This window comes from Trachinotus anak, unplaced genomic scaffold, assembly GCF_046630095.1.
Source record: "Trachinotus anak isolate AG129_WGS33_773 ecotype Australia unplaced genomic scaffold, CSIRO_AGI_Tana_v1 ptg000019l, whole genome shotgun sequence".
NCBI lineage: Eukaryota > Metazoa > Chordata > Actinopteri > Carangiformes > Carangidae > Trachinotus > Trachinotus anak.
In genome coordinates this window covers 25,481,000-25,540,125 of record NW_027273870.1, presented here as the reverse complement: position 1 = coordinate 25,540,125, position 59,126 = coordinate 25,481,000, and the positions used below count along the sequence as shown (strand labels likewise).

Sequence of the window (59,126 nt, the reverse complement as noted above, 5' to 3'; positions counted from 1 at the left end):
GGCCTTGACCTCTAAACTATTAGTGGCAGGGTTAGCGAAGGGTTATGGAAAAGATTTGAGGTGCCAGTTTACAGTTTATGATCTACAAAAGATTAGATGCTTCCATTACAATGCAGCACTTTTGTACTTCTGAGTTGACAAGAGAGCTGTGTATAATTAATTACATCAGATGATCAGTGAGTTTGTGATTTTCAGTAGCAGTTTCCAGTGTCCTGGTTGAAAACTTTGTGGAAAAACTATCAAGTATTCCCAAATGAGATGAACAACTTTGATAGTAACCAAGCATTCACACAAAGAATGCATACAAAGCAAACTCTAGAGGCCTGCTTGGGACAGGCTGAAGAAGTGTATGAAGGCAACATCAACACAATGACAGACGCGTATTAATTTCACTGAGATCCCTGCACCAAATCGATGCATGTCATTGGGTGAAAAACTGCACAGGCTGGTTAATTACACAAACCAAGGAGAAGCTTTGTGGCTGTTTACCTTTTGGACTTTTAAAGAATAGCATGCTTGTTGCAACACACCCAGGTCACTGCAGCACCTTGCATTGTTGTGCTGCAGTGCTGTTGTCAGTCTGAATGGGTCTTTCCCAACTCAGATGAGCCAATAATGGCAAGGATGCGTCATCGTGTTCATTATTGTTGAGAAATATTGATTCACTTTGTGATAACTTTGCCAAAACTTATTGTGTAGTGATTTTTTTTTCATGACATTGTGAGAGGTGGGATAATATTTTCATGTGATGCATTTAAATAAATTATGGTAGAATAGAGAGTTTAGAATAAAGGAGCTATTTGTAAGTTTTGCTATTGCTACATAGCCAACATTAGCATGAGCATTAGCAAGCAGTTGTTTACTTACCAGTCTTGCCAAGAGCTTCAGCCATCGTTGCATTTACCATACAAAAGGTTAGAATATTCCCTCTAAGCAGTGCGATTCGAAAGTGATTACAGTCCAGCTGAGTTGGGGCTAGCTGGTTAGCAAGCTGACTTCAGTAGAAGAAGAGAAGTGATAGAAATAGAAGCAAGCAAGAGGGTTTCTTCCCAGCTCTGGAGACAGCTTTTAGTAGTAGAGGAACAAAGTTAGAAGTTAAACTCGCAACGTTTCTTCTAGACTGGTAAGTAAACAGCTGCTAACGCTAATGTTGGCCACTTTAAATTTGCAGTTAGGGATTTTCACAAATATAGACTACTATATTACTGTGTGTGTGTGTGTGTGTGTGTGTGTGTGTGTGTGTGTGTACTTTTCACTGCCACATTTCCTCTCCCTAAATTAAAGCAATAAAAGACTATAAATCACAGAAATAAGCTAAAAGTCTAAAACCCAGTGTCATCACTTAGTGGTTTTGAATGGTTTTAGATTCAATTCCACCAAGAAAGAGAAAATTACCATTTGCAGATATGTGTGATATTTCTTCAAAGTCAGAAGTGATCAGTGTGGTGCCTGTGAGGCTGAGGATGACTACTTCCACCACAGCATATTTCCTCAGGGGTTTGGAGAAGTGACATAGTCACACAGTCATTTGTTTTTCGGGATGACTCTGCCAGAAAGAAAAAAACAAAACAAACAAAGAAAAAAACCCTTGAACATTAACTTAATCAAGGCTGCATGCTGACTTGGCAAGAAATAAGGCTGAATTGATTACCTTGCGAAGTCTAACATTTATGGAGAGAAGTTGTCATTTTTACTTTGAAGAATGAAGTGTTGTAACGAGTGACTTGTGAAAGCCTGAAGTAGATAAAAAAGAAAGCAGGGAAATATTTGTTTTTCCATTGCAGCACCGCACAGTGTAGGAGACTGCAGTGCTTAGTAATAATCTTGTTTTGGTTAAGATGAAAAGAGATGAAGAGAAAACTGTCTGAAAAAGTCTGAAGATAATTTATTAGTTTTCATGAAACACATTTACTCACCCTCTGATTCTCTTGCAGTTTGTCTGCACAAATACAATCGCAGCAAAAGTAATGGGCCTCCTGGACCTCCACATGCCCGGACTGACTCACGACATGTGAAGACCCCTGTAACGCGTTATAGATCTGTGACTGTTGGGTGTGGCTGAATGAAAGGCACTTTGATGAACTCTGCTTACTATCTGGAGTAACAACCAAGTAATAATCAAGTATTACCCTGTAGCTGTAGCTGTAGCTGACCAGCTATCTGGAGTCTTATGTTAATGTTCACTGCTACCTCCAAAAAATATTAGGAGTCTAGAGCTATGCTAGCAGCTCTGTGTCCTTAGAGGCAGTTTGAGCTAAATGCTAACCGTAGCATGCTAACATGCTCACATGATGATGCTAATTCACTGATGTTTAGCAGGTAAGTTACTACAATTCATCTTCAGGAGAATTGTTCTGTTCAACACTTCATCCAGTATCGATTGCTCCGTGAGTTTGACACTTTTTAATTCAAAGGTCAGGGGACCAGCGAAGTCATTAGCACACGTCCTCTGGGGCTCATAAATGTCTGTGAAAAAGAAACATTGCTACCTTAATGTTGGATATTACACTTTTAATGGAAATATTAACTTCGAATTGCAAGGCTAATGTCACCACATAACCCTTCTGTGGAGGCGACATGCATGAGCAGTGGGACAGTGGCTGGTGAGGCAGATTAGCTTCAGCTTTTGGGCAAACTTTGTCCTTCATGACGTGGGTTTGATCCCCAACTCATGCAACGTTAGAGCCCAACACTTGACAAGCTCCAGCCTTTGTCAACAGGTCAGGGGCACACCCGTGAAAATAACAGAAACAATAGGTGCAACGGCTGGAAGGCAAGCTAGCTTGCAGAGACAATATCCTGCTTCCACCACAACTGGGTAGTAAATTACATGATGAATGCAAACAAGCATCGGAACCTTTGTGGGACAGAGAGCTGTTCTGAGATCAGATTTAAGGAGGGATATCGCTTCAACTTAAGTATTGTTCTAATTGATGCCTATTTTTAGCTTTAACTGGGCAAGCACTGCTTGCATTGCTGCTGTGAATGCTGTGAATTGGCTTAAGGTCATGTGGTAGAAACAAGCAACAGACTGTATTTGTGTCATGTATATTAATGCCTGCACCCTGAACTCATGCTATCATTCATTTGTATGATGGAAGCCATATTGTCAGCGCAGTCCCCTGCATGAGAAGAAACCAGATTTATAATGATGGGAATTTTACACAGCTCATGAGTTTTGGACTGCACTCGTGGCTCAGCTGTGATAGCTGTTAAAACATTTTCAAATGTGTTGACAGTTGTGCATGGTGGTGTGCCAACCTTGCGAAAACAATATAGTCCAGTTTCTTGAAAATCAACATTGCATTCAGACAGGTTCTTCTGGTCAGTTTACAGAGAGAATACGAACAAATGAATGAACTTGTCGTGATTTGGCTTCAATTTCTGGCAGACGTAGATGTTTAACAGGAGGGTGTGGCCTTAAAGACCGGCTCTTTCTGTTTCAATGAAAGGAGAGCTTTAGGCAGGATACTGATGTTCAAATAAGGAGTGTAATTGAAAAAAAAATAAAAAATTCAATAAGAGTCAATAATCTGTTGATGGAAGTGTTTTTGGTCTGTGTTTGCGTTTAAGAGAGAGAGACTTGTGACCTCCTGTGTGTGGGAAGGAGAGCGAGTTGGAGTCTCACCGCAGTAAAGTAACATTCTGAGTTGCAGATGAGGCGTGACAGCACTGACAGCAGTGGGAGTCTTCGTTATTAACAGCAACCAATAAAAAGTCAAGTTTATTTTTTCTTGTGCTTACTCATGTAGACTCTAGATTCACACTCTCACAGGCTCATTTATATTATGTTCAATGACTGTTGTCCATCAATTAAAAAAAATTATGAGTCTTAACGGTAAGAAAAGTAACAGCAGAAAACGAGGGGCAGTGTTTTGACATGGTCAGACCATGTGGAAGAAGAGGTAACGACATCATCTAAGTATGCATTGCAATTTTTCACTCCATCTAACGTGCTGTGAGTTGCCTCTGGAACATACACGGGGGCGTTGTGCAACTCAAATGGCATAACGGTGTATTGGAGCAAACAATCGGGTGTAACAAACATGGATGTCTCTGAAGCCTGTGGCTTTGGAAGGATTTGCCAGTGACTCTGTCTCTGCAGTCCTGCATCCTAGGGAGTGGAAACGAGTCAGGTTTGGTGGAGGAATGGCTTTTCTGTCGTCTATTATGTATGATACGTTTGATGAGGTAGCTCACTTCCTGCTGCATCATGGTCCATGGTTGGATTAACAGGGTGTGGCCCTCCACATCAATACCATGGTGCAAAACAATGGTGGGATGGGAGTGATCAAAAAATATCAACAAGTTGTCCTCAGTCAATATCTGCCCAAACTGAGTCAGACAAATGAAATAAGAAAGACCCCAAATTACTCAACACCTCTGAGTTTCTTCATTGAACAACTGGCATAGATCCACTGGTTATTGTCAGCCCGTCTTCAGAGGGATGATGTATTATAGGACACATGGATACCGGCGCAGCAGGAGGCAGTGACGGATCGTTACGCTCTCTAGAAAAGTAACACTTGAGCATCTTTAACATGGCAAACTCTGGATTTTCTTTTCCTCCCGTGGTTTTGAATCACTATAAATTAGTGTCACTGATTTTTCTTTCCACCAGATATGAATCAGGAAACTGGGCTTGTCGGCTGAATCATTAACATTATTGCCCATAAACAGGAGAAAACAGAAAAAGTAGCTCGACCTTAGAACTGGAATAAACAGGGCTGGAATAAATATTGTTGATAAAAAGGTACTGCACAATAACGTGTAAGATGTAATTCACATAATAATCTTTAACTGGACTCCCTTCTTATCACGTTCTCTGCGCTAGTCATCCTTAGCTGACTCAAAAGCAGCCTGCCAATACATGTGTGACTATAATACACAGGGTGAGTTCATTTTGCAAAGCGTTTAACTGATTGTCACCCATTTCTATTATTATTATTAAATATAATACTGTAGGTCATATCTCAGACTTTAGCAGTCTGAGTCTGACTACAATTGCTGAAGTAAAGCAATGCTGCACTTAGCCTAGTACTTTATAAATACAGTCTTTCTTCTTTAGCTTAGACAAAGCATCTGAGAAAACAACAGAGTGATTTTTGTGGTGTGGTGTTATCCATTCATATCTTAAAACAAAACACATTGAGCTTGTAGGAGTGCAACTAAAGGTCAGATGATGCTGGTATTCAGATGTAAAATTGTGATTAGCGCTGGTACTTTAATTGAACATTCGGTGCTTGGTACTGGATGTAAAAAAGTCAAACTTTGAAAGGCAATAACAGCAACAGCCCTGACATAGTGGAGTGTGAAAGTTCATTCTTGACCAGGAAACTGTTTTTTCACAAAAAAAACATTTTTACCATGAGATGTGGTGGAAAGCTCCAGGAAAAAGAAGTCAGAGTGCTGATGAAACCTATTTTTGCAAATTTTTCCACATATCACATACAATATTTACATTAATTTACATATTTCCTTGCTGTTATCCGTACATACAGAAGACTGTATATATGTACATATATTCAGATAAACCACAGACTGTGAGATAAACACATGCTTTATATTCTATACACAGTGGCTCCTGTGGGAAAGGTGGCGGTGGTGGTGGGAATTGGAGGTTTGGCCTTTTGAAGTGGGTGACCCAGCGTGGGGGTCCTGTCAGAGACGGGATGGAGGTGGTTGTTGGTTGGAGGTGGGGGAGGGGGAGGGGGTGTCTGTCACACTGCCTGTCTGATTCAGGTTGTCAGGGTCATGTGATGTCTTGACCTGACTGTTTGCCTTTACAGGGTTGACTGGGACTTGACTCCGTCTCTTAGATTGAAATTGATCCACAGCCCTGTAATCAGTGCTGGGCAAACAAGACCAAAATGTCTCTCTGTCTCTCTCTCACACACACACACACACACACACACACACACACACACACACACACACACACACACAGTAAAAGTCTAGTTCATTTAGCTCCCTTCCAACATGATCTTAAGTTGCGAATGTCAGCTTGTGAGTTGCAAATTAAATTAAAAAGGACTGACTGGCCTCTTATCCATAGCAGTGATGGCTGAGACTCATGGGTATTGAAGTATTTAGAACTATTCTCTCTACCAAACTAATGGAAAAACTTTAAAGTCTTTAAAAAATGTTGATGTTATACTTTAAATAATTAAGGCAAACAGGGATTTACTCAGATGCAACCTGCAGATGTGGAACTTTTGATAAAGTCACTCTTGCCTAAGTTGGGTTGAATAACTTTACTAATTTCTGGATAACAGTTAATGAAAAACTGTTATCCAGAAATTAGTAAAGTCATATAATTTTTTTCAATGAGCTGGAAATCTCACAGTTGATCCATGAATAATCCTGGAAAAGGACAATTCTTATATTTAGTAACTTGGCCTTCTTGCTTTAAATTTCATTCTTATTTTTGTTCTCGTGACTTTTCTCTCAGTTTAAATCACAGACAGATGACACCCCCCTCCCCAGGCTCTCACAGTGGCAAGAGCTGTTTATGTATACAGTAAAAATGCACATGCACACATAAACTCATTTTCAGAGCCTCTGGCTGAAAAAAATGTCCTCTGTCTTCCTTAAAGCTTCTTTTTGAATGAATTACAGGAAGTCCTCCATGCTTGAACGGTTGCCACAGGCTTTAGGAGGGAAAAACTGAGAAAATAAAAAAAAAATTTCATGCTGGGGAAAACACCCAGCCCAAAGAAGCCATAAAAACTTATGGATATGAACTTAAAGGAAACAGAAGTATGAATTTTAGATTATGGGGTATAAATTTAACAGGAATAGGCTACAGACCCGGGAATTGTTTCATCATCTCTGAATAAAAACCGTCATCCAGGAGAACAAATAAGTACAAGAGCCTTGGATCATTGGGCAGGGATGCAGTAAATCCATCGCTCTTTACATCTTAAATTTACAGCAGGAATCTCAGTGGAAAAGTTTTTCACTCCATCGATAACACTGTTCACTGCACTCCCTCGTTTTATTTTATTAATCCAAGAAAGGTTTCCTGGAGGTTTTAACTGCGTCTATGTTTTACTTTTCCCTGGCTTGCACACATTTATACCTTTAACTTGCTGTGTTTTGTTCTCCCATATCTGTCCGAACCCTAACCTAAATAAAAAATATCAAACAAAAAAAAAACAAGAGGAAGAATACCCCATACAGCTGGAACACTGGCTCCCTGTGAATTCCACATGCATCATTTTAAGCCAGATGTGGGTCTTACTTTAAAACAAAGGCATGCTCGGAGTAAAATTCAACTCACAGACACCCTCATTTCCCTGTTGAGTACTGGTTATATCCAGCACAGATTTTGGATTGTGCTGGCTACATATTTGTGGTTTTTTTCTCTTATATGGAACAATAGTCCAGTTTCTTTATTTTCCATTTTCTCTGATTATCATCAGACAGCAACAGAGTGAGTTCAAAATGCTTCAACATTCTGGACAATGCACATATACACATATCCATCCACCATCGTTCATCTGTACAATAGTATAGCAACATAGCTAGAGCCAGCAGCTGCTTAGTTTGGCACAAAGACTGGAAGTTGTTACTGTAGCCTGTCTCCGTCCTCAGGTAACCTCTAAAGTTCACTAATCAATGTGTGAAATCTCCCCGGGCTATTTCTTGGCTGGTAAGTTTGACCATGGAGCAGCAATTGCCATAGAGTTTCTGATAGTTGCCTGGCAACTGGTCCCAGCAAAAAAAGAATTTGTCTCATAACTGTAAATACACTGAAATATGTAAAAACAACAACATGTTGTTTCAGTTTTTATACAGATTAAAGCCGAGAGATACAGCATGTTAACTATTGAGCTCTAGAGGTGCTGGTAGGCTGATTTTGCTATCTTCAGGTTAGCCTGCACTCTAAGATGCAGCCCATCTCCACAGCATCCTTACAGGCCAGAGAAGCAGCTACAGCAGCAGCCAGCGTCCCATCTGCTGCAGGACTGAGAGGTTCAGGAAGTCCTGTGATTCCCACTGCCATCAGGCTGTTTAACACCTCAGCCAAAGGCAGTCGATCATGTCATGGACTAAAATCTTAACTGGATGCATTAGTGAGCTGCTGGACTACTATTTTGAATTTCCCCAAAGGATCAATAAAATATTTTATCAATCTATTTTTATCTATCTATCTGGCTGGCTGGCTGTTTCCCCCTGTGTCAGTCTCTGTGCTAAGCCAACTGACTGCTGGCTCCAGCCACATATTCATCTTCTCATTTAACTCCTGAACAGGAGGAAAATCTCCCCAAAATGTTGATCTATTCCAGAAAGTACAGGATGTAGAGAGGCTTTACTTTAGAGTAAAGCTTTAGAGCATCTTTAACACCATCTACCCTGGTTTAATGTCCTGAATCTCTTCCCATATTGTCTCTAAAACTGATCCTCCTGACCTCTGAACTCCCAGGAGGAAGGAAAGCAGATTAACAAAAATTCCCCACAGAAAGCTCAATATTTCATATAAGAGCAGTAGGCCTATATCTATCTGATTTTCAGACCTTCAAAATAAAACCCGTGCTCAGATGGAGTCTCTATGTTTCTATTTTTAGTTCAAGTTCGATTCACTTTAACTTTTAACATGTTTGTCGGGGGTAGGATGAGGTTCAACAGTTTTAATGTGACACGTCCCACAAACACAGAAACAAACCAAGACAACAAAAAGTCATTTTATTGGTCAGTTTCACACAAGAACAAACTGACCACTTACAATTTACAACACACAGAGACACATGTTGTTCAAGGACAATATGAAAGAAATGAACTCCACATTTATTATTCATTGTATTCAGCTTTCCCCTACTAGTTCATTTAAAGATGTATATACTCTACTGTACGTTATCACAACGTTTGACCATATGGTTTGAAGGAGAAGGGTGCCAGATAATTTGAGCCTCATGCATCATTCGCTAAAAATGCACCATCCATCCATCTAAACCATATCTTACCTGTTCCAGCTCCCTGTGTTTTCTCTGGCAGGGCCTTCATCACCGCAGTCTTCTCCCATGAAACCTCCCTGTGCATTAATTAAGACCTGCAACGAAGTCTGACGCCCACAGAATGACGGCTGATCCTCTCTTGGAGGGTGGGAAAGCCGGACTGATCTGACAAGCTTGGAGGGACGAGCGAGAGGGAAAGGAAGGACAGAGGGAGACTTATAATGCAATTTTCAAAAGGGAGTTTGATTTCATCCTGCAGGTATTTGGAAAGCAGAGCGAGAGGCAGCCTTCTGGGATAAGGCTCTCCTTTGTGTAAACTTTCCACAGTATGAAAAAAGATCAACAAGAGAAAAAAAGGGGGACTACTTTGGTTTCTCTTTAAGAATACTGGAAGAGCTGTGGTGGAAAGTCGGGGGGCAAGTGCCGGGCATGGTTTTCATTAAATGTTATGAGGCACAGAAGGGAGAGTTGCCAGAGTGCTTGCACTTTCTTAATTCCGGCCGTCAGTCAGCACTCAATGTGCTCGTACCTCAGAGAGGGAAGGGCTGAGGCACTGAATGAGAAAACCAGATCAGCCCCAGGATCATTACTCAGGCGGTTTATTAATCTCATTGGCTGATTTAAACCAACATAGGTGGAACTGAAAAAAAGGTGTTAACTGATGAGTTAATGGCCAAAGTATGAATAAATATTCATATTTATGACTGTCCTAAGGTAGGATAAAGCTAACAAGCTAAATTAGACAATTGGCAAAAACAATCTCACAACAAAATCCCTTCTTACTTCCTCTGCAGATGGAGTTTGCCAAAATGTCACAGAACTTTTTTTTTTTTTTTTCATAAAACTTTAACCACCAGTCTCAGTCATCTAGTACTTTGACAGACAGAGCTGCTAGACTAGCTAAAATTTTACAACACGATCTCTTTGACTCCAGATCCTGAAAGTTTGAGACGACTTTTACTTTGTGACATGGTTCATGATGATGCTGGAAGTAGCCATAAGAAGATGGTCAATTGTGGCAATAACAGGATGCACATGGTCAGCAACTATGCATAGGTAGACTGTAACATCAAACAATGATTGGTTGGTATTAAGGCCCCACACCATTACCTCACCACCACCAGCTTGACCTGCTGAAACAAGGCAGGTTGGGTTCATGGATTCATGCTGCTGACACCAAGTTCTGGCTGTACTCTCTGCATAAAATCAAGATTCATCAGACCAGGCTCAACTTTTTTTTGGTGAGCCTGTGCCCACTGCAGACTCAGATTTCTGTTCTTGGCTGGCAGTAGTGGAACCTGACATGGTCCTCTACTGTTGTAGCCCATGATTAGTGACTGGATTTACGACTAACTCTACCTCTTCCTGCACTCTCAAGTAAGCCTGACACAAAGCTACAGAGGAAAAAAAAAAAGGTAGCACTTCAGCAGCAATTCCCTTCACCTCAGATGCACTGTGTCTATTTTAGGGTTTAAAAGAGCTACTTGTGAGTTTCGCTATTTCTACATAGCCAGCGTTAGCATTAACACCGGTTTACTTACCACTCTAGAAGAAACATTGAGAGTTCAGCATCAGTCTTATCTATGGTCTTTTACTCGCCAAGAGCTGTCTCCAGAGGTGGAAACCCACGGACTGTCTCGCCACTTTCCGATTGCGAGTCACTGTAGAGCCCAGTCTGTGCTGCTCTGAGGGCATGTTGTAACCTTTTGTATTGTAAATGCAGTGAAGGCTGAAGTTGGGCTGGACCACCATGTCGTATGTATGATACTGGGTCACTGTAACGTCCAGTCTGCCATGAAGTAGCAGCACTACTCATAAACTTTTGTTGTCTTGTAAATGCAACAAGGGATGGAGTAAACAACTGTTAATTCTAATGTTAGCTATGTAGTAATAGCAAAACTTAAAAATAACTCCTTTAACCAATGTTCCACTGAGTGTTGAGAGACAAAGACAATTTCACAAAGCAATGGTTTGCCAAAGAAAAACCCCTACCAGTCAAAATGAGCTATTTTTGGACATGATGTATGGTACGGTTTGTCAGGCTCCTCATTGCTGTACTGTAGTCATATACAGTATAGCAATGAGCAGAAATGACTGCCTGGCAGCAGCAGACAGTGAGACAAGAATAAAGGCAAGGTATGTGAGTCAGATTGGTTTTTATGTTTCATATTCACTAACATTTAACAGTCCCCTCCACCTCATGAGATTGTATCATGGGGGTTGCAGTTGCAGCAGTGGTTTTGATTAGCTTGCCTTGTGCAACGCCGGCTCCTGTTTCTCTGTTAGTCCTCTAATCCATCTATTCCTAATGTTGTTTCCAAACTTAATTAACACGTTACTCAACACACCTTTTAACTATTATACAATGATAGATGATTAAGAGATCTTGGCCAACAGAGAACAATGAAGTAAATGTCACACTTCACACTTGTAGGACTTGCTGTTTGTGAACAGATTCTCAGTGAAACCAGAAGGTTACTCAGCTAAGAAACCCAGAAGAATACTGGCAGAACGTAGAAACAGGATGTCAGTATCTGTTTGAGTCAAAGGACCATAATGTTAGAAATCTCACTTTACAGCTTAAAGGTGAACTGCACCAAAGTGAGACGTGAAGATCAGTTTACATGTCTCAAGAAGTACTGCTCAGCTTGTAGAAGAAATATGTATAGTGTCATCTGTGTTTTTGGAAGAGCTTTCTGGAGGGCTATTGTTTAAAAAAAAAAAAAAAAAAAAAAAAAAGGTAACATCAATAAGGTTATTTTAAATAGGCCTTGAAGTTTAACATTTTTCAAAGACAGCCTACATTAGAAAGATGTGAGGTTTGAAAGAAATGGACATCTAGAAAGTGTTTTTGGAGACTGACCAACGCCCAAAGTCAGGATATCTTGGCCTCCGCTGCATCAGGTTGTACCATTCATTGTAAAATCTGTCTCTTGAAGTAATACTACTACTACTATTAGTTTAGTTTAAAAATGCATCTATTTTGCTATGTTTACGCCTGGTATCAATACATGGAAAATAAATTACAAGTGTAACTGACCTTGTTGTCTTTGCTAGCAGCTTCTGTGCAGTTAAATTCTGTACTTTAACACAACAGATGCCTTCACTGTTCCTCCTTCATAATATTTTGTGCAGAGTAGACAATCTGTTTCCTTTTTACACCGACTTGTGCATGGCAAGTGTTTGTGAATGGTCATGTATGTGTGCGTTTTCAGGTGTGATTGTATGGACGGAGATCGTTTCTAATACAGAGCTAAAGTCTGGATGAAGATCATGGATGTAACCTAAATTGACAGTGTACCCTTTAGATAAAATCTCTTCATTAGAGCTGTGCAGCGATCAGTCAGTAGTGTCTTTCAGGTCAATATAGTTAGTTAATAAAGTTGTCTTCGTGTTTTGAACAACTGCTGAAAATGTACAGCTATGACCATTTTTTGCTAAAGTGGTTTACAGGCTAGAGTGATTTACCAGTTTGGGATTTTTAAAGTTTAATGAAGAACAAGACACTATGTTATACAAAGCACTTTTGAAATAAAGCTACATGTAACCACTGCTGTGGTACAGCTAATCCAGTCAGCCTGCTAAGCTCCTGTATTTTAAATGCTCTGCATGTCAGAAAAGATTATTCGTTCATATTCATCTCATTCTTCCCGGTATGAAACACAGACTTTTCGATTTGAAAAGAAGATAACACAGAACAAATTTGTTGTACTTGTAAACTGTACCAGAGCCTTGTGGCATGAACACAAAGGAAGGAACTGTTTTCACGGATGCTGTCTTGGTTTGAGAGCATCACAGACGTACGTTGCGTGTCTTCATGCTGCACCATCCTGTTTGTGTTTAAGTCTTTTCCAAACAGTTTCGACTTCCAAAGAAGAAATGGGAGATTTCCACACAGCGTTGCCATAGTCCTTAAGATTAGGTTGTCATCACAGCTCTAGTTATAGCCTCTGTTTGTTGGAACGTGCTTCTGTTTTTCTGGTTTGACTGCTTCAGTTTCGTCCACTGCCTGTCACAGCTGAATTACGCAGGCTTGGCTCATTTAAGATGACAGGCCGATGATCAGTGGAGGTTTTTCTTTGAGACATTAAACTGTGTTTACATGAGGCTGGCAGGATGCTGTAGCTTGAGCAGGGCAATGACAGGGAATCATGCAAGGTCAGAAAAAAAAACACAGAAAACCCACACAGACACACACACACACATGCAATTATTAGGAGGATTGTTTAAAAGACAGAGACATTTTGACAGTTCTGTTTCAGGATGAGGTAAAATTATATAAGAACAACCTAATCTCAGTGAAGGTAAAGTTCAGGCATAAAGGAACACGTGTTTTTAAAATTTGAAATAATATAATGCGCTGTGTGCTGTTGAAACATTTCCTCGCCGGTTTCTCCCAGGCAACCCATCACAACACACACAAATCTCACCAGCACATCATGAGGCCTGGTTGTTTCTCAGTTTGACACCCTCTCATATCTCCTCTCAGCGGGTTCCACGCAGCCCGCTGCTGAGTTTTAATATTCGATCCCCCACCTACGAGCTTTCCAGTGTTCACACAGTCGCTGCTGATCCCACGCAATCCTAATCTCCCTGTGTGTTAGGAGGAGGCGGTGATGCAATGTGATTAGTCTGACCAGAAGGGATGTATGTGTTTGTGTGTGTGTTTGGTTTCTTTTCGCACAATGCATTCAGAGAGCTTGCAGTAGTTGTACTTGTAGTTAAGCTTGTATCTAAAACAATATTGAAGGAAAAGCAAATGAAATAAGTTTGTCACCAAACATTTTGCTGATATGTATGTGTGATCCTTTTGGGAAACATTAATTAAAATTTGTTTTTTTTATCATGTATCATGTATCATGTATCATGCATTTCTCCCAGAATGCATCTGTTGTTGGAAGAAAATAAAATAAATAAAAAAAGACAAACTCAAAGCAAGAATACTCCTCCTGTTTTAACAAATGGCAATTTATACAAAATAGAGTAAATTAATTGCATTACATGGAAATTGTAACTGGATTATAATTGTATTGTCTTTAGGAGAAATTTAAAAAACAAAGTAAAATACAACAACACTGTGTGTTGTCATCCGTTTAACTCTTTGTTAACTTTTTAGACAGTTTTATCACCTGACCCACAGCCATTGCAGTACTATGAGTCGCTAAATGACACGAAGATCAACTACAAATAAGCGTCACTGAAAAATTAACACTTGAACCCAATAGATGCGAACAGAGCGAAAGTACAGCAGAGCATCAGTGTGTGTGTGTGTGTGTGTGTGTGTGTGTGTGTGTGTGTGTGTGTGTGTCTTTCTCATACAGTGGGAGCATAGCTGACCTTGTCTGTCTGGTCTCCGAGGTGAAATCATTGTGCCCTCAGTTGCCTGCACCTGCCGACCGAGTGTGTTCTCCAGAGTCTGACGAGTTTAAACATTTCATCACACCCAGTCCATTCAATAGAGTCGGACACAATGTCTTTTGTTTGAGGAGGAAAAACTCATAACTGAGAGAGGTCGCTCGTTTGTTTAGAGGCTCTCGGGGGCTTATCTGTGTGAAAGGAAATGAGCTGATGTTTGTCAGTCAACAAGCTTAAAGTAGCCAAACACGACTGAAGTGCAGATGTAAAATCTAAGAAAAAAGAGGAGGTGTTTAAAAAGGGAATTGTACAGCCTGTTTTCAGCACCTCTCTCCGGATAGCTTAGACATCCTGCCTTTGGCTGCTGTTCAACATATATAACATGGGAGGATTTAATGCGAAAAGAGTCATTTTTTTATTCAGCAGAGGAAAGAAAAACTACTTTAAATTTAATGAGAAAGAGTAAAAGAGCACAATATGCTCATAAAAGAGCAGGGAACAATATGGGTTTTATGAAATATTGGAGACATGAGACACACCCCGCCCAGCATGAAACCTTACATTTCCCGCTCTCTCTAAAAGTAAAGTTCAGTCTGCACACAGTATGGCATTTAGAGCTATGATTCACAAACTAATCTTGTATTCCACTGAATTTTGCAAATTCTCACTCGTTCACTCTCTCTCTCTGTCTCCTCACCTCCGCTAACCATCACCCACCAGGGCCACGAAAAACCAGTCCAAACCATGTTCATAATAGGAAACAGTGAATGTGGAGGGGTAAGGCCCAGGACCTGGTTGCAGAAACCACACTGAAAAAAAAACAAAACATTATCCTCCCTGAGTTAAAAACAAATAAGGATTACGATGGTTGCCCCATCTCAAAAGCCACTGGAAAGTCCGAAGTACGTAAAACAACCTGACAGGAGGTCAAGAGAACGAACACCCCAGTGCTGACATTTAAGACCGACTGCTTCTCTTCTCTTCTTTTCTCTTCTTAGAGGAATAGTTTAACATTTTGGGAAACACACTCATTCACTTCCTGTCTGAGAGTTAGATGAGAGAATCAACACCACTGACATATTTGTCGGTTAAACTTTTTCCTGGTTGGGAAACAGAGCTTCATTTTGCCTGGACAGAGCCAGGTTCGCTGTTTGCCCCCACTTTCAGTCTTTATGCTAAGCTAGTGTCAGCCTTACACCGAGCAACTTTTCAAGCATTTTCACTGTCAGACAAATTTCCAATGTCAGAATAAGATGCAAACAGTGACTCTCAATGACATGAACACTGTCAACTTTTCTAGCACCAAACAGGAAGCAGCAAACAGAGTTGATAGTGAGAATGGGGGAAACTCCAGGGAGGCACAAGAATGTGAGTGGTTTGGTGTAAGGCTGCATTAAATACAGATGGAAGGCAAAGGTGATTGGACAAACGGAAAGCAATTTCTAAATAAAACAGGAAATCATAAATACAAGTCATTTTAGGGGCAAATCATGACAATTATAGTATTGAGTGCCTAACTTTTTATAATAATAATAATAATAATAAATAATAATAATATCCACCAGGACCATGATAGGAAATACTCTCAAAGGAATTCTTTGCAAATAGTGTCATTGCAAGCTCCCCAGTCTTCACTACATTTACTAAATCTTATAGTGTACTACAAACTCTGTGACTTATGACACATAAGTCTTTAAATGTGAAGACGTAGGTCTTTTAAAAGCTGTGATGACTCGACAGAAAAGCTCTGCTTCATCTTTTTTTTTTTTTTTTTTTTTTGCTAATGGAACTTTTTGGTTCTAATGTGAATGTCGGGAAATCAAATGCTAAGAAAAGATGAAAAGGTCGTGTGGCTTGAACTCACAGAAGATTTGAGTGGTTCAGCAAGAATGGTGGAAACGAAATGAGAATCCAAAGTCAAAGCCAAGAGGGAAATTAGAAAATTAAAACATTCTTGAAATAATCAACTGGGTTGTGTCTGTCAGTAATCTTTTTTTTTTCTTCTCTGTTTCCCCACATTTATCTTCTAAGTTTGAACTGAAGTTTGAAGTTTTGGAGCAAAAAGATGCAAAAAAGGTTTAAATTCACTCACTTTTAATTTTTGGAGAAACAAAATCCTGGTCCTAATCTGGAATCTATGAATCTACTTGAGGTCAGTTTTGACCAGCTGGTTGCCTAAGCTACAGTAAACAGTAGAACACGCCCCTTAAAATCAACAAATATGATGTCAGATGTGAAATCACCGTGTTCAATATTGTCCAAATACAAATCACCACCTCCCTCTTCCCCATGTTTCTCCTTCTCACCCCCCTCCCTCCCTCCTCCTTCCTGTCAGGTCATGTCAAAACCTGCTTCACATCTGGCCTGACAAACACCAATAAAACAGGGCACTTTGTCATGGGGCTGGCAATTCAATAACTCAATTGGTATCAATTTGATGAGGGGAGGGGTAAAGCCCAGAGGCTTACCAGACGTTTCCTGAGACCAGGGGGCAACAAACAGAAATGAGAAGTGTGGGAGAGAAAGAAAGAAAGAAAACTTAAAGATTAGAAAAAAATTGGGGACATTTGGATGTAACTTGTGTGTCACTGCCAAAAACTGAGAATGAGCAAGAATGTCTCATAAAATTAACTAAAAACACACAGAGTGCAACAATGAGTGGGAGAGAAAATCAAAAGCAGCATTTGAGAGGACACAAGAAGAAAAAGGATGATAGAAAACAACTAATTAAAAGTGACAAGGGGATGGGATGAGTTACTGAATATAGCTAAACACTCCAAACACACCCTGTTTAGAAGTGGGCACAGAGAGGCTGGCCATGGCCTGCTCCTGCCGAGTCAAAGGTCGCCTGTTGAGAGGGGAGAGCTCAAGGGGAACAAGCCCTGCAGCAGTAAAGTTTTTAGAGAAGGGCTTTGTTTAGTAAAGCTGAGAAGGATGACCTGAGAGGAATAAAGAAGATTGAAGAAATCAAAAATAAATCTTTCTGTTTACTATCAGCTCCTCACCACCTGCAGGCTTGAAGCTCAGTAAAACTTGTAGCCTGCTAGCTTGGAGAGTAGCGGCTGCAGTTAGCTCAGATTCAGAGCAAGTGCACTGTTAAGTTTAATAGTAATAATTTAAGTAACCTCTATTGTATCATAATTTACTGCTCTTCTTTCTTCTTTGTATGTGCTAATCTGTCTTTGCTTCAATAATACATCACTAAATGTGCTACATTGAAGTTTCTGAGCTGCACAGTAGCATTCATACGTAGCATTCTAACATTCATATTAGATGATTCTTCCACTGATGAGTTACATCGAAAGCTAAAGTTCAGTGCTAGCACAGGAAGTACTGTGCCTTGAATGTAGCAGGGTGGAAAACAAGGGTGTGGAGGTCAGGGTGGTGGATGGGCATGTACTGATACTGACTTGCATGCAGAAGACCAGAGTTCACATCATCTCACTAAACCTGCAGTTTTAAAACAGTTGCCTCTTTATTCACAAGTTACCACAATTCTAAAAGTTCAAGTAGAAAACTGATCCATACCACATGTTGTCCGACCTCGAAATCAAAAGTGTTTATTGCTGTTCTGAAAGCAAGGTCAAAAGCAAAAATGGCATTCGACATAATAAAACAGTGGCACTGAACACAGTCCAGAGTTTGCCGGATAATGTGTTACTACATTCTTGAATGACACTAGGTTTGTATGTCGAGACGATAGGCATGGAAGAAAGGTATTTATTGATGCTCTTCAATGACAAAATTAAACCACTGCGTGGCTTTTCCTGTGCATGAGGTCTAAGAAAAGCCCTGATGTTTTCATCTTGATTAAGAAGCATTTTAAAGTCATTTTAAGTGTTTCAAAGGGGTTTATTTTGACGTTATCAGATTTTCTAAATCCACTGAGGAGCATGTAATTATCATACACTAAAAACATCAAAAATGGAGCAACATGGTTTTCATGTGACGGAATTGAAAATTTATGAGGCAGAAATTTCAGATTCCACATACTATGTTTACAAGCTTTATCAGCATTGTAATCAGCACTGTAATTGCTTTCTGCTCTCTGTGTTTCAGACATGCCTGCACACATGAATGAACCTTCCCATGCTCATGCATGATTTATACCTCCTCCGCATTGTATGCATATTTGCAAGCATATAGTTTACAGGCACGTATGCCTCACCATGTTGTATTATTAGTCTTGTCTGTTATGCTTTGCAGTGAAGGCCCAAAAAAGGTGCAAGTCCTTGGTAATCCCTCCTCTGTGCAGTCATGTCATCTCCTATCACAACATGACCCTGTTGGGCCCTGAGGGCCTATTGTTGTAAAAATACTGGAGCCCAATAAACCTTCAGCTGCTGCTCTAAAGCCCACTGCAGAAACTCTTCCCATCACCTACCTGCAGGTTACCTCTGCTGACTGCACTTTTCTTTCAGGTCTCCCTATTTCTGGTTTCATCTTTGGTTTGAAAAATCCCGTAGAATTTCTAGATCTTGTTTCTCCTCTTGCTCTTGTGTGTTTCCTCTCTGTTCTCATTTCTGCTTTCTTCATCATCATTATTTCATTTCATCTATTAGTTTTAGTGGAGATGGCAAGGGCTCCAGTCCTCATACTTGTGGAAAATCTTTTTATCGAACAGTTCCAATGATCTGTGACCTCTCGGGTGGTCCTGTGTTGTGCAGCGTTAAAGACTTTTTCTAGCAGCTTCAAATTCTGCCTCTGAGAACATGGAAGTCATTAAGAGCCCTGGGTAAGAAGAGACCTTTGGGTTCTTTGGGCAAATGAATGGCAATTAAAGCTAATTAAATTAAACCTTGTGTTTTATTTCAGAGAGGAAAAGGGCCATCCACAGCTTTACCCACTGTGATTTTCTCATGAGAATAAGAAACATGAGATCTCAACCCAGATTGTGTGGCAAGCCATTCTGGAGTGAACTACAAAGTGAGGCCCCTCTGAAAGTGCTTCAGTTCGCTCTTTAAGTGACTCAGTCAGTCTGTTCCTCTTCAATCTGAAAGGTAAGTTCCACACAACTGGACTTTCAGCAGTTCTTCTCTTGGGGGGTTAATTTAACCTCAACCAGAGTTGTTTAGGTCATTCAGGACAAGTCAAGTGTTAAGATCAAGATGCAAGTCTTTTAGCTCTGAATGCTGATTACTAAATGAACATTTTTTTAAAAGGACGATTATCGCTTTACAGGAGCTTCACCCATCATTGTGTTTACAAGACAAGAGGTTGGGGCTAGCGGGTTATCATGCTAACTTCAGTAGAAGAAAAGACCTGAAAGAAACAAGAGTAAACATTGGTGTTGCTTATGACCGATAAGGCTGACATTACTCTACATTTGTCCCCCTGTTAACAGATCCTACAAAAAAAAACGGAAAACCAACAACCCGTTACTTTCCTACTTCCCGCCTCTGTCCGTCGCTCTTAGCCCCAAGCCCACTGGTTTCTACTGACAACATAACAATCTTTAAAAATGAGCCACATTGCAAGCACCTGGCCATTATAGTTTTTAGAAAATATTACTCAAACTAGAGTAAATACAGCATTTATTTGGGGCTACTTTCAGCTTGGCATCAATACACATTTAGTGTGCAAGTGAATATTCACAGCAGCAGGACACTGTATATGGGATCAACTCGCATAAAACTACAGTGGGCACGTTAACGAAAGAACATGTCAGCCAGTGCAACACTGTGGCTCATTAATGTGTTTTTAATAGGTTTTGGACAAACAATTGAGCTCTATGCCACAGAGGAACACGCTATATCAGGCTCTGACTGCAAAGACTTGTTTGTTGGATCAAATCATTGTCGGTTTCGGTCTTTTAATGGGATTTGTCGACAACAGGAAAAATGCAACTCTTCATTCTCAAGCTCTGGTTTCAAGATCAAGGGCATCAAAGTGCAGACCCTTAAAATCTTGAATTTTACAGATGCCACATTTGTGTTAATCATGTGGTTAATGCGGCTCCGGATCACGGAAAATTCTTTCAACTGACAAATTTTGCATGCTGAGACAACTGAATGGAAATTTTATGGAAACATTAGAATTAGGAATCGTGGTAGATACAGTAGCCTGGTTTTTCAGATCCTGCTTTTTTTTTTTTTTGCTTGTTGATTTGATAGATTTTTATTACTTGCCCTCAAAGAGTAGCCAATATATAAACCTCTCACAACAAGAAAAATGTAAAAGACTCAGTTTGACTTATGACTCCATCATACCATTGAAGGACTGCCAAAATCACCAAGTTACCTTTTCTCTGTTTTACTGACTTTTCCCAAGCATTCTGTGCCCATAGTCAGTACAATCGCACTCAGCCATTCAATTAGACGTTTTGTGTCTGGATCTCCTGCCACAGATGGAGGTCCAGTCCCTGTGAATGTCACTGCATATAACTCCAGTCTGTGGCTGTGATCAGGATTTACAGGGACTGGATCTGAGCAGAGACATCAGGACATAAAAATTCAGTTCAGAATTCCCCTTTAAAGAATAGAAATGCTTTCTGGAAAAGCATCTGTTTTATGAATTAGTGCCAAAAGGTTTAGTGTATTAGTGAATGGTTTTAAACACTATGAAGTATGTGAATCCCTTTTAACTGAGAGTCCAAGTTTTGGTGCCAGAATATTTCTCTTCAAAATGCATCAACTGCCAAAAGACGTAAACCTTTGCCTTTAGTGTGCTAGCAGCTGGAGTAAACATTCTCTATCTCATGCTGGCCCTTATATATTACCCAGGTATGTCTGCATCGATAGAAAGATATATTGAAGCACGGATGAGTTGCATATGGAATTCACAGTTGTAATGCGGTAAGTTAGGTACGGTATATACACAGAAGTATGTATGCACACACACACTGAGCGGGGGGGGGGGGGCTTAAGAGGCTTGTAGGGTCCGTTTAAACCATTATCAAGTCCAACAATCTGTCTGCAGTTGGATTTCACTGCATTCACTCTTTCCTCCCCCCTCTTTTCTCCATTCGCTCCATCTATCCACCCCCAGCGAGCTCTGACCGCTTTCATTACAACCAGATTGTTCAAATAAATCAAGCCTCTCCCCCTCCCCTGGCTTCTTTTTTCTCTCTCTGTCTCTGTCTTTTCTCTCAGCGTCCCACAGCAGTCCATGTGGAGGAAGGTCTCTAAACGAGAAGCACATTTTGGGGCTAATGAGGGTGATGGGCTGTGAAGTTGGGGTTTGTTTTGATTTAGGGGCGTCATTGTGGCTCCACTGTATGCTATATGTATTGACCCTTTATATTAGGGAAGTTGAACCAAAACTATACATGTTAACAAAATGAAAGCAACCTTTGATCAAGTTGGGAACCAGCCATGCATTTAAATTCTTGCGTTTGGGTTGTGAATGTGTTACAAGGTCTGTTTGAAGGTGTTTATAATTGGGGAACCATGGCCTCCAATGCTCTGTACCTGAAAATAACTTTACCTGAAAAAACTAAACTGCACTACATTTAATAAAGCTTTTCTTAAATAGCCTACAGAATTCAACTGGAAACTGGTGTTATAATGCCCTCTGAGCAACGCTGCGTCTTCAAGGCAGACTGGATTCTAAAGAGAATTGCTATCAGAAGGAGATGGGCCTGGCCTAGCTGGTTAGTATGCTAACTTCAGTAGAGGAAAAAAAGAGATAGAGACAGTTATTAGTTACTATTGGTGTTGCTTCCCAACTCTTGGTGAGTAATGGAATGAAGTTTGATGCTGAACTCACAACTTTTCTTCTAGACTGGCAGTAAACAGCTGTTAATGCTAACGTTAGCTATGTAGCAATAGCAAAACTGCACAAGTAAGTAGATGACTGTCCGTGCCTTTCAAACTTTCTTCAGTAACACGTTTTCTGAATATCTGAATGACTGATGTTCAGCCACTCTCAGATAGACACACCGGACTGTGATAAAATGTTAGGGCTTGCTATTTACCTGCGTTAACACAAACCAGCTTATTGTCCAAGTTTACCATCATTAGCATCCAGCGCGTTTGATAGGGCGACCACTTGTTTTTTTCATCAAAAACCATCAGGGGAGAGGGGAAGGAAACAAATCACCGTAGACAGTTAGTTAGAGGGTTTATCTCAGTGGTCAACATCCATCATGTCTGACTGCTCAGTTATCTCCAAGTTTTGAATCCTCCTCCTCATTCTCCTCCACATTTGTTCAAGTGACAGGTCTTACCTTTGATGCCAAACAAAATTTTGTTTCTGTCTGCAAAATAGCTTAAGAAAAGGCTTGCCAGCTACTGCTGGTTACCAACTGATTTCATCTGTTGGGTCTGTTACTGTAATCTTAAACAGAGAAGATCTCCTCTAAAAAAACGCTTTCCCGGTTTATCACAACACATTGGTCGTATCCATACCTCTGACAGGTTCAGACAGCGTGACGCTGAGTGCCGTTCTAGCATTGCGATGATCCTATCTGTTATGTTTCTGAGGTAACACATTGTCATGAACACTGATTTGTCACTGGTAAAGTGTGTTTGGGCTGAACAGCTTTTCCAGATAATTTCTTTTTCTCACAGAAGAAGAATGTTCCAGACAGTCACAAACACACTTCACATGGCTCAATGTCAGTTTCGTGTTATATCACTTTGTGCTATTATGACATTTTATTAGATTTATATTGACTTTTGTGTTCACTACCCACTGTTTTGCTGAATCCTAAAAAAGAAATCTCTCTTTCTTCATTGCCATAGTTATAATATGCCATCCGATGCCACACCCTTTAAAATTAGGTCTTGCACTAGCAAATATACAAAACAAACAAACAACGTTTACCCACCGGTAATTTTCTGCGGAATTCAGGATGATAATCTAAAACACCCGCCCTCCAAGCCACAGAGACTGCTGTTAGTCCTCCAACTCTTAAAAAGAATCCCCTTAATTTTAATCTTTTTCATTAGAAACTCAAAGGTTATAATCTGCTCCATGAATATACAGTATAATTAGGTATCTGTATTTTTTTATAGACTTAATGTTGGGCACTAAACTTGTTCAGTTGGCAAACTGTGACAGATACAGACCTCTACAGGAAGTTGTGCATAATGTCATGTATCTGTCTGATTGCAGCCTGCTTATAAACTAACTAAAGTCACAAACCCTCAGCAGGCTTATGTGTTTTTGTGGATGTGAACATGTTCATAACAAGGTCATCTGTAAATGGGACACTGGAATTGACAGCTAACACCTATTGGCTGATCAGTTCTGTTGATGCAGATGTTTCCTGATGTGCCAAATGTTGTTCAGCTGCTCCTGAATGCATTTTCATGTCAGATGTAAAATGATGCTTTTTGAAAAATAAATAAATAATAATTATATACAAATGATCTCAGGTGTGATTGGGAACCATGACACAATTTTACATTTCTTCTGGGTCACAATTTATTTGTTTGACCTTTGCCCTCTTTGCTGCCTGCAACAGAGCCCCCTTCCCACCCAATCATGACATGTTCATGTTCCATGTTCAGTCTGCCCTGCATAGCTCTCTAATTTCTCTCTGATAAACACATTTCACATGATATGCAGTGGCTGAATCCAAATTGAAAATGCTGTGGAACAGAAAAGCTTTAAGCACACAGCATCACCACTATTGCTGATTTGAAGATTTAAAGTCAACCTGCTGCTTCATAAGCTTCCTCCACTCCGTTTAAGGCCACAAGTTCCCTTGTGGCTTTGTAACAAACCCCATGCCAGCATGAACAAATGAATCACAGCCGTTCACATAGCACAGTGTTGTATTTAATAACATAGTGGGTGTATAGCGTCTGAGTGTGCCATTTCCAGGGCCCTGGCATTTTTAACATGCTGGTTCACTGTTAAGGCTTACTGAATGACACCTGTGCTTTTCCTGCTTTGACAAATCAAAATGCTTCCCATGATATAAATTATTCTTACATAGCTGGTCTGTCTGTTAGAAATGTTTGTGTAAGATTTGCAAAAGGAACAGCTCCAGTCTTTTTATATCAGAGCAGACATGCTTGAACAGTGAAGTCAGCGCTGTCTCCATTTGGTTGAATATGGGTTCTGATGAGTGACACAATGCTGAACCAGGACTGTTGACTACTGAATTAATAATCTAAACATTCACTTGGTTGGAAAGATTTACCAAATGTTCAGAGGAGAAATTAACATAACTTTCAACCCTTTATAAGTTGCACTTTGTATTCCTCACCGTAACTGTGGACTTTTAGTTTAGTTTGCACTGTTTTCGTTGCAGTTAACTGTGGCTAAGATGTGAAAAATGTAAACGCTGAGTCAGCAAGAAAGCAGAAGCGGAGGCCATGTAATCTCTGTGATTTGGAAACTGTGTTTTTTTTTTGTAATTTTTTCCACTGACATCTGCTCTTGGCTGTTAGCGGAAAAAACAGAAAATGACCTCCTTCCACACACCAACATGTAGAAGGACGTCAGAAATAATCATGTTGTGGTTAGTGTGTGTGTGTGTGTGTGTGTGTGTGTGTGTGTGTGTGTGTGTGTGTGTGTGTGTGTGTGTGTGTGTGTGTGTGTGTGTGTGTGTGTAATGAGGTATTGAGAGGTACGGGCTGTGTGCAGTCTTCTGTTGTTACTGGTAATCCTTTCTCAGTTGTTGTTTTTAACGTTGCTCTGTTACAACACCCCTGCACATTCAAAATGGACTTAACAGCCTAGAATGAGCCCAAATTCCTCAAATCCACAAGGAGGGGGAAAACAACTAAAGCTCTCGCTACTGAGCACATTAACATGTACATAACTGCACCATTAAAAAAAACACATAAAAGTGACTTGAATCTGCAACCAACATCAGTCTTAATTAAACACAAAACCACAGGCTATTATTATCATCATGGCATTTTAATACTGTTCTTTTTCTCAGCATTGCTTCTCTGGCAAACAAGTACACAAATTGACATAACTGACATACAACAATAAACAATAAGAACATAAAACAATAAGAAAATAAAAGTTTCCCTAAATAAACAGGGAAGGTACTGCAACAAGCACGTTGAAAATATTTTAAACATTTCCTGCCTTGCTCACTGTCCAAAGCAATACAGAGTGTCTTCCAGTTGATATATTGGAGGAAAGCAGATATATGAGCATCTGTGTCTGTGTTTATACTGGAATATTGACAGAGTGAAGGAAGTTGAGAAGCCAGCGAATGGTGAGTTGATTTTGGACAGTCCTGGAGTGTAGTGCATGGACTCAATTATAAAGAAGACAACGTACTGTAGATGAGGAAGCAATAGAAAAGAAAAAAAAAAGGACACACACCTGAACAAACCAACTGATAACAGTCATCTAAGCTTTCAGCTGTAGGATAACAAAGAACCAAGGAAGGTCTTTTTTATAAACCCGGATAAATTGATAACATTACATTTCATATTTCTTCATTTTTATTATGTAATGCAATATAATGCAATGTCTTATGAGGCAAAATAAAAGCCCTTTTGTTTCTGACATACACAACACTGTGTAATATGACACTACAAGATCTCAGTAAGGCTCTGCACTAATGTTGCTAAGGCACATCTCTGTAAACCTATTATACTTTTCTATTTAAGATTCTTTTTCATGATCTTTTACAAAGAAAAGATTTTTTTTTAAAAAAGTAAACACTAAAAGCTTGTGATATTCCCAGCCCCAGACAGGAAAAAGAGTACATACCTAAGAATGGTGCATTTCACAGTCTGGTTAGCAGTAAACAAGCAAAACAGTCTCCAAACACACAGGCCAGTAATCGTTGTTGAGCAAAAACACACTCGATGGTTAAAGTGGAGGGACAGAAAACCAGTGAGAGTTTGTGAGAGTACAAAAAGGGGAACACTGTTTGGGGGGTCAATGTGGTGCAATAGTTAGCAGTGCCGCCCCACAGGTTCTGGGTTTGAATTTGCCAGCAGGCTGTTTTCCCCAGGCCTGGGTGGGTTTCTTCTGGGTACTCCAACTTCCTCCCACAGTTTAGGTTAATTGGTGACTCTAAATTGCCCACAGGTGTTAATGTGAGTGTGAATGGTTCTTTCTCTCTATATATCAGCCCTGTGATAGACTGGTCACCTGTCCAGGGTGTACCCTGCCTCTTGCCTAGTGTCAGCTGGGATTGGCTCCAGAACCCCCATGATTCTCAAAGGATAAACGGTATAGCGAATGGGTGGATGGATAGAAGATGTTTAGACCATATCAGATATGCTACGGTCAGCAGTGCAGAGTGGAAGCAATTAGTGCCTAAAACTTACAGGCACTAATTGCCGTGAATCTCTATGAGCTTATTTACTTTTCTCAGCATGTGTGAGCCACTTTATATGAGTGGGCTCTGTGGCAAAAAGCTTTTGAATACAGTTTTGGGAGCTCTGGCAGTCAAAAACAGTCTGAGGCTTCTGTTATCCATATCCAGACCTGGCAGAGAGAATTAAATGTCTACCATAGAACAGATTTATTTGGTGAGTTATTCTGATATACTGTACACTGTGTGCTGTATTCTATACATGGTGTAAAGATAACAGAGTTTTAATTAAATCTTTGCATTAAAACTTTTTGCGTATTTGAGTATTGCTGGTTCCTTTTAGTTATAGTCTCAAGACCTTAAACTGGTATTTACTTTAACACTGACTGCAAAGTGATCAGGAAACTTTTAACTACATGCAACTTAAATGAAAATAGAAAATTATCAAATCCATGATGACTTAAGCAAGTTTCAGCTGACGACAATAACAATTCTGGACATCAAAAGCAAAAAACACATGACAAAAACAGAGTATCATATCAGCTACACAAAACAGCCTTCTAGTCACGGCACAGAAAAATGCAGGCAAGTCCATTTACAATGGCTTTTTTCAGTCCATTTATCTTTCACAGCAAATTTATCTCCTGTGGAGCCAGAAGCTTTGGGATGTGTGGAAAGAATTATTGTGGATCTGTTGACGCTGAAAAATCCAAATCTGCATGTGAAGAAACGTGAAAGTTTTGTTCCAGATTAGATAATGTCACCAGCAAATAATGGAGTTTAGGCAGCTTTTATGGTCATCAACCCATTACTAGCTTTATAACTTTTTTGTTATTGCATTTCCTTATGTGACCATTAGTCTTGTGGCAGTTCATCAAAGGGACACCAGAAAGGAAAAGGAATATTTCTTTTCAGTGCAAGCTCTGTTTTTAAATTCCCATGGAGCAGTTGGAGTTGGTCGAAACCCCATTTTGTACCAGGACGTGTGGTCCGGGCAAGTCTGGATCCCTGTTTTCATTTAAACCACTGCCATTTCCTCCACTTCTGTAGCCCAAACACTGAGGCACTTTTCTCCTTACTGTATCTCCCAAATCCAGCAACAAGATTACAGCTCATTCACATAGTTTCTTTATATAAACAAAGACATTTTAAAAATGAGCCGCCATTTACAGTTGTGTCAATGCAAAAAGGCACTTCCGTTTTCACTCTGCTACCAAGACCCCTCTAGTCAATTGCACTTAGTTTAATCACTTGGTTAGGTCTTACCACCATCAAACTCGGCTAGATGCCTTTAAACCACATCCTGTTTATTGTCCCACAGTGGTTTAGCACATTTCCAATACGCTATGTAATCTTAAATTCATCATTAAGTATCTTTAAAATGATGATCCATTCTGTAGTGTTATGATTTAGACAAGTCCAGATAAGTAAGTGCCACTTTACAAATTGTTGATATGTGAAATTGGAATGAAAATTAGATCTTCAACCACAAAATGAGCCATAGCAGGATCTCCTGATGGGCAAGCTCTCTCCAAAATCTTTCAAAGTGTTTGTATTTTACTGCATCTCAGAAATAAGATGGCTTTAGAGATGCTACATTGTTATTTGATGGGCAGTGTCCTTGCATCAAAGGTACCTCATAGTCCAAGCCCCCATTTTGCTGCAAGGATGGAGGTGGCTGAGGAGTGTGACAGCGGTCAATCTCAGGCTTTTTGTGGGGTAGTGTACCATTTCCCCCATTCTCCAGGCAGGCCTTGATCCCCTCCAGTTCCATGGGATCAGAATCAGCTGGGCCCAGCTCAAGCTCCATTCCTGCCTTTGCCTGCCTCCTCCTTCGCAGACAGATGATCGTCCCAGCCACCACAGCCAACCCCAGCACCAGTGCCAGGGCAGCGAGAGCAGGGATTAGAGTATATGTTACCTGGCTCTGTGTCTCCACCCTGGGCTCTAAGGATGTCAGTGGAACCCCTTCCGTATGAGCCTGTGTACATGACTCTACAGAGTTGTTGGCCCTTGAGTTGACTCTCTCCCTCAGGGGACTGGCACATACTGAGTAGGTACAGTTGGGTCTCAAACCACGCAAAGTGTACTCAGGGTAAGATGCTGGTACACTCAGGATTATGGGGCGGCGGTCAGGCCCTGAAAGGTTACGGTAGGTCAACCTAATGCCACGGATGTGTGGCCGTGTCTCGATGAAGCGATGAAGGTCAAGAAGAATAGATGTGGAGGTTACCTGCCGTGAGCTGATGGCATCAACTTCAACAGGCATGACAGGGGCAGGTACTGAAACTTCTGTTGCTGAAGGTTTTGGTGGCTCAGGAACTTCATCCACATTTTCACAGTAGAGGCCAGAGGTTCCCAAGGGACACAGACAGCTGAGTTGACCCAGTGGGTCAAAATTACAAGTGCCCCCATTCAGGCAGATGTTTGGTGGGCAGATGTGCTGCTCATATTCCCCGCTGGTGGAGCTAGGGGAGACTGGAGGTTCTGGTGGAAGGGGATAGCTGTCTGTTTTTGAGGAGAAGGTTTCCTCACTTGGTGGTGGAGGAGGAATAGCATTGGTATGGGTGGTTTCGGGAGATGTAGTGGGCATCTGGGGAGCTGGAGTACTTCCAATGGGGGAGCCAATCAGCACTGTTGTGGTAGGTGGACATCCAAAATCTTTGTGCTCCAGCGCTGAAAGCATCTTCCCAGCATTAACTAGAGGGAAATGACATCTGGTTTCCTCAGGCCTCCCAAGATTCACACCCTTCTCTTTTAGCCACACAGGGAACCAGACTAATGGACACAAGCAGTTAAATGGGTTCTCAGCTGCTGTTAGCTGCACCAACCTAGGGAAGCTCTGGAAGAAACCCTGTGGAAAACCCTGGAGATTAAGTCCACTGAGATCCAGTTCATGAAGTCCAGTGAGTTTTTGGAAGTCCTCGATCCTGAGTTCACCAAATGGGTTGGCTGCCAGGCTGAGCTTGATCAGCCCCTTTAGGGAGTCTTGCTTTAGGGCCTGTGGCACCTCAGCTAACTGGTTTAAGGAGATGTCGAGCTCATGGAGGTTGCCAAGGGAGGCTATGAGATCCTCATCGACAGAGGTGAGCCCCAGAGAGGCCACCTTGAGGGCCTCTAGGTGGGGAGTTTGGAGGTCTGAGGCTACCAGGTTTGGGATGTTGTTGTTGCTGAGGTCTAGAAGCAGAAGCCTAGGGAAATGAAGGGATGGCAGAGAGGTGAGCTGGTTCCCTTGGAGCTTGAGTTCCAGTAGCATTTCTAAACCTTCAAAAGCTTCCAAATGGATACTCTGAATGCGGTTTGCATGGAGATACAGCCTCTCCAGCTGGACCAAACCAGAAAAACTGTCTTTCGAAATGTGGATTATGTGGTTAGAGGAGAGATCCAAGTTCTTCAGCTTTGACAACATCTCAAACACACCATCTGGAATCTCTGCCAGCTCATTCTGGCTAAGGTCTAGCATCTCCAACTCCACCAGGCCTTTGAAGTCATCTTGGGACAAAGTGCTGATGCCGTTCTGGAAGATGTAGAGTTCTTGGGTGGTGGCGGGGACACGGGGCACAGTGCTGGCGCGTCGATGAATGCAAAATATTGAGTCCTGGAGCGGGCAGGAACAGTCTGCCGGGCAGTCGGAGGATAACACCAGACCACATGAGAGGAACAAGAGCAGGAAGTAAGGTAACATGGTGATGTCAGGCCTCAAACTCTGAAAGACATAAAAGGGGAAATAGTGTTAATCACCATTCACATACTGATGTGGTCATAGTTAAAATGTAAGTTTTACAGTATCAAAATGATAGAGACATAAAACAGACTGGAAATAGGTAGACAGTTATTCAGATTTTTTTTCTCACACTAATTTCTAAAGCCTAATTCTGCAGGCTCATAAAGAAATGCCAGAGGATTTTTTTCACTTTCCCTTCCACAAACACATCCATAGACTCACATTCAAGCATGCAAGCACACAGAAATGGATACAAGCACACATTAGCCTAACCAACAAACCCTGTCTTCCACACTCATGCAGGCATATAAAAACAGTAACACTCACTGCTCCATCATAGTGAATTTTATGGTTTATATCCGTAATGAGCAGACACCCCAGGGATCAGGACCCACAGGCCAAGGGACGGGTTAACACAGCCCACCCAAGGTGACCCCTCCTGGGATAAGTGAGAAACCTTTTCAGCCTCTTTCCTGTGTTTATGACATAGTCTTTAGCCCATGCAACCCAGTCTGCAGTAATGCAGCTGGACGCCCGCAGCCACATGCCTAGAACATACAAACATACCCAAGGCAAATATGCTGTGAGTGTGAAGACAGACACACACACACACACACACACACACACACACACACACACATTCAATCACATGTTTTGACATATTTGCCTAATCATGTTACCAAAAACATGGGTGACACACACAGGAGTTTTAGGGGGATTTTAGACAGAGAGGGAGGATGGAGGTGGATGCCTAGCTCTAATTTATAATACTAAGGCAGACAATGAAATGCATATTGTGTGTATATATGTGCATGTGTCATGATTAAGGCAAAAGGTTTTATCAACCAAACTATCCAAATACATAATTTCACTGTGCAAGAATATAGACAACCCAGGCCTAAACTGACTTCTTTTAAATGTGCTGTAGGCATTTTTCTTTTAATTTGATCTAATTGCGCAGTGACTGTTTTATCAACATTTGACTCATATGTATTCGTCCCTAAATTAAATGCAATGTCCAAGTGTTGTCCAAATGTTCCACATTTGATATTTGTTTTATGTTTCAATGGAACAGCTAATTAAAGACAGCAACTACTGAGGAAAACTACTCTTCTCTAGAAGACTTAAAGGTTTATTGTCTGCAAGGCTTGCATAAAAGTATTTGCCATGGATAATCTGAAGGTTGTTTAGATTCAGCCTTTTTAACTAATTGTATATAGAAGAGTGCATACACAGATGATTCAGAAGCCTAGTATGATGGGATCAACTCTGGTGCCTGTGACCTTTGACCCCAGACGAGTTGGAGCCCAAAAAGAGTTTTTTTTTCTCATTTCATCAAGCTTATTCTGGATGGATTATTGTGGTGTGACGTGGTCCAAGAGTCACAAAGACTGAAACTTGAGAATGACTCTGGTAACAGTCAGTCAAGGGAGTTTCTCTCAGGGAGGGAAACAAGACAGCAAATGCAAGTGATGAGACTTAATTTTAACTTGGATGTACAAAAATATCTAAACAAAAACTAAATACTGCAAAAGCTGGAAACTGTACCATCTAAGATAATGTTTTTATATGACCAAATAATGAAGTAGTGGATCATTTTACTTCATGTGTAATGGGCTTCATCTTTGGCCTTTTGTCTGTCACCAATATCTTCCTGACAGCTTCTCTTAAATGCAGTACATATCTCTCTGTCACCCCTTCCTCTTCCCTCTTTCCTCTCACATCCGACCTGGTTTGCGTTAGTAAACTAGTGAACTCGTGCACTCCTGAGGTGGAAGTTAAGGAGAAACCTAAGATGTTATATTAAAATCAGGAGCGCACCTCCGGCCCCATGCCTCCGTTCCCTTTCTCCCCTTTGTCTCCTCCATTTATTCCCTTCTCCTCGTAACATGCACTGCGCGAGGTCAGGGCTTGTCAGTGTGGCAGGAATTTGCAATATCCCCTCATATTCTGTTTTTATTTAGCACAAAAGGAAAAAAGGGAAAGGAAGGAAAGAAAGAAGAAAGAAAGTGGAGGTAGAGGGAGGGAAACAGAGAGGTTGAAATGACTTGAAAGAAAGAGTACTGATATTCTAGTGGCAAACAAGATGTTTTGGTATTTTAAAAACCAAAATTGGAACTTCAAGAAGAAAGCAAAACAGTTGGTAGAGCTTCAGTGGATTATGGCCATGTTTTAATTGGCTGGTCCGTGAATACCAGTTCTCTGCATGTTCCTTACACTTTTTTGTGTTTTATGGAAAGTGACCACAACAAACTGACAAATGTGTGGCAACAAGGAAAAAAATGAGGTGGAATACAGTGTGTTTTGAGCATGTAAAATAAACCTCTCTCAGTCTGCCTTGACAAGTTCTCTGAATGAGCTTCCAATTACAATTTTGTTACCATTGAGTTTGTTGGTACAGCATATCTTTGTTAGGGCCAAAACTTGGCGGGGAAAGGTGTTAAAGGAGCTAATTGTAAGTTTTGCTATCGCCGCATCACCAACGTTAGCATTACCAGCTATTTCCTTACCAGTCTAGAAGAAACATTGCAAGTTTAGTATCAAACTTCACTCCTTTACTCACTAAGAGCTGTCTGCAGTGGTGGAAAGCAACCCTCTTGTTTTGATTTTATTTTTATCACTTCTTTTCTTGTACCAAAGTTAGAATGCTAACCAGCTTGCTCCAGCTCAGTCAGACAGTCTGCAGTAGTTTTTGACATATCCTGTGAAAGAAAACAATCAAAAACACGTCCTCTTTAGTGAATGTAACAACTAATAATAGATTGGCTAATGAGAAAATTCATAAGCTATTATCAACTCTTCTAGTATATGACATTTTTTACTGTTTCAATCAATCAATCAATCAATCAATCAAGCTGTTTGACTCAATACATACTACACTTTGAGTAATATCAGACACAAGTTATGGAAGAAATAATTCTTAAACTTATATCTACTCCCTCTCATTCACTGAAAAATCCACATTGCATGATTATGCAAATATTGCTCATTTGAAAAAACTGACTACCATATACAAGAGGTCTTCTGCATCACTATTAGGTGAAATTAGTTTTAGAGAGGTGAAGGGAGACAGCAAAGCAGCCACCGTAAATAAATGGCTGGCATCACATTGCTATTGTCACCAAACCACTCTGTCTCAGCAGTCAGAAGAGTAGTGATCATCAGCATTATTCTGACTACGACAGACAGATAATGCAAACAATGCACACATTGAAACTGTCGGACAGCATGCTCCGCTGACGACAAAGTATTACTGCTATGTCCTACGACTGCTTTTGTTGAAGGTGCATGCCAAAGTCAACTTGGGAATCCAGATCTTTGTTTGTGTGCAGACACTTACTGTTTATAGAACAGTTACGAGGTTATGATAAGAGCTGCTTGTCATTCCTTTAAGGGTGCTGCTGCTGGCACAATTTGATAGGGAAGGAGAGGAATGAATGGAATATGATTAAAAGAGTAATTGTGTTTCAGAGAAATGTCAAGAAAGAAGGAGAAAGAAAGGAGGAAATAATTAGCTTTCCTTCTGACAAATATGAAATTATAAAATTAACATAACAGGCTCTACTACTGTATCCTTTTATAAAACATGTGTCTGCCGTTTTAAATCCCAGTCAAACAGTGTGTATGTGGTCTTACAGCTGTTCCAAAAGGCTTGTGTCAGAACATGCACTGTAGATAAACCCTCCTGAGAGGATGTGTCATTTACAGCCTCTCTGCAAGTTTACTGCAGGGAACCCCACTGCTGCATGCTTTATCCCACTGGGTGGTGAGGTAGAAACGCCTTCAACCGCAGAGGATAAGGATTCAAACCTCCATGACAGGAGAGCATCCGCCCTGCTGAAGCATCCTTGTTTCAGAAACCAAATCCCTTCACACTTCAGGGCTGCTGCTCTGTACTTGAACCTGACCTTTGACCTCCCTGCAGACAGGGCTGAGACAAAGACAAGTTTCTCTTTTAGGGTTAAAAAGTGTCTTATTGTGTCAGTGAATTTTAGTCTCGCCATCGTCAACTGTTGATTTCTTGTGGAAACATTTCACCAGATGTCTAGTTTGTGCCCATTTACTTAATTTGATGATAAAATTCATTAAAAGATTAAATGCTTAGCCTCTTTCAGCCTCTTTCAAAATTGCATTAATTGCCGTTTCATTTTTCAGATTGTTTTGACTTTATAGAAATCTGTGCAGAATTTTGACCAAGACTCGTGTAATTATATTAACTTAATGCAAAAAGTTTATATGAATCACTATTGATTGAAGTAGTAACAATTAGTAGCAAGGTAGAAATGTCTTAAACACAATAAGAGTTTCAATCACAGCTGCTTCATACACAGGACGCCTCCTCTTGTTTTGAAAGTGGCTCAGCTTTTCAAAGGAATGACAGGATAAGTGGGAGGAAACAAGGATCCAGCAGGAGATGAAGTGAGGAACGAAAAGCTCACAGCTTAATCTGTGCGTAACTACTTTAACATCTCAGCCTGTTGGTCGTGTTGTTTGATACTGAACGGGTGCCCACATCATAAAAGCCAAGAATCTGCCATTTACCACATGCAATCCGTCCTGCATTACACTGAAATAACAAAACTTGAGAGTTATGTTCTCTTTGCTCTTTCATAAATTCATAATTAAATGTGACGGTGAGCATTCTGCTGTTAAGACTTCGTGGCTCGCAGTATATCCTCAGCTATTTGTATGAGCGCAGATAAGGCCGCATGATGAAAGAGAAACGTCGCCGAATGACATGAAACAGGTCAACGTGCACCCAAGACCTGCAGAGCACTGCAGCACGCAGCCATGAACACACACACACACACACACACACACACACACACACACACACACACACACATTCCTGCATATGTTCACACCAGCAGACACACACACACAAACACAGTCTACAACACAGCTGGATTCTGTTACCCACAATACACTGCAGCCATCTCTCACTGTGTGACAGAATGAAAGGCCCACATAAACCTTTGTCCTCCCCCCGTGATAACAGAAAGGTAGAGAGAGAGAGAGAGAGAGAGAGAGAGAACAGAGAGGGAGACTAATAGACAGTGAGTGCGAGAGGGAAAAGGACACAAGAAAGAGTGAGAGAGAGAAATTTGGTGTCTTAATAGCTGGTAGCCGACGGCTGCCTCCATTTATCCAAAATCTGCTGTAAACACACCGACTCCACTAAACCTACAGTGTATAACAAAAACCAGATATGACAGTGTTGACATTCTCTCAGACTGAGGTGGAGGGAGTCCGAGAAAATCCTGGTCGAGCGCAACTACTGCTACTTCACTATTACTCGAGGAGAATGAAAGTCCACTTTGAAAAACTTTGCATTTTGCCAAAAAGTAAAACTTTTTGGCAAAATGCAATGATCCACTTAACTGCACTTGTTATTTAATTAAGATTAACTATTAAATATATTTATACCAGACTCCTTAATTTTAAATTTGTAGAATTAAGAAAACTGCTTGAGTAAAATGAGTTTAAAGTTTCACTTCTCAGCTCCAACTTTGCCTGGGGCATCACAGTCGATATCAAAAATATTTAATTAACGGCAGATTTGCAGCGGCACAACATAAAATGTTCTTTGTCATTTCTTTGTATTGTTTTTCCTCTTCATTCCTGTGAGGGGTGAGAACTGAGATATCAAAGGGAGGAAGCACAACAATTGTGGTTGAATCTTTCCAGGATATGGAGGCTTGGTTTTCTTTATTTACTTACACCCCACACCAGCAGGGCGCATTATGAAGATTAAAGAAGTCACCAAGGGAACCTGGAAATACTGTTAACAAAAACAACAACACTGGCAGCGATACAAGAGCCACAAAGGGAGCCATCATATCTGTTGTGAAGTTACAGGTGTGACTTGCTATAACGCTGCAGATGTAGCCCAAGTAAAAAGGAGGGGCAGCAGCGTCAGGAATGAAGGTACAAAGACGCAGAGCGTGGATCATAAATCGTGTCAGGAAGTCGGTCTACAGGGGGATGACTTCATTCCTGTGAAAAAAAAAAAAGGGGACGTGAGTTAGTGGTACAAACCTTACCTTTACCTCCCCACAGTGGAATATCCTGTTACCTCACCCCTGAGAAGCTTGAGAGTGAAATCAGTTTAACAACTTCAATCTCTCTAAAAGTCTTTGCCTCCAAATCTGCTGTGTAAGCAGGTAAAGTTCATTCTGTGAGTGCCGCAGGGATGTTGCACATGAATAAGCAAGCATATGTCAGGATAGATGATGACATACGTTAATCTGGCACGAAAACACACACACACACACACACACACACACACACACACACACACACATATGAAACCACACTATGACTGCCCATGTACTTTGTGCATGTTACACACTGATCAATGGTTGTTGCGTTCACAGTCATGTGATTGGCCTTTACTGCCATTTTTGTTTCATTTGTCGTTTCCTTCTGGCCGTGCAGATGATTGAGTGGTCACATTAACTGGGTTTCCATTGCAGTTTTAGGCAAAATAGACGCAATTTTTTTTAGGGAAGACACAATTGTGAATGGTCTGTCTTTCCAATGAGTGATTTTATGCGAATACAGTTCGGTTTTCTCCTCTCGCAATATCATTGCAATCAAAGTTAAATTTCCAGGAGTCTGGCTCTCAGTTGGATCTGGCTCCCTGGGGCATGATACGGTAGAGGCCACAACTTGAATATGAAAAAGTGTTCCCATTTCCATTTTGCAAAATATTGCTCTCTCCAGTAGTCTGAAAAAAAAAAAAAAAACACCTCATGCATATTAATCCCTTTTCAGTTTGCAAATTTCAAATTGTGCTTTAAACAGGTTAAAGGAAACTGTAACCTGCTATTCATTTTACATAGTGCTATTGTCATAGTTGATGACGTGTTGATGATCAGGTTCAGTGGCTGAATATGCAGTAAGTCAGTCTATACAAAGTTCAAAGTTGTAAATAGTGCAGCACAGTGTGGATCAACAACTCAGACATGTGCTGTCCCTGCAACTGTTGCTTGACACTTTTAGTCTCCATCGATGGATGGAACCAGTGAGAACTGGACAAACACATGTTTGTTTCCACTGCAGTCACAATGTAGAAAATTGAAAACAATAAACACATGGACTCTTATTAAAAGAAGGCAGAAGACGCTGTGTTAAGGGTTCTTTGTAGTCCTCACTTTAGATGGCAGTGAACCGACTTCATGCCTGCTGTGAGGCTAACAAAGCAAAAACCTCTCGACTGACAATGGCAGCACATAAATATGTTCCACAAAACACAAAAGGACTGTGTGACAGAAACAATTAAACACACGCTAAGTATTAGTGTAAAAGCTCAATTACATACTCAGCCTCCCACACGTCTTCTTTTCTCTCCAGCTGTCTCTTTTCTTTCTCTCTTTGCTTTAACATCTTTGATAATGTCATTCATTTTGCTAAACCACACAGACCCACATACAAAGGGAGCATGACGATTCACCTCTGAAAGCCCATCTCCTCCTGCCATTTCAAACTACAGTAAACCTCTCTCTTCAAGCTTTCACTGGCAGCTGATCTTAATCTGATATGAGGTCTTTCCTTACCTGCTCTTTTTTTCCCTTCTTCTTTTCCACCTGTCCTCCTTCTTGGTGCCCAACTCTTCCCAACTTTCTCTATCAACCTCTGCTACTCAGTCCCCCTCGACGTCTACATTTGTCTTTGCACAAGCAAAAGTAGTCCGAGCGGCAAAGTTGCTATTAACCACTGTTTAACCTGGGTTACTCCCAGAGGTTGGAATAGTAGCGGGGAAATCATCATGTGAAAAACTGATACCACCCAACAAACTGGATTACAATCAATCATCATTTGACAGCGATCTCAGCCACCTCAGTGGAGGGTTTTGCAGCTGCCTCAGTGACGCCTGCGTGTTTTTGGTGCCTGACTCAAGTATGGCAGAGATGCCAGCTATGCTGCTGCTGCTATGATGAAAATGCAAAGCAGCACTTAGGTGTGCTGCTGCTGCTTGTCAGACGTCGAGTCTCTCCTGCGGCTTTAGGAAACATCGCTGTCAGGGGATGCAAAGTAAGACACTAGAACCTGCCTGTTTACAACATAATCTGTCTTTAGCTTGAGGTGTCTGTGGGTGAAAGCCAACAGACACTGTTTTTCTTCTAAGTGATTTTGATTTCCTGCTGAAGTCGTTCCAAAACAGAACTGCAGTGACAAGTCCCTGACATTTGAGGACTGTGTGCTGCCAGTAAATCACGTAGACCCCAGTGCTCGGTATTTAAACTGCAAATAAAAGTCTAGGAAAAGTCACTAGTAGGATTTTGAAAGCTGAAATATTTCAGTTTGACACTGAGCCATCAACAGACTTTTCTCATTTCGCCTTATCACACACTCTGGCTTATGAGACACATGTGTAACTCATATTACTGATAATTGCTGCATTCCTTCTTGGTGTTTCAGTGCCAGATCTGCAGTACTGTGCCTGCTGGCTGACTCTCTAGCAGACCTTAATGGAACAGAACCATAATTAAGGTTATTAGGCGCACCTGTGTTGAACTGGTCTAAATGCCTGCTGGGGAAAAAAAAGCTCTTAGAAAACTTGAAGATGTCTCAGTCTTTCTTACATTACTACTTATTCTTTATGTGGATTGTCCAGAACAAGAAAAATGTTTGTTATTAGTGATCGTCTTAGTAACCACAGTTTAAGGTCGCACTGCAATAATAGTCATCAAGGTGGAGACTTGTATTCAAGGTGACATGTGGTGTCTTCATTGAAAGCAAATCAAGGGTGGTGGCTAGGCAGCATTGATGCTGTAGGTACAGCATAGGTACGGCAAAGGCGTAGCCACACTCCCTTCACTGTAGCCTGATGTGCAACGCAACGTGTAGTATCATTTCCTAAAAAATTAACTACACTTTGCAGCTGTGATTGGTCCACACGGTCGCATCACATTTCCTCTTACTGCCTCTCAGTGGTGGGAGGAGCATGAGAAATTCAGCCTCCTTGTGTCTCAGTCGGTTCAATGTTCGTACACACCATATCCTCCGACGCCTTCACTCTTTTCTGCGTTGCAGTCATTTCAGTCATAGTACCTGTTTGACACTCATTAGCTCCACCTCCAATATGATCAGCTCTGTTTCAGTCTCCATTGTTTGAAGTAAAAGAGGGACACCCCACTGCAAAGTAGAGTCCTTGGTGATGTACATGCAGAGTTCAGTCTCTTCTGTATGTGCTGAGATTCTGGTCTAATTGACCTTTTGAAGATCTAATAGTCAAACCTGTGTTTACTAAGGGAGAACTGGCTCTTACAGCAGAATGTTAACTTAATTCCTGCCCTTAATGCTTTAAAAACAGCCTTATTAACATAATTAATATAATTAAAACATTCCTCTACAGCACAGTTAGTGCTAAACACACCACCTCTGGTACCTTTCCTTGACATTGCACCACTCACATGTGTCAAAGCGATAATGGTCTTCTCGCCATTCATCTTCTGGCCACAAACTTTCTAAGCTACTACTGCCTGTGCGTAAAGCAATAATACGTCTAACAAGCCTAACAAGTTGGCAACTACACACTGTAACTGTGACTCCACTTTAAGCACGACAAAAGGTGACAGTTACGTCAGTGTTTTTAATTACTAGATGATTGAAGATATCCTGAGGCGTCACCAGACCCTCAGATAATGTTATGCTTGGGTTTCTTTCTTTTGAAATCCAGTGAATATCTAATAGATGCATGCTGATGTAGAAACACTGGTCTGTTGCCCGTCTTTGACTGTGCACACAAAACAAGCTTTCATAGAGTGGAAACTTGCCAACTTATCTGTGCTGGAAGAGTCATTACCCAACCGAGTTTGGCGTTTACGTGCGTCGCAGTTGTTTACACCCTTTGATTCAGGGTGAATTTTGGTGGCACCAGTTTTTCCACTGAGGTTCTGAAACTATGAAAGCCAGCACAGTTAGGCATCCAGCAGTAACAGCTACAGCAGCAAATCAGTCATGAATGTCAAAGGTTGCGTGTGTGTATGTGCATGTGTTTCTTCACACTTCACTGGCCGCAAGCCTGTCCTGTCTGTCAGCAGTTCGACATAAGCACGTCACCTGCACTCAGCCCTCACGCAGGTGTGCCAGCAGCCACCTGCCAATAGAAACAACCCTCTCAACACATCTTGTCCTCCCGCTTCTGACTGCTGCTACAAATTTGTTTAATCCTCCCCGAGAATTTACAAGTCCTAAAGGTACAGTTAAAGACTTTTTACTTCTCCTGAAATTATTGTAGTAAGTACATGAAGTCTGACGTTTAATGACAAAACCTAAGACATCTTTATCCAACAATTTATATGCAATTACAAGTTGTTGTGCTCATACCTGGACTTCTCACCCTGAAGCAGTGAAGTATTATTAGTCTCTCCCTCCCTCGCCCCCCTCAGATCTATCAGATCCTGGCCTGCCATCACTTGTTGCTCATCTTAATGACCTGTTTACATCTGGAAGCAGCATCTCACCTGAAGCTGAGATACTGACAGAGGTCACAGAGGCAGCGTTTTTTTTTTTTTTTTCTTTTTTACCAGAAGCAAAGGTTCAATGAAGTTTTAATCGCCCTTGTTATGCTTGCACCTTCCCTGCACTTTCTTTTCTTACTGCACCCAATTAGCATTTTTGCACTATACATTACAGCTTTAAAGTCAAAGACACTTGTTGCTGCTTTTCATCCATTTATCTCATCCATTTATCTCTTCTCAGTCCATCCGCAGGTCCATCCCTCCAGCTCAAAGCCTGATTACTGACTGGTGATCACCTGCAGGGCTCTTTAACAACAGGGGCCCCTCCATGCATATTAAAACCAGTCAGTTACCCAAGTCTGGCCTCTGGCAGGGTGCAGGCTAGGCTGGACTGTGGGGGACGAATGAGGTGGTTTACGCCCCTTCCCCAACTTATACAAGTCTAGACAAGTATTTTACCGCTACAGCTTATCGGTATTTTAACAAACAGGCCTAGTTCTGGTTCTGAGAGATCTGCCTTTCTCTCTTTTCTTCCATCATACACACATACAAACAAACATACTTGTCTTAAAAATAGCAACATATTAACTGAAGGAAACAGACATACATGTGTCACACACTTGAAATATCATTGGTCCGAGTTAACACAATCACAAAGCATCTTGCAAATGTTCAGTATGTTAGATACAGACAGGACTCGGTCAAGTAGCTAGTGATTCGTAGCTGCGGTCACAAGGAGGGCCGACCTATCATGCAGTGTGTTTATGTGCACTTAAGAAACCAAGTTAAACTTAAAAGAGCTATTTGTAAGTTTTGCTATTGCTACATATCCAGAGTTTGCATTAACAGCTGTTTACTTACCAGTCTCGCAGAGAGCTTAACCCATTGTTTTGTTTACAAGACAGGAGGTTATAATACTCCCTCTGATCAGTGCCGCTTCTTCAGGGCAGCCTGGACGCGACAGCGACTCGGTATCAGAAAGTGACAGGACAGGCTGACTGGGCTGGGGCTAGCTGGTTAGCACGTTAAGTTCAGTAGAAGAAAAGAGGTGATAGAAATAGAAGCAAAACAAGAGGGTTGCTTTCCACTTTTGGTGACAGCTCTTGGTGAATAAAGGAATGTGTTTCATGCTGAACTCGCAACGTTTCTTCTAGACTATGTAGCAATAGCAGAACTTACAAATAGCCCCTTTGATTTATAAGTTTACATGTCTACATGTCCACTTGGATCCAAGTGAGCTAAAATTTGTCATGTGTCCATGTCAATGAGAGTCCATATGAGTCGTCCCCATGAAGTCCAAAATTTATGACGCACATAGCTAAGTGTAGTGATCTCTCCTTTCTGTCACAGCATTACTTTCCCTGCCTGAAGTCATTGTCATCTAGGTTTCTGTAATCTCCTAACCGGGTTTCTCATTAAATCATGTTATCATCTTACTAGAGAAAGTATGAGTACACATACTAATGGCATGTTGGGGAAAAGCTCTGCCACATTTCTATTCTGACTATCCACTTGAACCTGACTTGAGGCAGCCCCTGAAGTTGATGATAGTTTTTTTTTCCCTGCTGTCCATGTTTTGTACATCTTTATTTAAAATGCTTGCAATCATGGTGACTTTTTCAACCTTTTGACTCAGTGATAAGTTCACACTTTTATCCATTATGACTAACTGTGTATGAAACAGTACTACATGCTTTTACGGGTCATTTGATGGGTGTTGTCTGCATACTGAATCGGATTATGTGGGGACTCAATAAATTATTCACTAAACTTTGCCTGTTGATAAATGTTACATGACCAGTTTACCTCAGTAGAAATATACAAGAACATAGCACTTTTGTTTCAAAGCTAATAATTTTCCTACAGAGCAAAACTGTACATGAAATTTGTGGGAAGAATGTGTGTGCTCAGAACTTTCCTCAGACCTCACCACAGCCCTGGCATGCTGTCGTGCTGTCAGCATGGCCCAGGAACATCATGGGACTTCTGGCTTCACCAAAACTTACTAAGTAATTTGTGCAGGAAATTTGCAGGCATGGCAGAGTCGCACCGGAAAATCAGAAACAATCAGTGTCATTATTCGCAATCACACGTCCCCGTATCATATTTGTCCCATGCAAACACGACTTTCCACCATCATGAACGCTGCATCTGCCACGCCCGCTTAAATCCTTGCCCAAAAGCATGCACACACACCCACACACACAAACACACACGCAAACTAAAACTCATGAACCAAAGACCTCTACCAACTGTCCCCTGCTGCTGGATCACCTCATTAACCCTGTGTTAGGTCAGGGAGTGTGGATGGATTTACTGCACAGAGGGAGTTCTATAGGCACTGCCAGTAAGGACACACTAACAGACACACACACAGAAAATGAGTTCACCTTCTGAAAATCATGAACACAAAACAAGTCATTAATATGAAGCACAAAGGCACGGTTTATGTGGGTGGGAATAGAAATGTATCCCTGAAGTAGGATGTTGTTTTGGTGTGTGTGTGGTGTGTGTGTGTGTGTGTCTGTGGAATCGGTGTTTACTTTGTCACTTATCTATTTACTTAAACTCCTGACAGATCCTTTAAAGTAAACACACTCAAACACACACACACACACACACACACACACACACACACACACACACAGGCACACACATGTCTCTGCTGGAAGGGGAATCAATTAGTGGAAACTGAAGCACGCGTGTGTTTGTTTGGCTCGGTTAAAGCCAGCGACCTCGCCTGGTTCATGACCCAGAAACAAAGGCTGCTTTTTACACAGGAATAGAAAATCTGAATTTTAACTCTTTGTGGTGCCATTCCAGAGCCACGCCAGATCATCTGCTCCAAGTTTACAAGACCAGATCTGATTGGCCGGCACTATTTTGACTAAGTGCAAGCAGCTACAGACATGTAAAATGTGTCCTGGGAGGGCGACTCTGCTGAGAACCCTTTGTGTCTGCAGGAGAAGGAAAACATGGAACTCATTTGAGTTTGGTCAGAGATTGTCCTGTGCTGTTTGTGCAAAATGTCACTGCCAGATAATAGATTTTTATGCTGCAGTCATGTAAAGTTCCATGTTTTACAGCACTTTCTACTTTTATTAAGAAAACTCTCACAATAGCAAACCATCACTGACCAAAAAAAAAAATTAAGAAGTGGTAATTTTATAGAGACCACATTTGATCACAAAGTAGATTGTGTTCTGAGGTATGACGACACACACACACACACACACACAATGAGAAAGCTTATCTCTTGAACAGACCATTAATCAAGACAGAAACCAGACTCTTTCTCTGTTTGCACTTGCTTCACTGTGAGAAGTGAACATTTACCTCGAATAAAAGAAAAGTCCTGAGAAAAGCCATTGTGACCATAATTCATTTTATGAGTTTGCAAATTGTAAAATTGCAAGAAAAGCAGCTCAAATTACCCATCAACTGATTTAGTTGAATATGGTCAAAGGTCACGTTAACACACTTCTTCTGTTTCTTTTAAGCTGGGACATTTATTTCAGACACTGGATTTTAAGCTTTATATATTTTTCATCATTTTGATGCAAGTAACTTAAAGTCATCATTGTTGAGATTTTCATGAAATTACCCATTTTTGATGCTATTTGTGCTGTGCATTTTTTCAGCAGTGGCTATTTTCATTCAGCAACTATCTGTCCATATCGAGATATTTACTTGTGCCAGAATCATTCTCACACTGGATTCAAACTGACTTCACAGACACAAGGGGATTCAGAGAACAAGATTCATATATGTAATCCAGCGTTACCGTTTTTCATTTTATTTCGCTGATATCAACTTTACTCTTTACTCTCTAACAGGTGTATCAAAGCTGTATCAAGCTATTGCTAATGCAAAACAAGCATTTCCTACCACTGCTTAACCTGAAACATGAACCACAGGTTGGCTTTTACACATGCCCACACACTTTGAATTTGAATTGAATTTTGTTTAATAGCAGCCACACGTCACTCAAAACAGTTAAAGCACCACTGAAACCAGTACAAGCCAAAATTATACACACCATAACCAGTTACATGGCTTTTGCTGACCAGCAGCAGATGATGGTGTAGCAACTGGGCAACAATGAACCAATTGTGCAAAACTGAACTTTTCTCAACAAGTTCTGTTTTGCAGCTGTGTTTTGTGCAGCTTGTGTCGAAGCCCAGTTCAATGCTTCTTTGTAAATACAAACTTTCCAGTTTACATGTTTGCGAGTGTTCTGAGAGTCTCGCCGCGCCCTCTGTGGTGTAACTGGACTCTGAGGAGAGATGTGGAGGAATGGCAGCGACACGCTCCGCTGCAGAGCGGGTGCTGACACACGACTCTGAAAAAAGTGCCCAAGGCTTGTGAGGATGTTTGGAGAGGGAACGGGGAGAAAAATAGTGTTGTTGTGTTTGTGTGGATGGATGGAGTGTGCATATGTGCATACACACACAAACACAAACACACAGGCTCGACTCCCACAGAAGCCACAAGTGACCTCGTTTGATGTTGCACTGATAACACAGACAATGCTGCCTTTTTAGAAACATTTCATGTCAGAGAGATGACATGATTAGGCTTTATTTGTATTTCTGGGTCATTTTTTTACATTTCATTTAAATTAATCTAAATTTAAATTAAATTCAGGAAAAAGTGACAAATATTTGCTATAGCCACCAAAATTATTTTTAAACCTCATGGAAACAGTAGGATATAATTTAAATGAAGTGTTTCTTTTAACTCAAATGAGTTTTGAAGGAGCTGAAATGGTCCAGTGAAAGCGTGACCATGCTTCTCTCAGATTCCTCTACAGATAGTATCTGGTCTGTTCGATTTCATGGGAAGATTGGCGTATGTGACTGTTTGAACTAGTTGAGGAACAGCGGCTCAGAGGCTCAGCTAAACAACAAACAGGACGGAAAATAACTTAAATCTTTCCGCAAAAACCTAAATATTTTTACAGTAACTAATTTTTTATTTATTTTTACACAATGATGTATTTTGTGAATTTTTTTTCACATTGTCCTATGATTAAAGTCACAAAAAGTGAATCTCCTGATGGGTCTGATCAGGTTCATGTGGTTTCAACTCCATTTAAACTTTGCATATGACAGTGTTTGGTCAGGACATACAGAACATACAATGACTAAAAACACTGCGCAAGAACAGAGTTAAAACAAATAACTGGTTTATATCTCTATAGGCTCAGCTGTCCTTCAAGCTGCCAATTATAAAAATACTGTATGTTTGTTTCAACTGCAGGGACATTACTGAGTCCCCTTGCATTTTTTACTTCATGTCCACTGTTGTTTGCTTACTCAGCTGTCCAGTGTGTCGACCCTGATGTGTTGTTACCCTCAAGTGACAGTCCATATAAATAGTTTTCTCCATCCTGAAGCAGAGGCAATAATAATATGAAAGAAATCCATATAAAATGACTAAATTTAATGGTGCATTTGGAAATCCATTGCCTTCATCCTTTGGCAAACTACAGGAGTTGCAATAAACTTGGGAGAACATGTCCCTTCCTCAACCCTACACACACCTTTCCAGCCCTTTGAATAATGGCAGCAGTCAAATTTTAATGAGCTGGGAGTTTAGTGAAACCAAGAAGTCTCTGAACTGACCAACAGCCCAATTGAAACCCAACACAGTTCTGCTATGGGCTGGGAAATTGCTTCATCAGTCTTTGCTACGTCAGTCTGTGTAATATGTCCCATCTGTTTCAATGTAACAGTCTGGTGTGTCTTGGCCTCGTCAGAGGTATGGAGCAACGTTTCTGCAGCTGACTGACCTACTCACTGCTTGTCTTGGACTTGTAGAGGTCTGTCTGTGTTTATGGACTGTCTTGGTTTAGCTAGTGGCCAGCGCTAATGCATTGGTACAATACACACGATAGACACAAAGAAATAAACACTGTCCTCTCTATAACTTTAAAATGGAGCCTGGCCAGTGTCAGAGTACAATGTTTAGTTTCTGCACCCTAAAATGAATAAACTGTGCCGTGCAATTACTTCATTTGTTCCCACAGACTTAAGATTTGTGCACAGAAATTAGCAGAACAGATTTACAATTATCACACAACATTGTATTGGACAGCCAATAATTAAAGCATATCCACATACTGTACCAAAATCACAATAAAACTGTAGGCCTTATTAAACACAAGCAGTCTATTTAGGTTGTCCATGACCTGACACGTTTTACTGTTTACTTTCCTCTGTAACAACCTGTGTGCAGCTAGTTGCTTGTTAGCAATGGGCAGGCAATGTGTGCTGAAACAATATAACATCCAATGTAGCTTTAAACGTCGGCAACCTTCGTTTCTTGCCAGGAGCGGGTGTTGGTGATTGTTGTTTGACAAGAGATTTAGCTATCATTGCATTTAAAAGACAAGAGTATAATAGGCCCTCTGGGCAGCGCTACATCTTCAGGGCAGATTGGACGCTGCAGTGAGTAGTATTTGAAAGTGATGTGAGGCTAGCTGGTTAGCATGCTAACTTCAGTAAAAGAAGAAAAGACTTGAGAGACACAAGAGTTAATATTGGTGTGAGGTTCCACCACTGGCGACGGCTCTTGGCGAGTAAAGGGATGAAGTTTGATGCTGAACTCACAACATTTGTTCTTGACTGAACAGTTGTTAATGCTAACGCTGGCTATGTAGCAATAGCAAAAGTTTACAAATAGCTCCTTTAACACTATATGGTAGAAACAGCATAACGAGTGAATACTTTATTTGACAGAATATTTTAAGTACTTTGAGAAAACCCATTAAAAACAGCTGCTAGCCTGCTGCTAAGTCCTTGCTAACTTAACAAACTAACAACAACTGTGTATAATTTCAGTTTGAAGGCATAAAACTACCAAAAATGTCACCTTTTGTACTTTCCAGCTGCATACTATATTTGTCTGTATTTGTTGCCTTTTCTTTTTTGTTTTTGTAAATGTGCACACACTGATACGCATGCATGCAAAACACCTCCATTATTCACTCCTCTTGCTGCCGGAGTGCATTGAAGCTGCTGCAGCCTAACTTTTGATCCGCTTGCCATCTCTTTGAAGTGGCTTTCGGCTCTCGTTTGTGAACAAGATGTCCAAATTAAAAATACCACAAGCTCGCCCACAGCCGCAGTTTGCTATGCTGGGTTCAGTGGGCAGACTGGTGTTTCATCTGAGACAGCACTAAGTCAAACAAACTGCCGGTATAAAGCTGGAGAAAGTGTTGATAAGTTATAATGACCTTCTTTTCAGCAGATAAACCTGATTTGTCTATGTTTTTTGCACTTTTTAGCATTATGCAAAGAAGGTGACCGCACTAAAAGCTGTTTGTCTTATTCCTAAAAAGCTCTTCAGCTCTGCTAACATGGCATGTGGGAATGATGAGGAAATAATCAGTTTGTCCTCGACACAAAACAACAACTTTAAAGTGTTCACTATAAACATTCACAACTGTTTAAAGCTGACAGAGGGCTTTTGTGGACATTGTTGCTCTGTATAATTATTCTCAGCTTTCAGCAGTTTAATATTTGTGTTCCTGTTTTTTTACAGTAAAGCAAACACTGCAATGTCACCCAAAAACTATAAAATACATAGCTTTGCCTTTTTTCTTTGCAGCACAAGACAAAGCTGTTTAATTTAAAGAAACACTCTCACTTCCACAATAGTTTTATTCAGATACTTTGTATTATATGGATCATTTGTTTGTCTCTTTGATCTTTTCCCCTCATGATTTACTGGATGTTTTCAAGACTGCCATCAGTGAGCCCATTGTTGCAGCAGTGGAGACAGATGTTGTCAGGCTCAAGAAACATATCAAAGATAGTTTCTGTGTGTCACAGCAAACCGTGTAACTGGTCAGGAATAACTTGTCGACAGACTCTCCTTTTTCTTAATAACATGGAGACAAATGCATCCAATACTATGTGAAAAAATGTTACTTATTATAGATACTTCTGCTGCACCAAATCAGGCAGTTCTTTGTTGCAGCTGAGTTCAACACACATCTACTTTAAAAAATGCCACACACCTTGCAGGATCTCTGACGTCGAGAGGCGAATTGACTGTTGAAGTCGTGACCGCAACCTGCTCTCATTATGATAAACAAGTTGTGAATCTTGCACAAGCCTCAGCGTGCTGGTTTGATCTGTTTGTCTATCGTTGGCGGTCTAAGTATCATCACACAGTGTCGGCTTTGGGCCAAGTGGGAACACGGTGAACCATAGAACATACTCGGCTGTACGGTTCTTGCTCCTGCAGGGTCAGTTTTTGTACTTGGGTCATTTGGATTGTGTGTTTGACTCTGATTCTACAGTGTATCTGCACGTCTCTCCTGCTTGTGTTTTTTCTGCTTCGTCAGTTTCTTGTCGCGGTCTGTAGGCTGACCGGTCTCCCCTTTGACTCCTGACCTCTTAATCCCCTGCCAGCTGCAGCGAGGCCTCCAAGGAGGACTCTGATTGTGTGTGCCTGCATGTGTAAATGTGTGTGTGTGAGACAGAGAGGAGAGACTGTCTCTGCCAGAATGAATGTGTGCAAGTGTACAGCATGTACCTGTATTCTTGGCTAAAATCAGTCTCAAAGTTTACGTTTTCTTGGCACATATGAATGTGTGTATCTCTAAGTGATTAGTGAGTGTGCATGTCACTGATCCCCTGCAGCAGTGTGACATGAAGACTGTCAGTTTAATAATGGGCTGCAGAGTGTTACGATTGAACTGTGTATGGCGAGACTGAGGACACACACAAACACACCCAAACATCCTGGAAACAGACTTGAGGCTGTTATTTTACAAAAGATGAGTGATAATTCCTGTTGTGTGTCTGACTTGCGGCCAAACTATAAATAAAGTTAATCACAATTGCCACACCTGCAGTCAAAGCTGTGATTCGGTTGTTGTTGATACACATGTAGTCCTTGGTTCCTTTGCAAGTTGTGTCTCATCAAGCAATGAAGATAATACTCTGCAATCTATCATTTAATTGAATTCCATCCTCTGACATTTGATACTCAACACTAACGGTTGTTTCATTTGCCTGTGCTGAAGTAGCGGCCACAGTTCTCTGGGATTAAACTTCCACGTCCAACTAGATCTTTTTATTTTGAGAAACCAACTGTGGAATAATCTCATCCTTCCACTAATACTCCGACCACAAATTTAATAAATTATACACCATTAACAGCGACAAAAAACAAACATGTCTAACCTGAGCTTCAACCTACTACCATTTCAATCTGTGAAATTTCACACCAATATTAATTAATTCGCTGCAGATTCACTAACCGGGATGAAGTAAATCTGCACAAATTTTCCATGGCACTGCTTTCTTCCACTGAGCAATAGAAATTCATGCCAAGACCAGGCTGACCTTTAAGAGTCCAAAATGGAGGAAGCTGTCGTAGCTAATTTGCTGGTTCCTGCTACTCATTTTTATTCAACCTGGTGTATAAATTGCTCCACGCAAGAGGAATGGTTTGCAGACAGTTAAAAGACAGGATATGTCTTTTGAATAAACTATGTAAAATTGTTAACCGAAGGTTAACAGCCTTGCTAGCTTGGAGAGCTTATATTTTCTTTCAGCTAGTCTTTACTGAAATGTACTATCATGAAAACAGCTAGCTAATGTGTTAGCAGTTAGCTCATCAGCTACAACAGTTATCTAGCCCTGCAGGTAGTCCCTACATCACCAAACCTCTGGGACTAGATGTTTCGCCAAGACATGCAAATTAATTTAGCTGTAATTTCATGCAGGTAAATTAAACAATTTTGATGCAGAATAATGAGATTAGTTACTTAGGTAAGATTCGTTTAGCTCTCTGATGTGCTCACAGTCTCTTGCCAGGTTTCTACGACTTGTCTCTGTGTAAAATAGTTAGCACACCAAAATCCATGCTGTTTTATGTGAAAACAAATTACCAGGAGGGCCACCTCTCCCCGACACTCCTCACATACACTTTGTGTTTCTCAGTTCAGTTAACTCCACATTCTTCCCATAGTTACGCTCAGTCTGATACATTTTGCTTGTTTTCTATGTTCACTCCCACAACTTTTACCCATTTAGTGCAATGTACAGTTACTATCAGAACATTTTAATCTGCTCATTACTTTTTTTCCTCAAGGCTTCTGTCAAACCAGTGATAAAGCCACATATACCCATCATACTATGGTTAATACTGAGCTAAACTTGTTTAAGAAGAGAAGTTTGTTGTTTCAACATAAATTTAAGGACATTTCTATGTGAAGCTGGTTCACTACATATTGAAATATTAAATAAAATACATATGGTCTCTCTTAGTATCCACATCAACAGCACTGCAAAAACACATTTTTAAGTGCTGAAGGTTGTAAACACATGAAAGGCAAACACAGACTTGCAGTTGCACAAAAGCAGGATTTGCATGTCAACTCCACAACAAAATGAGAGTAAAAGGGAACATGATACTACATGTGCGCCTGAATGCAGACACACATAGGTACAAGACCCATTCCCCTAAACTCACACCTGAGGCAAGTATGGCTCAGTGAGATTTCACACGTCCTGACACATACAATGTGCTACACACAAGCATGAACTTCAGCACACGCGTCCATGGTAACCAGCACTGCCTGTTACCTTCCGTTTGTCAAATGGCATCTCTCTTCACCTGTTGTGTCTTTGAGTTGTTCAGAACATCACAGGTCCAGACATTGGTCCTTTGAAGTCATTTGTGAGGCCCTGAAGCCCCCAAGCCACTGTCTCCTTCCACCTGAGTGTGTGTCTGTCTGTGTGTCTGTGTGTGTGTGTGTGTGTGTCTGTGTGTCTGTGTGTGTGTGTGTGTGTTGGGGAATGAGGGCTGTTGAATGGGGATGAAAGGATGTGTGTGTACAGCTAGACTATGTGCCCTCAGGAAAAAAAGACGGGAGTGGGGGCTCAGAAAAAGGGGGCTGGAGGGTGGGGTTCCCTAATCTACCACACCCCCCCCTCTCTCTCTCACTCACACTCACACACACACACACACACACACACACACACACACACACACACACACACACACACACACACACACACACACACACACCTCCCCTCACCCTCAGGTATCACTGCTGTCAGAGGATGGAGCAGGAGGGTGTCAAGTCTGAATATGAAAGCTTTCTGTATAGACAACACAGTCTCACACAGTAAAAATGTTTTTGATACTCAGTTTACTAGTTTGTTAAAGGAAATTGTTTTCGTATTAAAGACACAGATTATTATCTTTAATCAGAACATCTGCTGTTTTATTCAGGGACACATATCAAGGAGACTTTGTGTTGGACTTTGAGACCTCAGACACAAAAAAATGCCAATAATGTTTCCAAATTAATGAAATCAGACATGAGGTCTGGTAGATTAAATTCAACAAAGCCTTCTTTCAACAAACAAGAGGCAAACTCTTCTTCAGTCTTTAAGCCCCAAAGACTTTGTTTGAACCTGGGCTGGCCAATGTATTGAATTAATTTCATTAATTCAATTTTTTTATTTTAACATAATGTGTAAAAGGTCTAAAATTTATTGGGCTGTCGTGACTCCAGCTGATTTGCTGGCTCTGATTATGTTGTTGTGAATCTATATATTCACGAGAGGGGCCGACTGAAAGAAGACTACATGCTAATGTGATCTCTCAGTTTAGTTTGTCGATGCGGCGTCATCTCTAGTTGTGACAGGTGAAGCCATGGGAGTGCTTTGAACAGGGTGTGGATTCTACTTTGTTAGGCCTGTCCCTGGAGTAGCTAACATTATCATGCTAATGTCTCAGTAAAAAACACCAGGAGGAGATGAAATCAGTTGTGGACTTCTCTGCTTTATCTGTGCTGAAACTGATTATTAAAGTGGATGTTAATGCTCTACTTAGTTGAAGCATCTCGTGAACCTCATGTCGTGCAAGAAGAAAAGTCAGAGGATCACCAAAGTAGCTGGGATGTATCCTCTGGGGACCAAGAACGTGAACAAAGGATCTTCATAGTCTTTAGAATAAATCCTATTGAGATCTTGAATATCTTTAGCAAATCTCATGTAAATTCAGTTAATAGGTGTCCAGATGTTTAACTCTGAACCACAAATGTCAACCTCATGGTGGTGCTAAAGGAAAAGTCAGTGGATCACAAATGTCAGCAGGATTCTTCCTCTGGGGATCATGAATTAGTAAAATTTCATAGTGGATCAATCAGTTCAGATATGTCATTCTGGACCAAAGTTATAGAAAGACTGACACAGCCATCCCAAAAGTCATGCTGCTAGCAAGGCTAAAAATACTGTTTTAGTCTTGATGCATTTGTGAATAGGCCACAAGCTTGAGGTTTTATTTTTTGGATACGTTTCCCAATCCTGGTTGAAAATGTGGCTTTTATTCAGCATTTTTTGCTTCAAGACAATGGCTTTTCCCCATGTTTTCTTCCATAGCGTGCGTGTAAGATAAATCCAGCATCCCAAATTGAGTTTAAATATATTAAGTCCAAGATGTGTACTTCTTTTAACCCTTCATTAAGGGATATGAACTGAGAGAGAAAACTGACAGTATCAGGTTATCAAAAGGTTGATTATTGTTACAGTCTCAGCCTCGTATTTCTGTATAGGGAAACCTGACCACAGATCTGCTGTTGGAGGCATCTTTCTCTCCTGGTGTCTCCTGGTACCAAAGTGGAATGTTACGAGGAGTCTATATGTGTCACGCTCTTTACCTTCCTACTGAACCGCCGTGTTTATACAACATGCTGTGAGGATGAGGGGGGTGGAGGTACTTAGAGACACGCTTCATGGGTTAGTAAAGGAGTAGCAACCCCTAAACCCTCCCTGGGGGTGAAGGCAGGGGTCGAGTTCTAGGAAAGTAGAGGTTCCCCTTTGGTAAGCATGTTAGGTCTCGGGCCTTTTGTAGGTTGGAGTGTAGCATTCCTATGGTGTCAAGGAAGCTTGTAAAGATGTAATGCGAGCCTTTTCATGTCGCTGAAAACAGACACCGTATTTAGCAATATCCCAAATGCCATAATTTAAGTAATAGTATATTCAGTAAGTACATATACGAGTGTCCTTTAACAACAATTTGAAACTAAAGCATCTGACAAATATTGAGGCACTAGTGGTCAATCAATAACTTGATTGACCACTTGAACCCCTTTTTTTAAGGGTTTGGGCACACTGTATCAGTGACACCTCGACTGCTTCAATTACTCAAATAGCCAGCATTTAATAACTGAAGTCATTTATCAAGCAAACATTCTCTGGTTCTGGTTATTTTCTCTGTTTTATATCATTGCACATGGTCTTTCTTCGGGATTTGGATTATTCAAACAAGCATATCAAATATGTCACCTTGGGGTTTTGGAAACTGTGATTGGCATTTTTTTTTTTTTTTTTTTTGTTACTCAAGAGATGAATGAGTAATGAAAGTGATCATACTTACACCTCCAGACACATCCAAGGTTTCTTGATTTAGATTTATGGTTCTGGAAAGTTTATATTCGTCTGAGCGAAAGCGGAGCAAACTAGGGGAACAAACTATCGTCAGCATACATTATCAAAACAGCTTGTTACTGTAAATGGTTTCAGTGTGTCTGCAGAGTTTCAGGTACGCCTGTTCATAAGAGGGAAATCAGCCCCGAGCAGCATAATGACTGAACTGAGCAGAATGATTTATCAGCAGTCAGAGGCTTGATGCTGGACGTCCGCTCCATCTGCGTGGTCCCCGCTTCCTTAAACGTTCCCAAATGAGCTGACAAGCCGCTCAGGCCACCCCACCTACACATCTGCACAACAGCAAGAGCAGGGAGAGACCCAGATTTCTCCCACATGTTTTTAATATGCAGTTTAATTTTGCGCTTTAAATCTAAATGATGGAAACACTGAAGAAAAGATGACAATTATTTCGAGCCAAGCTGAGGCTGAAAAATGGCTTATCGATAAAGAGGAAAAAGATAAACAGGAAAATTCCCTTTTTTTGTTTGTTTGTTCTTGTTATTGGAAAAATAACACAACGCTAGTGAAAACTGGTGCAGTGTCTGTGATGTGGTGTGTTGTTTCAGCCATGTGTCGCGGCATGTGCTGCCGTCTGCCCGGTGTCATTCTTAATGCTACCACTGGGGGGTGCTGAAGCAGGGAACATTCAAATCTTACACATACTGACTTTAAATGTTGTTGCTGGACTCCAAGTATTACAACCGTGCAACTGTATAGATGCACCACTGACATATCGATGCCATTCGCTGTTACATGCCTTCTATTTCCCAACAAATCCCCCCCCGCGAAAAAAATTAACTAAATACCATTAATGTCATATATCATGTTAAGAGCACTGCTAACTTCATGTTAGAGAGGAGCTACCGGAGAGACATTTTGAAATTTGCCTTTTCTTTACCCAGATTTTGTGAAATTTGTGCAAACACACCTGGAAGACAGGGACCAAAAGATGGGTCAGTGGAAATCAAGGTAAAAGCCTGGGTTTTACAGCATCAGTGGGAATTTTGTTCATATTGGATAATTTTGCAGTGCCTTAACACACCACACAAACATTAAGTGTCAACGCAAGATAAATGCACCCTTTACTGAAGAATAAAGTAGGGGTGTGGAGGTTTTTAACACCCATCACAATTTTTTTTTTTCCACGACCACAATCTTTTAGTAGTCTAACCCTCACCATGCCCTAAACATAGTTTATTTTACATAAATGCACACATGAACTTCCCCTAACCTCAGCCATACTATAGTTGCAATGTGCAGATATTGTAGAAGGAAATTAAATAACATTTAAGTAACACTGTCACGGGACGTAATGAAAGGTTTTTATCCAGTATCAATGTTCTGAGGTCGGGTATCATGAGGATTTGAGTGAGTGTGACACTCACATAAAAGAGAAATGCAGAGAAAATATTGGGGCAGCAGCGGAAAACCAAGATGGAAAACAGATCAAACAGAGACCAGAACAAGAGAGCAGAGGGGTGAGGCTGGAAACGAGCCACTCCGCAGTGGTAAAAATGTCACATCTGCACATGTCAAACACTGCGGATGCAGCGGTCGACGCAACAACAGCAGGGAGACACTTTCAACAGTTCATCAGTGCTTAAAAAGTGGTGGAATATATACAATAGGTGCATGTTTCAGGAAGCAGGACTTCAGTTACAAGTGTCAGAAAAGAGAACAGTTCTGTCATATTTGATTTCCCTGTAAAATCTGCCCAGCCAGTGGTACAGTGACCGAAATCTGACCTGAAGGAAGGGAGTGAGTGTGTGTGTGTGTGTGTGTGTGTGTGTGTGTGTGTGTGTGTGTGTGTGTAACATCAGAGCACCACAGGGCACACTTAAACCCCACTAAGAGGAGGGGCTTTTAGTTGGTGTGGTTGATAACAACTGAAATTTCATCCTCTCTCTCTCTCTCTCTCTCTCTCTCTCTCTCTCTCTCTCTCTCACTCACACACACACACACTCACACTCACACACACACACACACACACACACACACACTCACACACACTCCAACCCATGTCTCAATCCTCTTCACCTTGTACCTCTTAACTTCCTTCATGGGGTTATTAACTCCCTGATTGGGGGAGCTTTCCTTTGGGGTCCCCTCTATTTAGTTGTCATGGTGGCATGACCCGAACACTTATTAGCTGACCCTTGGGATTAGTCCAAGCTGGAAACGGGGGGGAGTTGGGGTTAAGCCTTCACCTCGAGGTGCTCGCTGCAGCATCTCTCAGAAACCTTAATTAAATTGCTGAGACACCAAGTCAGGAATGTTTGCTTTGCTCTCCCTCTGTCCCGTACCTACTTCGGTCCATCCCCCTGTCCCCACCTTTCTTTGCTTTTCCCATACTCATACTCCACGCTGGGTTTGTTTTTCTGTCCGCTCACCGACCAATATTTATTGTACTCTAACACCTCACAGAGCTCTCTGACAGTGAAGACAGCAGGTTATATGTAAGGTAAAGCAGCAGGTCCTGGTCTGTACATCGCTGCACAATACTTGTTTATATTACCAATACATCACTATGAAGTGCAGGTTTCTATGAAGTCTATGGGGACAAACATCTGTTTTTGCCTTCCTTTCACATGTAATATGATATTAAAGATGATTATGTTTTCTTATAATAGCGTAAGTGCACATTTCACCACTGTCCTAAAAAGATTAAATGTCTAAACAAGGATTGCACATGCTAATATCCCAGCTAGGGCTGCAACTGATGATTATTTGAACTGATGATTAACGTCTTGATTGTGTTTTTTCAGATTCATCGATTCATTGTTCATTCTTTAAAATGTCAGAAAACAGCAAAAATGTCCATCACATTCTCCCAAATTCGTCCTTTTGTCCAAAAGTTAAACTTCTTTCATTTACAGTGATGTAAAATCTAAAAAAGAGCAAGAAATCATCACCTTCCAGACGCTGTAGGCGCCTGATGTTTGTGCATGCATTCTTACTCAAACAGCTGCTCAACCAGGCAACTAAGTGCTGCAGCTCCAGTCTCAACAACAAACTCTAACATGCTGCTCATGTAATGTGTCATCATGAAGTGCAGGCTTTTTCAAAGTTAAATACATTGTGATCGGAAGATGATTTTGATTTGCCTGCCTAATCTATATTTTAATTAGTAATTAGTACTTAATAATGAAAAATGCTCAAAGCAACACCTTCAACTTGCTTTTTCTGTCAGACCATCAGTGCAAAACCCAAGGGATTTGAATTAATTGCAAAGATAAGCACCGGGAACAGATTCTGATCCAACAGGTAGTAAATAAGATCTAGTTCATAATGTGTCCTAAACAAAAACACATGAATAAGCCGAACTCGCACATATGCACGCCACCATAAAAGTATCACTCTTAGCCCACAGACAGCCCATGTATGTCCCAGTGGGAATAAGCTGATCTGTCCGCGACCAATCACGCAGATTTAACTCTCCCATCCGAGGTGCAAACAAACAGCCAGGAGTGGGAGAAACCGTGGAGGGGCAGATAAGGACATCTAATCCGATACATTCGCCACAAACGCGGTGTGGAGCAACGGCAGTGATAAGAGCTAATCCTGTTTCCACATATCTGTGCAGGAAACAGTCCCCCTCCTCCTCTTCCTCCTCTTCCACCACAGCGTCTCTCCTGTCCGTGCGTCCCTCTCCCGGCTCGCCTGGACGGCAGATCCTGACCCGAGATAGTGACCCGTACGCCGGGAGAGGAATGCGTGGACACGCCGACAAAGTCAGTGGCCCCACAAGCGAAGCTTTCACATGAACCAGACTGGCGCAACAGGGAGCTGAAGCTGGATCAATAACAGAGCCTCCGAGCGCGTCAAAGTTGACCGAATAACCGATTAACTGTGTGCTTCTAATCGATATTACAGCATCTAAAAGAGCCCATACATGAGCGGACTCTGTCACTTCAGCGGTGGTGAAATTGCATTCATGTCAGCTGAGGAGTTGAAGGAGTTATTGTGCACTTCGCTGCAAGGTTTTAAAAACCACGGCAGCAGTCAGTGAGGCAGGGGCGCAGGAGAAGCTTACCTTGGCAAAGTAATCCAAAGTCCGTGAATGCGCTCGACCAGCTTCTACCCAAACTGTTTTTTTATCCACTTTGTCAGCGTGTCTCTCGGTGCAAAGCCCCAAACTGTTGAAAACACGTCCCGCTGTAACGCAGCAGAGTCGCCGTCCACGCTCAGCTTACACCGGGAGGAGTATCGCTGCAGCGCACTCGCTCCGCTCCGTCTGTCAGGGTTGGAGACCGAGGACCGCCGGCGTTCAGAGGCGCACAGACCTTTTCCAACAAAAGCGCTCATTGAAGTTAAGGAGGCGAGCACTTAAACAAGCTGGAGAAGTGGGAGGTTCCGTGTGAGGCCGGAGCGCGCAGGCGGGCGCGTCCCCGAGGCCGGCTGCACCTGCAAAAGACATCCACAGCCGGGAGAGATGGTTTATTCTCCCCCGTCAGAGCTGTGGAAGCTGCGACGTCTGCAGATCACACACACTTCTGCGTAATCCTATTTACAGCTTTATGTTATTGCATTAAGTCTAATGTTGTAATGTGAATTTCATTTTGTCTCCCTGCATCACTGTATTTTCTTGTGTACAAGTCTTTCATGAGCCACTCTCAGGCTTTGACCTGGTTTAGATTGGTGTCCTGTTGAAGAACACTACAACAGTGTGCTCACACCTGCATTTCTGGAGCAGCTTATGAAAGCTCATTGTGAGATAACCTCCTTAAAACCGCATTGACTGATTTTGTTTGGCCACTTGGTGGCAGTGCAACAAACTCTGTTCATGATATTGACATATCACCTTTTACATTTGGTTCACTTTTTAGCAGTTTCCTATTGACACATAAGACAGACAGCATTTATTTGGAGTTGTGTTCATGGCTCCCTGATGAATGTAAGTTTAACCCAGTAAAACCTGAAGTGTCCTCTAAATAAACCTTTATTAGTCAATCTCTGAAGCAGATAGAAACATTA

The 59,126-nt window shown here is 41.1% G+C and overlaps 1 protein-coding gene across 2 annotated transcripts; it reads right to left on the bottom strand.

Annotated features, from left to right (window-relative positions):
- Positions 1-25,109: 25,109 nt before the first annotated feature.
- On the bottom strand, positions 25,110-58,513 carry LOC139636252 (vasorin-like). Of its 2 annotated transcripts, none has more exons than XM_071504128.1 (2): positions 58,186-58,513; positions 25,110-30,202 (listed from the first exon to the last, which is right to left on the bottom strand). In XM_071504128.1, the coding sequence occupies exon 2, from the start codon at positions 30,179-30,181 to the stop codon at positions 28,064-28,066; it is 2,118 nt and encodes a 705-aa protein (XP_071360229.1). In that variant the 5' UTR covers positions 30,182-30,202; positions 58,186-58,513; the 3' UTR covers positions 25,110-28,063. The 2 variants fall into 2 exon arrangements, with proteins under 2 accessions (XP_071360229.1, XP_071360230.1); XM_071504129.1 differs by lacking the exon at positions 58,186-58,513 and adding an exon at positions 37,780-38,672 and having other exon boundaries at positions 25,298-30,202.
- Positions 58,514-59,126: the final 613 nt, after the last annotated feature.

What these genes read in the sequence shown, in the direction of transcription:
- LOC139636252 (XM_071504128.1), bottom strand. Translation starts at nt 30,181, where the DNA reads ATGTTACCTTACTTCCTGCTCTTGTTCCTCTCATGTGGTCTGGTGTTA.